The 68,843-nt window shown below is 40.3% G+C and overlaps 1 non-coding gene across 1 annotated transcript; it reads left to right on the top strand.

The window, feature by feature from the left end:
* Positions 1-27,608: 27,608 nt before the first annotated feature.
* On the top strand, positions 27,609-27,737 carry LOC112395016 (small nucleolar RNA SNORA19). The gene has a single exon (XR_003002281.1). It is a non-coding gene; the product is annotated as a small nucleolar RNA SNORA19 (small nucleolar RNA).
* Positions 27,738-68,843: the final 41,106 nt, after the last annotated feature.

Here is a 68,843-nt window from a genome sequence, read left to right as displayed (position 1 = left end):
TTTTTTGCGGTACGTGGGCCTCTCACTGTTGTGGTCTCTTCCGTTGCGGAGCACAGGCTCCGGACGCACAGGCCCAGCAGCCAGGGTTCACGGGCCCAGCCGCTCTGCGGCATGTGGGATCCTCCCAGACCGGGGCACGACCCCGTGTCCCCTGCATCGGCAGGCGGACTCTCAACAACTGCGCCAGCAGGGAAGCCCCCACAAGATCTTTTGGGTGGAAGCCCTTAACTGCTCCTTCCAGACATAAGGGGCTACACTGAGTTATGAGTTAGCCCCTGCAATGAAAGAAGTGAATTAGCTGACTGACTGGTGAACTTGGGAGCAGGAACTGGGCGTGTCATGTGCCGTTTAGTTATTTTCTCCTGGGAACCTGCCCACTGGTGAGAGCTGTTATTTGGTTCCAGCCCTTCATGCCATGGCTCCCAGACACAGGCTCTGCCCAGGAAGGGAGTCCTGAAGCTTGGCTCCTTCCTGCAACTGAGTGGGTCAGTCCAACCTAGATTCAGCGTGAGAACGGCCCTCACCAACAGCTCCGTCACTGCCAGAAGACACTCTTATTTATGTCCATCCACACAGCTTCCCTCTCATTCAGAGACGCCTCTCCCGTCCAGAGAACACAAGAGTGAGGAACTCTACACCAAAGAGGCCAGCAGGTGGTGGGGTGGGCCCTGTCATAACCAGGGGTGTGGCCCTGAGCTGGCTTTGCTATGGTCTCCATTGTGGGATGGGTAGAGGGCCAGGTGCCTTTGACAAGCGGAGGTGGAACAGGTCCTTTGGAGACTTTGGGGAAGGGAGAGGCCTGCAGGGCAGAAAATAATTTCATAAAGGGAACAGCTTGGGCTGGGCCTCGCTGGATGGCAAGTGTACTATAGGTCGAGGACTCTAAGCCATTTATGATGGAGGTGATTCCCTCTAGGTTGGTGTCAGGCCTGGCCAGGTTGTTCACGGTCACGTGAAATTCTGCCAGGTGACCTGAAGCCTTCCTTGTGGTCTCCCAGCAAACACCACAGGTGGATATCCAGGAGGTGTACAGCCCATCCATACCTGCCCTGCTGCTTCCTCATGCCCCTCCTGGCTCTCCAAAGGGCTCTACTCAGTAGGAGACGAAGTAAGATACGCTCTCTGCCTGCTGCATCCAATGAGCCTCCACGGCAGGAGCGTCACTGACGAGCTCACCAGGAGGTTCTACATCAGAGGTTTTTGAAACAGAGCACCAGGGACTTTAGTGTTTATATTCTTGCTCCTTCTCCTCATTGTTTTCTCTTTTTATTATGAAATATTGCAATCGTGTGAGAAGTTGTAGAGAACGATATAATGAACCCCATCTACCCACCACCAGCCTTGGTAAGTTTTAATATGCTGCCCACCAGCTTCAGAGTTTTAAGAAATGAAGTAATCCAAGGTGCCTGTTTATCCCACCCTGAGGCCATTCCTAACCTTCATCCTAAAGATAGTAACTTCTGTGAATGTAGATTTGTGTCAAATATCAATAAACAACTTGCCTGAATATATTACTATCTTCAAAACATAAAGAGCTACTTTGCAGTTTAAAAAATTTTAAATACATAGTATGATACTCTAAGTATTATTTTGCACTTATTTTTTTCAGTAGAATTTTTTAATATATAATAAGTTTAAATATATTCAAAGATGCACAAGGTTGAAATCTTTGAAACTGCTTTTTTGAAGGCTTAGAACAGTATAGTATAGGCATTGCATATTGTTCAACCTAATAACTCTGGTTAAAAATTTGTAAAAATTATTTATATTTCCACACAAATTGTAAAATTTTTTCTTCCAGTTCTGTGAAAAATGGCATGAGTAGTTTGATAAGGATTGCATTGAATCTGCAGCTGCATTCTCACATTACTGAGGTGAGATGGCTTTAAATCAAGCTTTTTGATTGTATTTTTTAATCCTGTAAATTTGCTACTTTTTTCCCATGAAGCAAATCAGCTACTGAGAGATTTGTTACAATTTCTCACTGTTATTTTGAATTTATAATTTTCTGCTAAATCTATCAATGCCTGATTTTTCCAATTAAAGGTTATGTAAATTAACAAGTACAAGTTCAGAATTCTTATATCTTCCTGGATACTTTTTCCTTTTATCAGCTAGCAAGCTTCTTTATCCTTAATGTTGTTTTCTCAAAATAAAGTATACTCTGCTGATGTTAGTATTGCTCAGCAATTTTATCGGTGATTTACTTGAACACATTTTTCTATGTTTTTATAATATTTTAAACTTTTCTTTGTCCTTATGTTTTAGGTATGTTTCATAACTAGCAAATAGATTTTGTTTTAACGTATAATTTAAGACATTATTTTTAACTAGAAAGTTTAATCTACTTTGATTACTGATAATTTTATAACTATTCTTATGACTATGTTATTCTGAGCTATTTTCCCTGAAATTTCTATAGCTCCTCCTTTTCTCCTTTTTGGCCTTCTACTAGATTGATTAAGGTTTCTATATTTCCTCTATAACTTCTATGGATGTAGTTTTTATAAATCTCAGTTTTGTTCTTTTGGAGGTCACATTTAAGCTTTGAAGAGGTATACTTCATTTCAAAATGTATAAAGCTCACCTATAATTTCCACCTTCAGTCAGAAAAATGCAAGAAATTTGAAACCTGTTTCTTGAAGCTCTGAATAGTCACCCCTCCCATTTTGCATGTTCTTACCATTTCCATTCCACTTTGTTTCCAGTTCATATTCGATGTATCCTATTTGGATCACTTCCTTTTTCTCTATTTCTTATTTATCTTGGTTCTTTCTTCAGGATTTGGATTCTTTCTCCATGAGGCAAGTTCTTCAGTCTGTTGGTTGTTAACCTAGCCTTTGTTTATTTGAAAAGCCTTTATTTCAGTAAGCTTCAATTACTCATGATCACTTTGTAGATACTACTTTTTGGTTTCTGTTATTGTAAAGAGAAGTCTGTTAGCCCAGTTGTCATTTCTTTGTGGACACTCTAGCTTTTGTCTCTTGTGTGTTGCAGTTTCATTACAGTGTTTCTTGCTCTGGATTTATTTTCATTCATGTTGCTTGGGGCTCAATGTAATTTTCACATATGCAGAGGAAAAATACAGGAATGAGCTGTCAGAAGAGTGGTCACTGTGGCTGAATATGAAGTCGTAGCCTCATCTTCACACACCATAACCTAATTGCACTGTATCTATTATTAATAAGCCACTTTTCCCTTAAAATTAAGATTAGAGTCATTACTTTCTTTTTAGCCACAAAGAGGAAAGTTGTCACAAGTTAGGAAGGGCAGAAAAAAAATTTAAGAGCTGAGATTGTATCTGTGGCATCAATGAGCCTAGGGAGAAAGGCCATGGTCTTGGGTTATTTTGCCAGCCTGGGACATACACTGAGACCCCCAACTAAGGTTGTTGCTCATCATTCCTCTTAGATGGGGCAAAATCCACTGTTATTTGGTCAGAAAACGTTGAAGGGAGAACTCATGCTCACTCAATCAGGAGATTCCTTAATTGACCTTCTACTTACTAGAGAAGAAAGTCGAGATAAGCTCATCTTCATGCTTGATCAAGACACAACTCAGACTCTTCTTATTTTAGAACAAAAGCACTCTCTGCTCCTGGCTGTCAGGAACTGCCCTGATTTCTAATCTTGACTCCTTTTGGGACTAAAGCTGTGTTTGAACAGAAGTACTCAGTTTTCCTCATTGACCAAGTCAACACATGTTTTATTTGTTCAGAAAACCTGAAGTACCTTTTATAACATAATCTTAGAATGCTTAAGCTATAAGTGAATAAAAATTAAATATGCAGTAGGCCCTTTGTATCTGTAGGTTTCACATCTGAGGATTCAATCAACAATGGATGGAATACATTTTTTTTAAATAGCAGAAATTTCAAAAATGCAAAACTTGAATTTGCCACATGCTGGCAACTATTTATACAACACTTGTATTGTGTTTGATATTGTAAATAATCTAGATATGATTTAAAGTGTACAAGAAGAGAGTAGTGGCCATGGTAACAGAGTAGGAAGACCCTGAGCTCACTTCCTCTCATGGACACACCAAAATTACAGCAATCTACAGAGCAACTCTTGAAGAGAAATACCAGGATCTAGCAGAAAAGATCTTCTACAAGCAAAGATGTAAAGAAGGAACCACAATAAGATGGGTAGGAGGGGTGGAGACACAGTACAGTCAAGACTCATACCCCCAGGTGGGTGACCCACAAATGGGAGGATAATTTCAATTGCAGATGTTCTCTCCAAAGGAGTGAGGGATGCGAGCACCACATCAGGCTCCCTAGCCTGGGTGTTCTGCACCAGGAAGATGAAACCCCTTCAAAGGCCAGTAGGGCTTACTTTTAGGAGACTCAGATGGCTAGGGGAAATAGAAACTCCAGTCCTAATGGGTGCACACAAAATCTCACATGCTCTGGGACCCAAGGCAGAAGCAATAATTTGAAAGGAACGTGGTCAGACCTACCTGTGGTCTTGGAGAGACTCCGGGAGAGGCAGGAGGCACCTGCAGCTTACACTGGAGACACAGATACTAGTGGCAGCCACTTTGAGGAGCTCATTCTACTACAAGGACATTGGTGCTAGCAAGTGCCATTTTGTAGTCCTTCCTCTAGCTTATTAGTGTTGGGACCTGGCTTACCTTCAGCCTGTCAGCACAAACACTGTGATGCCTCAGGAAAGCAACTATCTGGGCAGGGACACAGCTCCACCTACCAGCAAGCCAGCTGCCTTAAGACTCTCTGAGCCCACAGCCACCCCAGGACCTTGTCCTGTCCACCAGGGAACCCAAGACTTGGCTCCACCTACCAGTGCCCTGCACTGGCCCCAGAACCCAGCCTCATCCACTAGTGACAAAGATGTTTTTTTAAAAAGAAAACAACAGGCCAATATCACTGATGAACATAGATGCAAAAATCCTCAACAAAATATTAGCAAACCATATTGAATATTATATTAAAAGGATCATACACCATGGTCAAGTGGTATTTATCCCAAAGATACAAGCGTTGCTCAACAACCACAAATCATTCAGTGTGATACACCAAATTAATAATTGAAGAATAAAAATCATATGATCAACTCAATACATGCAGAAAAAGCATTTGACAAAATGCAACATCCATTTATGATAGAAACTCTCAAAAAAGTGGGTGTAGAGGGAACATACCTCAATGTAATAAATGTCATATATGACAAGCTCACAGCTAACATAACACTCAATGTTGAAAAGCTGAAAGCATTTCCTCTAAGATCAAGAAGAAGACAAGGATACTCACTCTCACCACTTTAATTCAACATAATATTGGATGTCCTAGGACAGCAGTCAGACAAGAAAAAGAAATAAAAGAAATCCAAATCGGAAAGGAAGAAGTAAAACTGTTACTGTTTGCAGATGACATGATACTATTCATAGAAAATCCTAAAGACCTCACCAAAAATCGACTAGAAGTCATTAAGAAATTCTGTAAACTTGTAGAATACAAAATTAATATACAGAAATCTGTTGCATTTTTATTTACTAACAATGAACTCTCAGAAAGAGAAATTAAGGAAACAATCCCATTCACCAGTGTATCTAAAAAAGTAAATACCTAGGAATAAATCTACCTAAGGAGGTAAAAGCCCTGTACTAAGAAAACTATAAGATACTGATGAAAGAAATTGAAGATGACACAAACATATGGAAAGATATACAGCAATCAATGATTGGAAGAATTAATATTGTTAAAATGATGATACTACCCAAGGCAATCTACAGATTCAATGCAATCTCTATCAGAATACCAACGGCATTTCCCACAGAACTAGAATAATATCTATAAACTTTGTATGGAAATACAAAAGACCCCAAATAGCCAAAACAATCTTGAGAAAGAAGAACAAGCCTGAATGTATCACATTCCCTGATTTCAAACTATACTACAAAGCTACAGTAATCAAAACAGGATGATACTGGCCCCCCCAAAAAACAACAGACACATAGATCAATGGAACAGAATACAAAGCCCAAAATGAACCCACACTTACATGGGCAATTAACCTATGACAGAGGAGGGACGAATATACAATGGGGAAAGGACAGTTTCTTCAATAAGGAGTGTTGGGAAAACTGGACAGGTACATACAAAAGAATCAAACTGGACTACTCTTTCATGCTATGAACAAAAATGAATTAAAATGTATTGAAGACTTAAATGTAAGATGATAAAAACATAGGCAGAAAAAAACATAGGCAGTATGCTCTTTAACATTGGTCTTAGCAATATATTTTTCGATATGTCTCCTCAGGCAAAGGAAACAAAAGCAAAAATAAACAAATGGAATTACGTTAAACTAAAAAGCTCTCACACAGTGAAGGAAACTATCAACAAGAAAAAGGGCCACATATTGAATGGGAGAAGATATTTACAAACAATATATCCAATAAGGGGTTAAAGTCCAAAATATAGAAACTCAATATCAGAAAAGCCAACAATCTGAGTAAAAAGTGGGCACAGGATCTGAATGGACATTTTTCCAAAGAATACACACAGATGGTCAATAGACATATGAAAAGATGCTCAACATCACTAATCATCAGGGAAATGCAAGTTAAAACCACAATGAGATATCACCTCACACCTGTCAGAATAGCTAGTATCAGAAAGACAAAAAATAACAAGTGCTGGTGCTCTCAGGCAGTAGTCCTCATTCAATGGCATTTATAAAGAGACTGTTTTGTACTAGGCTTTCTGGTAGACCCTTGAAGCCTTGTGATAAATCACCTTTAAATGAAAGTAGGGAAGCCAACCAAGTAGAGATTGCTATGGATATTTGAAAGAAGGGTACCCATCAGAATGCACACATATTCTTTTAACTTGCATCTTTACAAACAAAATCTGGTAGAGCTTCAAGATGGCAGAAGAGTAAGACGTGGTGATCACCTTCCTCCCCACAAATACAACAAAAATACATCTACATGTGGAAAAACTCGTACAGAGCACCTACTGAACATTGGCAGAAGAGCTCAGACCTCACAAAGGGCAAGAAACTCCCCACGGACCTGGGTAGGGGAACGGAAAAAACACAGACAAAAGAATAGGGACGGGCCCTGCTCCAGTGGGAGGGAGCTGTGAAGGAGGAAATGTCTCCACACACTAGGAAGCCCCTTCGCGGGTGGAAACTGCAGGTGGTAGAGGAGAGAAGCTTCGGAGCCATGGAGGAGAGTGCAGCAATAGGGGTGCAGAGGGCAAAGCAGAGAGATTCCCACACAGAGGATCAGCACTCACGAGCCCGACAGGATTGTCTGCTCACCCGCGGGAACCGGCGGGGGCTGGGAGCTGAGGCTCTGGCTTCGGTCGGATCCCAGGGAGAGGATTGGGGTTGGCTGCATGAACACAGCCTGAAGGGGGCTAGTGCACCACAGCTAGCTGGGAGGGAGTCCAGGAAAAAGTCTGAAGCTGCTGAAGAGGCAAGAGACTTTTTCGTGCCTCTTTCTTTCCTGGTGTGCAAGAAGATGGAATTAAGAGCGCTGCTTAAAGGAGCTCCAGAGATGGGCACGAGCCATGGCTATCAGCACGGACCCCAGAGACGGGCATGAGATGCTAAGGCTGCTGCTGCAGCCACCAAGAAGCCTATGTGTAGGCACAGGTCACTATCCACACTTTCCCTCCCAGGAGCCTGTGCAGCCCACCACTGCCAGGGTCCTGTGATTCACGGACAACTTCCCCAGGGAAACACACGGCGCGCCTCAGGTTGGTGCCATGTCATGCTGGCCTCTGCTGCCTCAGGCTCACCCTGCACTCTGTACCCCTCCCTCCCCCCGGCCTGAGTGAACCAGAACCACTGAATCAGCTGCTACTTTAACCCCATCTTGTCTGAGCAAAGGACAGACACCCTCAGGCAGCCTACACACAGAGGTGGGGCCAAATCCAAAGCTGAACCCCAGGAGATGTGTGAAAATAGAAGAGAAAGGGAAATCTCTCTCAGCAGCCTCGGGAGCAGCAGATTAAATCTCCACAACCAACTTGATGTACCCTGCATCTGTGGAATACCTGATTAGGAAATGACTCATCCCAAATTGAGGGGGTGAGCATTGGGAGCAATGATATATATAGTTTTCTCCCTTTTTCTCTTTTTGTGAGTGTGTATGTGTATGTTTCTGTGTGTGATTATGTCTGTATAGCTTTGCTTTTACCATTTGTACTAGAGTTCTGTCTGTCCGTTTTTATGTTTATTATTATTATTATATTTTTAGTATAGTTCTTAGTGCTTGTTATCATTGGGGGAATTGTTTTTTGGTTTGGTTGCTCTCTTCTTTCCTTTTTATTTTATTACTTAATTTTTTTGGTAATATTTCTTTTTATTTTTCACTTTAACAACTTTATTTTATTTTATTTTATCTTTTTCTTTCTTTCTTTCCCCCTTTACTACTGAGCTGTGTGGATGACAGGCTCTTGGTGCTACAGCCAGGCATCAGGGCTGTGCCTCATAGGTGGGAGAGCCAAGTTTAGGACATTGTTCCAACAGAGACCTCCCAGATCCACATAATAGCAAATGGCAAAAATCTCCCAGAGATCTCCATCTCAATGCCAAGACCCAGCTCCACTCAACAACCAGCAAGCTACAGTGCTGGACACCCTATGCCAAACAACTAGAAAGACAGGAACACAACCCCACCCACTAGAAGAGAGGCTGCCTAAAACCATAATAAGATCACAGACACCCCAAAACACACAACCAGATGTGGACCTGCCCACCAGAGAGACAAGATCCAGCCTCATCCACCAGAACACAGACACCAGTCCCCTCCAACAGTAAGCCTACACAACTGACTGAACCAACCTTAGCCACTGGGAGCAGACAACAAAAACAACGGGAACTATGAACCAGCAGCCTGTGAAAAGGCGACCCCAAACACAGTAAGTTAAGCAAAATGAGAAGACAGAGAAACACACAGCAGATGAAGGAGCAAGGTAAAACCCCACCAGACCTAACAAATGAAGAGGAAATAGGCAGTCTACCTGAAAAAGAATTCAGAAAAATGATAGTAAAGATGATCCAAAATCATGGAAATAGAATAGAGAAAATACAAGAAACGTTTAACAAGGACCTAGAAGAACTAAAGAGCAAACAAACAGTGATGAACAACACAATAAATGAAATTAAAAATTTTCTAAAAGTGATCAATAGCAGAATAATTGACACAGAAGAACAGATAAGAGACCTGAAGATAAAATAGTGGAAATAACCACTGCAGAGCAGAATAAAGAAAAAAGAATGAAAATAATTGAGGACAGTCTCAGAGACATCTGGGACAACATTAAGTGCACCAGCATTCGAATTATAGGGGGCCCAGAAGAAGAAGAGAAAAAGAAAGGGACTGAGACAATATTTGAAAAGATTATAGTTGAATTTCCCTAATATGGGAAAGAAAATATTTAATTAAGTCCAGGAAGCACAGACAGTCCCACACCAGATAAATCCAAGGAGAAACATGCCAAGACACATATTAATCAAACTATCAAAAATTAAATACAAACAAAAGTATTAAAAGCAGCAAAGGAAAAACAACAAATGCCATACAAGGGTATCTCCATAAGGTTAACAGCAGATCTTTCAGCAGAAACTCTGCAAGCCAGAAGGGAGTGGCAGGACATATTTAAAGTGATGAAAGGGAAAAAGCTACAACCAAGTTACTCTACCCAGCAAGGGTCTCATTCAGATTTGACAGAGAAATTAAAACCTTTACAGAGAAACAAAGGCTAAGAGAATTCAGCGCCACCAAACCAGCTTTACAACAAATGCTAAAGGAAATTCTCTAGGCAGGAAACACAAGAGAAGGAAAAGACCTACAATAACAAAACAAAACAATTAAGAAAATGGGAATAGCAACATACATATCAATAATTACCTTAAATGTAAATGGATTAAATGCTCCCACCAAAAGACATAGACTGGTTGAATGGATACAAAAACAAGACCCATATATATGCTGTCTACCAGAGACCCACTTCAGACCTAGGGACACATACAGACTGAAAGTGAGGGGATGGAAAAAGATATTCCATGCAAATGGAAACCAAAAGAAAGTTGGAGTACCAATTCTCATATCAGACAAGATAGACTTTAAAACAAATATTATTACAAGAGACAAAGAAGGACACTACACAATGATCAAGGGATCAATCCAAGAAGATATAACAATTGTAAATATTTATGCACCAAATGTAGGAGCACCACAATACATAAGGCAAATACTAACAGCCATAAAAGGGGAAATCGACAGTAACACAATCATAGTAGGGGACTTTAACACCCCACTTTCACCAAAGGACAGATCATTCAAAATGAAAATAAATAAGGAAACACAAGCTTTAAATGATACATTAAACAAGATGGACTTAATTGATATTTATAGGACAATCCATCCAAAAACAACAGAATAAACTTTCTTCTCAAGTGCTCATGGAACATTCTCCAGGATAGATCATGTCTTGGATCACAAATCAAGCCTTGATAAATTTAAGAAAATTGAAATTGTATCAAGTATCTTTTCTGACCACAACTCTGTGAAACTAGATATCAATTACAAGAAAAAAATCTGTGAAAAATACAAACACGCAGAGACTAAGCAATATACTACTTAATAACCAAGAAATCACTGAAGAAATCAAAGAGGAAATCAAAAAATACCTAGAAACAAATGACAATGAAGCATGATGACCCAAAACCCATGGGATGCAGCAAAAGCAGTTATAAGAGGGAAGTTTATAGCAATACAATCCTACCTTAAGAAAGAAGTAACATCTCAGATAAACAACCTAACCTTACACCTAAAGCGATTAGAGAAAGAAGAACAAAAAAACCCCAAAGTTAGCAGAAGGAAAGAAATAATAAAGACCAGATCAGAAATAAATTAAAAAGGAAATGAAGGAGACAATAGCAAAGATCAATAAAACTAAAAGCTAGTTCTTTGAGAAGCTAAACAAAATTGATAACCCATTAGCCAGACTCATCAAGAAAAAAAGAGAGAAGACTCAAATCAATAGAATTAGAATTGAAAAAGAAGTAACAACTGGCACTGCAGAAATACAAAGGATCATGAGAGATTACTACAAGGAAATATATGCCAATAAAATAGGCAACCTGGAAGAAATGGACAAATTCTTAGAAATGCACAACATTCTGAAACTGAACCAGGGAGAAATAGAAAATATGAACAGACCAATCACAAGCACTGAAATTGAAACTGTGATTAAAAATCTTCCAACAAACAAAAGCCCAGGACCAGATGGTTTCCCAGGCGAATTCTATCAAATATTTAGAGAAGAGCTCCCATTCTCCCTTTCTCAGAATGGGAGTAAATATTTGCAAATGAAGCAACTGACAAATGATTAACCTCCAAAATTTACAAGCAGCTCATGTACTCAATATCAAAAACAAAAAACCCAATCCAAAAATAGGCAGAAGACCTAAATAGACATTTCTCCAAAGAAGATATACAGACGGCCAACAAAGACATGAAAGAATGCTCAACATCATTACTCATTAGAGAAATGCAAATCAAAACTACAATGAGATATCATCTCACACCAGTCAGAACGGCCATCATCAAAAAATCGACAAATAATAAATGCTGGAGAGGGTGTGGAGAAATGGAACCCTCTTTCACTGTTGGTGGGAATGTAAATTGATACAGCCACTATGGAGAACATTATGGGGGTTCCTTAAAAAACTAAAAATAGAATTATCATATGACCCAGCAATCCCACTCCTGGGCATATACCCTGAGAAAACCATAATTCAAAAAGAGTCATGTACTACAATGTTCTTTGCAGCTCCATTTACAATAGCCAGGACATGGAAGCAACCTAAGTGTCCATCTACAGATGAATGGATAAAGAAGATATGGCACATATATACAGTGGAATATTACTCAACCATAAAAAGAAATGAAATTGAGTTATTTGTAGTGAGGCGGATGGACCTTGAGTCTGTCATACAGAGTGAAGTAAGTCAGAAAGAGAGAAACAAATACCATATGCTAACACATATATATGGAATCTAAAAAAAAAAAAAAGGTCATGAAGAACCTACATGGAAGACGGGAATAAAGATGCAGACCTACTAGAGAATGGACTTGAGGACACGGGGAGGTGGAAGTGTAAGCTGGGACTATGTGAGAGAGTGGCATGGACATATATGCAGTACCAAATGTAAGATAGCTAGCTAGTGGGAAGTACCCACGTAGCACAGGGAGATCATCTCGGTGTTTTGTGACCACCTAAAGAGGTGGGATAAGGAGGTGGGAGGGAGGGAGATGCAAGAGGGAAGAGATATGGGGATATATGTATATGTATAACTGATTCACTTTGTTATAAAGCAGAAACTAAAACACCATTGTGAAGCAATTATATTCCAATAAAGATGTTTAAAAAAAAGGTTATATGAAAAAAAAATTTTTTTAAATCTTCCCTTAAGCCTCACATCCCCATCCTGCTATCGCTTCCCTCTCATTCCATCTTTTCCCTTTATGGCAAATTTGTTGATATTATATTTATTGATCAATAGATAGTTATATGGAGAGATAGATGATAGATAGATATTTAAATAAACTATGTTTTCCTTCAAGCCTGCAATTCACTCTTTATTATTTTCCAACCAGGTTTTTTCTACCTCCACTTAAAGAAACTTCTGTTCTTAAGATCACAATGACTCGTAATGTAGTAATTCAGTAGGTACCTCCCAATCCTCATATCCTCCCCTTCACTGATCAGCACTTTACAGAGTTAAATCCTTCATGAAACACTCTCCTCTCTCAGATTCCATGTGTCCACAGTCTTCTGAATTGTCCTCCATCTCAAAGGCTATTTCTTCTCAACCTCACTGAGAATTCCTCCTCTACTGTCTATACTTCTGTTTCTCTGGGCCTGAACCTATCTCTTTTGTATTCATTTTCTTCACACTTTCTATGTGACCACTCATACTAATATTTACTTAAACTCACTTACTTGCTGATGATGCCCAGACATATATCTCTTATCCATTCTTCATCTCTAAGTTCCTAAATAGACAGATACAAATACCCTACCCATCATCTCTACCATATATCTCAGCAACATTCGAGTTTAGAGCTCTATTATGGACTAGACATAGACATAGACCTTTTCCCTGCCTCTATGCCAAACAAATTTCCCCCAAAACTCCTTTCCCCACTCAGGAAATTCTGTGAATGCAGTTCAAATGCTCAAATCAGAAACTAGAGGTACTTGATTATTCTCCATCCTCTAGCTGAATGTCAGCAATAGTACACTTGATTCTACCTCCAAAACGTATCATGAAACCATCTGATCTTTTAAAACCTTCATTTACTATTTCTTAGGCTATCAACCTTCTTCAGAATCCAGAAACCACTATTAGCTTTGCCTTCTGTCTGTTATTGCTTGAGCCACCATATGTCACAGTGTGTATCTATTGACTCGGCATACTCATTAATAATCCCCCTTTCACACTTAAAAGTGCCCCAATGGGTGATAAATTACATGACAACCCTAATTACTGCTTCCATATAATTCTCTGTACAGCAGTTGATGAGCGCTTAAGTGTAAATCAGATAATTTCACTGCCTTACATAAAATCCTTCCATGGGTCCATTGTGCCTAAAATAAAATTGATCGTCTATACTGGGGGCTCTAAAGCACTGCCTGGTTTGAACATTGACTACATGTCCAGCCTCATCTCATGCCCCATCCCCTTGCTCCCTGCTTGTTCTTCAATGCATTGAGCTTGTTCTTCTGTACATTGAACTCAATTCTCCCTTGGGGTCCTTTGCACAGGCCCTTTCATGAAAGAGATGCTTTTTTAGTGAGGCAAGTTTTCATCATCCATCATATCTCAGTACAAATGGATCCTACTCAGAAAAGTCTTTCTTTACCTTCTTTCCTAAAGTAGGACCTCATTTATCTTTTAGTTTCTATCTTGGCCCTTTACTTTTTTCTCTATAGTGATTATCATAACCTGAGTTTATGTTATTTAAATACTTCTAGCTGGTCTTTCATCAAGATATAAGGTTCATCCTAGACTAGATCATTGTATCCCAAGGGCAAGTACAGTACCTGGAATAGAGTGCCTGTGATGGAAGAATAAATGGAGGGCAGTACTAAGCTAGACTGGGAAAGATCAAGAAACACATTTATAGAGATGTCTCAGAGACATACTCAATAGGACTAGATAATTTATCTAGGTGGAAACAAACAGAAGGGAATTCCAATCATACAGGACAATGTGCTCAAGGAAGAGAGGTATGAGAGTTTGAGGGGAGTTTGAGGAACAAAGAGTGGATAGGTATGCCTAGAGTAGTAGATGATGTTTTAAAAAAAACTAAGCAGGACCTAGACTATACATGTCTTTAAATACTCAGGCATCTGGACTTCATCCTATAGATATGGAACACCTCTAAAGAATTTTGCATGTGCCCTGAAAATTAAAGTCAAAATTAACCTCTAACCACCCTCCTCAAAAAAATAAATAAAAGGAAAAAAAAAAGCAGAAAAACACTAATCAAAGAGCAAAGTTGGAGGGTGGTAGACACTACCTGACTTCAAAACTTACTATAAAACTAGAGTAATCAAGAAACAGTGTGATTCATTGAAGTGCTTAGTGAAAGAATAGACGAATAATACAATGGAACAGAATAGAGACAGAAATAGATCCATATAAATATAGCCAACTGATCTTTGACAAAGGACCAAAGACCATACAATAGAGAAAATATAGTCCTTTTGACAAATGGTGCTGTAGGAACTGGATATTCACACGTAAAAAAAATAAAAAATAAAAATAAAACTAGACATTGACTTTTCATCTTTCACAAAAATTTACTCAAAATGGATCATAGACCTAAATGTAAGACACAACTATAAAATTCCTAGAATATAACATAGGAGGAAATCTAGGTGACCTTAGGTTTGGTGATGACTTTTTAGATTCAACACCAAAAGCATAGTCCATGAAAGAAAAAAAATTGATAAGCTGGACTTCAGTAAGAATAAAAACTTCTGATCTGTGAAAACATGGTTAAGAGAATGAAAAGACAAAGTACAGACTGGGAGAAAATGTTTGAAAAATTCATATATGATAAAGGACTGTCACCCAAAATATACAAAGAACACTTAAAACTAAACAATAAGAAATCAAACAACCCAATTAAAAAGTGGGCCAAAGATCTTAACAGGTGGCTCACCAAAGAAGGTAAACAGATGGCAACTAGCATAAGAAAGCATCAGGGAAATGAAAATTAAAACAAGATACTACTAAAATGAGATACATCTCCCAGAATGGCCCAAATCCAAAACACGGACAACACCAAATGCTGGTGAGTATGTGAAGCAACAACAACTCTTGTTCAATGTTGGTGCAAATGCATAATGATGCAGCTGCTTTGGAACACAGCATGCCAGTTTGTTGCAAAGCTAAACATAGTCTTCCCATATGATCCAGTAGTTGCACCCTTTGGTATTTACCCAAATGACTTGAAAATCTATGTCTACACAATAACCTGCAAACAAATTTTTATAGCAATTCTAAAATTTGGTAGCAACCAGAATGTCCTCCAAATAAGCAAATGGATATGCAAATTGTGGTACATCCATACAGCGGAATATTACTCAATAATAAAGAGAAATGAGGTATCAAGCCATGAGAAAACATGGGAGAAACTTAGAGGCATATTGGTAAGTGAGTGAAGTCAGTCTGAAAAGGCCACATGCTCTGATACTAACTACATGACATTTTTGAAAAGGCAAGACTATAGGGATTAAAAAAAAAAAAAAATCATTGTTCAAGAGAGTTTCCAGGGGGAGGAAGGAGAGATGAACAGGGAGAGCACAGTGGATTTTTAGGACAGTAAACTATTCTTTATGATATTATAAATTGTGGATACATGACATTATTCATTTGCCAAAACCTATGTAACTGTAAAACCCAAAGAGTTAACCCTAATGTAAACTATAGACTTTAGTTAATGATAAATCACTATCTGTTCATCAGTTATAAAAAGAGTATCCCACCAATGCAAGATGTTAATAATAGTGCGAACTAGGAAGAAGGAGGTGTATGGGAGCTCTCTGTACTTTCTGCTCAGTTTTTCTGTAAGCCTAAAATTGATCTAAAAATAAAGACTATTTTTTAAAATAACTAATAATAGCGCTCTTTGCATGATTCTTGTAATCAGATCCAAATGTTGATGTTTTCCAACTCTACTATTTCATCATCATTTTCTTGGTCTAGGTTTCATTAGCTATGGTACAATACCTTCAAGAAAAGGTACTTTGATTTTGCTCTTCTTGCATTCCCCAAATACCTATTAAAAGTCCTGAGGTGGTAAATTCATAGAGTTAAGGCTTAAACCATAATTTAACAATAATGAAAACTTAAAATAAGCTCATATTCTCCTTGGATACAAAAGCACTTTAGTCTTATGCTAGATGAAGTTTTGAGTATCCAATACCCAGTGAATGTATATTCCAGCTCATTGAACCTGAATATCAAAAGGACTGGCTGAATTAATTTGTTCAGGAATGACATTTTTAAGAGAACCCATTGTAAATTCTAAGTCATAAGGACTATCTTGGCACTTCAGACAAGAAAATTCCCTGATATTATGATTGCAGCATTTAATTCCTAAAAGAATGAGCAGAATGTCTTTGTCTTCTTATATTTTTGTGTATCATCTGTGCTGAAGGAAATTCTTAAAAAAATCACATTCAGGAATTGAACAGAGACGACTGAGACTGAAGTCATATTCAGAGGTCATTTGGTTCATCTTGCAAGATTTCCATTGTTATTAAACTCACCAAATGCCTATTAAGTTTAGACCATGACATCACACAGGTTTCCAATCCCCTTTCTTTCCAGGCACAGGCATAGACCACACTTTTCTGCCTTCCTTGTGGTTGAAGTGATCATGTGTAGCCAATGGATTATGAACAATAGTGATATGGTTTACTTCCTGACTTGGCCCATCAAATCCTCCTATAACTGAAGGTCCTCCTGTTTCCTTCTCTTCAAGGTGGAATAAAAGGTTTCCAAGAAGCCTGGACTTTAGGGTCTAACATCCTGAAGAGAAGGGAAGCTCTCTGAGATAAGTTCAACATCCTGGAGGTTATGCTGGTTAAGTGCCCTGGGTGAAAGGAGGAACAGCCCAGGAGAAAGTCAAACAGAAAACAGTGACTCAGCACATCCTTTGGAGACTTCTAATAATGGCAGAGGAAAATTAGCCAAAATTTGCTAAAGGCACTAAAGCCCCAGAAAGAAGGGAAGTGCAGAGAAGTGCAAGGGATTTCCTGATTAAGCTGTAACATAAGAGCCTAATAAGGTTAGCATAAAATAGTGAAAAAGAGAAGGGTAAAAAAATTGAAGGATCTTGTTGGGACACTTGGTGGGCTATACCCTAGCAGTGAGAATAAACCAGAAATAGACCAGGTCTTACAAAGATTGAAAACCAGGCTCAAGAGTGTTCAGTCACCTACTGGGTTGAAATGATTTGCCTCTACTCTAATCACTTGCCAGGGGATAGAGTGAACTATACCTGAAGGAAAATGACATCATCTAGAGTCTCATTAATTTTTGATACACAGTGACTGGCTTTTAATCTAACAGTATGAGGTACAAAAATCCAGACCAAGTGAAAAAGCCAACAATAGGAATATAGCAATGGAAAATATACCAAGAAATATAACCCTAACCCTAGCCCTAATAATAGGGTCAAGAAAATAGATGACAAGTTGCATAAATTCATTAGTCGACTGGAATATAGCAAAATGAATCAAATGGAATTTATAAAAATTGAAAGATACAAAAATGAAATTAAGAACTCAGTAGGTTGGACAAAACTGAAAGTAGGATTGGTGAACTGGAAGATAGGCTAGTAAAATAAACTCTACTTTCCTATCTGTCTACATATTAGTGAGAAAAAAAATGAACATACACTTAAAACAAAAAGAAAACAAAAGAAACCTAAGGAGCACAGTGAAAATATCTAACATACATCTAATTTGAGGGCCAAAAGGGGAGACAGAAAGAATGAGTTAGAAGAAATGTATCGGAGAGTGGATGAGAATTTTCCCAAAACACGAAAGATACACACAACAGATTTAAGAAATGAGATGAGTTTTAGTGTAGTGTTCTCCCATTGTTGCTTGAACAAATTACCCAAAACCAGTGGCTTAAAACAACATGCAATTCTGTAGGTTGGGTTCACCCAGTTCCTCTCCTTAGAGTCTCACAAGGCTGAAAACAAGGTGTTGGCTAGCTTAGTCTCTTATCTAAGTTGGTTAGGTTTTTGGCAGATTTCAGTCCCTTGCAGATATAGAACCCCATTCCTCTGGCTACCAGCTGGGGTTCTCTTTCAACTCTTTAGACCAACTGCATTCCCCATCATACTGCCCCATCCATCTTCAAACAACCAATAGTTTGCTGATCCTCCTAACTCTTTGAATCTCTCTGAGATTGTGCAAGATACTATGTTGCTAAGATTTCTACTACTTCATAACAAGGATGCCCCTTCCTCCAGTTTCCAATAATGTGTTCCTCACTTCCTTCTGAGTCCTCACCTTGAGTATCCTCCAAGTACACATGTCTATGAATAGTCTCTTCACTGAAGTTTAGGCTTTTTCTAAGATGATTGAGAACTTTTTCTAAAGTTCTCCTCATTCACTTCAGCAGGGTCCATATATATGACTCTATTCAAAGTAACCTAGGCTTTCTCCATCATGTTTTTCAAATTCATCCAACTTCCACCTACTGCCTGATTTCAAGCCACTTCCACCACTTTAGGAGATATAGAAGTAGAGGGAATGCCAAGTTCCAGAAATAGTAAAGGCAGGGGACTATGAAGCTCTTAAAAGTTTCCAAGAGCAGCCAATTGTTCCACACCACTCGATGGAGTATTTATTAGGAAGAAAAGGTAGGTTGAGAAGATCTTGCAGAATCTTGAAAACCATTGCAAAGTGTTTGCAACCTCTTCTGCAGGCAACGAAGAGGTGTCAGAAGGTTATTAAGACTAACAAGCAAACAATTTTGGTTAAATTAATAAAAATGAAAAACAGAGTTTTTTGATACAATCCAAATAAAAATATGTAAAATTTCTGAATTTAACAGGCCAAGATGCAAGATGATGTAACAAGAAAATAAGTAACTCTGGGTTTGAGATCTCGCTCAGCACCTATGGGTTTGGCGAACTGAGGCAAATTCCTTAATGTTTCTGAGTCTCATTTTGTTTATCTGTTGTAGTGGGACATCTCTAAATTGGAGGCTCTGGTTGCCTTAGTAGGAATAAACTGCTAAGTTTGTGTGTGTAAGTGCAGGGATAGGCCAAATCAGCCTCAAGAAATGAAACAACCACCAAGCAAGTAAAAGCCAACTAAAGAGTACCTGCTTAAAGTAGGATATTGGTCAAATCCCAAGTCAATGTCTTGACTTAAAAATGAGAGGGGTTTAATGATATGTGCAGGACACCTCTTCTGCCCCACCCAAGTTCTCTCTGTTCCATCTCACTCCAGACATTACCCTTAGGGCAGATGCTACCTGACAGCGTCTTACCTCTGACCTCTCTTTTAGACCTCTCCCTTAGTGCCTTGGGATTCTTCTGGTGTCACAGCTGGGGCCATCTGTGTGTCTCAGCCTCAATGCTTGCACAGCCTAGAGATGTCACAGAATTAACACCTTGGGTGACCCTTCACCAAGAGCGGTCAAGAGTTGACCTGGCAGGATCTGGATTTCTCCTCACTTTGTCAAGCGTGTCTTTCTCAGAATTGCTACACCACCTTGTTTGCAGGATAAGTAAGGGGGTGGAGGAATGGAGACAGGGCATGCAAAAAGTCAAGCACAGTCCTTGGCACACAACAGATATTCAGCAAAGGCCAGCCACTTTGATGGCAAGATTGCAGGCAGCAGTCTGAGGACATGGAGTGACTTGGGAGGGGTTCCAGCTTCTCCTGAAATCCACCCCTTTGCAGTCTCCCTCTCTGCCCAACGAGAAATCTGCCCTGGATGTCAGAACTGAATTTCCTCTGACATTTTCCCTTTTCTTTTCTTCCTATAAATGGGAACTGAAGTATAAAAAGTCATGCACTGCCTACTGCCTTCATCACGGCTTTTTGGAGAAATGTTGGCATTTAAATGCCAGACTGGTGATGTCAGGATGAGGCCAGTGTCAGGTTTGTCTTGGGGTCAGGGGTAAGGGGCAGGGGTCCTCTTTGGTTTCTGATTTAATAAGAAGATTGCTTCCAGCCAAATGCAAGGCCAGCAAGGTCAGTGCTGAACACACACAGCTCCACTGAGGAATAAAGGGGCCAGATGGTTATTACATTGTGTGTGTTTCTTGTAAAAGAAAAAAAAAATTTTAAAGGTGACTATAGCAGAAGTAGTTCATCAAAAGAAAGGCTCAGCTCATGCAGACAACTTGTGGCTTGGCTCTGTACCAGAGGGAAGTTTCCCCCCATGGCGGCTTGGCTGGTGGTGGAGGCCACAGCACTGCCACGCTGTGGAAATGGAACTTGCCGCCCTTCAATGAAGCCTCCTATTTTGAGGCTTCAGAAAGGGTAGCTGATGACAGGTGTGCTGGCTGGTGGGCCAGAGTAATGTGGCTCCAACTCCACTCTGCTGCCTCAGAGCTGTAAGACGTGGGCATGCCAATGAATCACTTTAACTTTCATTTTCTCATTTGTAAATATAGACTAGAAATATGCACCCTCTGTAACAAGGTTATGACAAGATACCTTACCTAAGCCACCTGGTGCACATCAGCTGTTCAGGAAACATTGGATCCATCCTCCTTTAGACCTGGGGTCCACTGAAGGGGTGCTGAGAGTCCTGAAAGAGGTCTTATCCCCTACGTGGAAGATGGATTGGTGAGAAACCCCATAAGCTAAGGTGTGCAGCCCATTTAAGTGATGCTCCAACATTACTTTTTCTGTGGCATTTACTTCAGGAACATCCATCACCCTGGGCACTTTTGTGCTGATGTGGTCCTCCAAGGATAGTCATGGCACTGCCAAGGTAATTCCATGTTAATTAACTGGGCTGTTGTTCCAAAGTGTTAATGGCCAGAACTGTAATTCAATCAAGTAAATAACATTGCAAACAGTTAATAAAAGCAATGAAATTTGTAACTACTGATGAATGTGATTTCATAAATCAGTCAGTGGTCTGTCCCTGCCACACACATATCAGACAATCAGCATTACTAATGCTGCCTGTGAATCTGTTAAGAATTCTTCCTCCATACATTTTTTAAACGAATTTTGTTTCTTTTTGTCTCTTCCCCCCTCATTAACTTTCAACATGTGTTTTTCTTAAGGTTCCACCTTTGGGGAAATAGCATTCTTGCCCACTGACACCACTTGTGGATTCAGTCTTATTATGAGCTGAGACTCCAAACACCACCCAACTTGTTATAATTATTTTAATGCCCTCAGTTTTTCAGTTACAATTTATTTTCCAAATCCAAAAGTAATAGAGTGCTAGGTCCCCGCAGGGTTCTCAGCATGTGGATGAGAACATTAAGTTCTGAGAAGTGGTTACTTTCTCCAGTGTATTTTCAGACTTCAGCAGACCCCTGCCTGCAACCCCTCACTTTGAGCCCCAATCTGCCAACTCTGACCTGGGTCCTGAGGACTCACAGATGAAATGGACACTGCCTCTGCTCTCAGAAAACTCATGCCCATCATTACATCACTGGGCCTGTGTAGCACATGTCCCCCTGCCATCTACAGGTCTCTCTTGGTGCCACACCTGAGTGTGAGGGCTCTGCAAGAAAGAAGATGCATGCCCCCAGCCCCGGTCACCTCTTCTCTGCCTAGCGAGTTTGGTGAGGGAGTCCAGCAGAAGCTGCATTCCTCCACACCAGTCTTTGGGCTGAAGGAGGCATCATGTGGTCTGCACCTTCTACTTCCAAATGAGTCCATGGCACATATTTGAGTAAACTGAAGGGCAGTGAGGGTGTGAGGTGACAAGAGCCAATACTCAGAGAGAGGGTTGGGGGCAGCGTAGGTGCTGGAAAGAGCCCCTGGCAGGGAGGTGAGGGCTCTGGTTCCCACCTTGACTTTGTTATGCTGCTCTCACCTCCTATCCACTCTCTCTTGCTCTCCACATCCGACCCACCACACACCCACCAACTCACTCAGATGCTCGCCAACACACCCACTGCCCCACCTACTTGCTCACTTGGTTGCTGCCCACTCCAATTCCCTCATGTACTCACCCCTCACCCCTGCACTCACTAACCACCCACCCCACATATTTAGCTACTCACCCCCTCCCTTCTCACCACTTCCACCCATGTAGACCCTCACCCACTCCCACACTCACTAAGCTGCCCACCTGCCCCCTTCCTTCTCACAAAAGGCTGCTGACCTCTGACTCTTTGGGAGCTGTGGGCTTCACTGGGAGAGACAGAGAGGAATCAATCTCAGTAGCCAACTGAGAAGGGCTTCTGGGCCAGTGGGAGAGGAACAGTGGCAGCAGCACTGAGAGTAAGTGATAGGGGAGAGCCAGGGGGACAGGAGCAGAGGAGAGAGAAGTGACCAGCCTGGGGCAGGGAGGAGAGGGGCTCTGATCCAAGAGCTGAACCACCAAGTAAGGAAGGACGAGGCTAGGAGGCATGAATGGGGCTCCCCGTCTTGAGGAAATGCCTGAGTTTAGAGTAAGGGGATGGGGGTGGTGGGGACGGGACAAGGGGCAGTCTATAGGGGCCACCGGGAGCAGCTCCTGCTGGCCTGAGGAGTCTGGGGTCATTAGACAAACTAGGGATCAGGCTGGAGGCAACAGGGAGCGATCAATGTGTTTTTTAGGCAGGAAGGATCCATTGCAGATTTGATGACACAATCAGGGCTTTTACCTCATCAGTCTGTGGTCTCCCAGACCCTTCGAATGACCCCACTTTGGAAATCTCTAAGGTTGGTGGGAGAACGGGACACAAGAGGGGTTGAAGGATATCCTCATAAATGACTGCTGAGCTGTCACAGAACAGAAGAGAGACTCTTGGCTCCCTGCTCCAAGATGGATTGGTCTTTGGCCCCAGAAGATGAGCACTTAGCATCTGTGGTCTGTGCACATGTGAGCCCCACCTCCGCCAGAGACAAAGGCTCTGACGCAGCTTCTCAAGTGACTGCACAGCTATCTTGGCTAGTACTATTCATTACCCAGTGATACAATGCTGGAGAGTTTGATACACAAACTCTCTGAACAGAACTGTGGCTGGTCATGTATCATGCAAGGAATCTCCAGGTAAGAGAGGACTCCAATTCGCTCCCTGCCCTTGTCTCTCTGCTCAGCTGGAGCACTGCTGTCTTGTCATCTGTCCTTGCCATACCTTAGTCCAGTAAAGGCCGCAAGAAATCTGACTAGATCAAGTGAGGGCAATTCCTTCACTATAGGGTCTTCCCCACGCCTAATGACAGAGACTTAAAGTCCAGGTGTGGAATGAGACAATTCTCAAGCTGATAAAAAGTTTTTCATCCATAGTCCCAAAGAGTTCCAGTTGCCCAGCCACAGAGATGTGGGCCCTGAAGCTTCTTGGAGCGAATTTCTCTAACCCTTCCCTGAACAGGCACAAGGTTTGGGGGCCATTGTCTTTTCTCATTCCATAACCATCATACTGGAGATAACTTTCCAAGGTGGGTACATTATAATGATTTAGAAAGTTAAGAAAATATTAATTACACATAGATGCTCACACATAAACAGTTCACACACAGACACAGTGAGGCTGTGACTACTCAAAATTCTTGCTCCCTTTAGTAGAACGTGTTCCAGGGATTTTCATTCCACATTCACTGACTTCCTGCCTTGTGGTCCCAAGAGACACACAGCTGTAAATCACAACCCCTGCCCTCGAGTTATCTCCCTCAGTTCACTGAAGGAGGCCATTGGAATAATAATTAAAATATAGTTGGACAATCTATAACAGTGATTAACAAAAACAACATCACAGAGAAGGGCACCTGCCTCAGCTTGGGAGCCATATAAGGCTTCACAAAGGGTTTATATGTGAGCTGGGTTTTGAAGAATGAGGTAGAGAAAAGATAAGGGACTCTCTAGAAAGTAGAGGAGATTAGTGCAAAGGCATAGAGATTTTCAAGGGGTTTTCACATCTGTAATTCATCCCACATGTCCAGGTCTAAAGGGAAAGATGGGGAGTGGTGGAGGATGAGAGGGAATGCCATGGGGGCTTAGCCTCTAGGGAGTTTGGACCAGAGCCTAAAGCTATAGGGGTTCCCTAAAGGGTTTTGAGAAGATGAAAGACAAGATCAGATTTGCATTAAAAAAAATAAAAAACTGTTCTTGCTGCAGAATGGAGAATAGATTGGAAGGGAACATGACTAATAGAGATACTTTCTAGCTAAGAGATGATAACTGATTAGCAATAAGGACAAAAGATGTAACCAAAGGTATCAAGGGGGTGGGATTGACAGGGCCAGTTTTCCCATCAGATGGGGAGAGTAAGTGTTAGAGGAAAGATCAACACTTTCAGGATGCTGGAATGAGGCAGCCTTCACAAGAGAGTTTTTGTTCAGTTGAGTCTGTGGTATTTCTTGTACTCTCAGGTAGAGAAGGGCAAAGGGCAGTAGGCTCCACGGGTCAGGGCTCAGGTCTTAGGTTTTTTAATTGGCAAACCTTATTCTTTGTTTTAAGCAAAATTTTATCTTATTTTAAGTAATATATTTTTATTGAAGAATACAGTTGACCCTTGAACAATATGGGGGTTATGGGTGCCAACCCTCCAAGCAGTGGAAAATAGTGGTGGCACAGACATTCCCTCCTATTTTTATATGTGCTTAGTGAGGCTAAGAGCTAAAATAAAATGCAGAAGAGGTAAATGCATGTATTCCCACTGCCATCTTTGCTAAAATGTCTTCCATCAGTCAGCAAAAACTTGGCTGTGAATTTTAAAATCTTAGAAATTACCTGCTGGGGCAAAGACGTACCTTAGTGCTCATAGTATCTAGGCCTCCTTTCCTGACCAGGCACATGCATGGCTACAGTCACAGCTCTCTGCAGTGTGAATGAAGGGGAGCCATAGACTAGGTCTCATCAATGGAATATGAGCATTAGGCATAGGTGTCATTTCTGGGCTGAAGCAGTTAAAGCAGCCCCAAAGAGCCACCTACATTCCAGAGTGCGGTTTGCAGGAGTGAGATGTAAACTTACATTGTGTAAGTCTGAGGTCTGGTGGTTGTTGGTTACTACAGCATGATCTAGCCTATCCAGAATCAAATGGGTTTATTCTCAAAACTTTAGTCTTAGTGTTTCCTGGGTTTCTCTTTGCTTTGAAATGAAGATAAAACAGGCAGGAGAATCAGAAGTAAGTAGGTGTCCAAACCTGAGAAATTATAAATTTGCAGCTAGCATCATACCACCCCAAGAGGGAAAAAAGACAATAAAATATTTTCAGGAGGAGTTTCAGGAGCCACCTTTCCCAAAGTTCTAAGACCCAATCCAGATTCCCTTCATGAGGTAAGTTTAAAGTGTGTTAAAGCTGTTCTGACATATTTTGATACAAAAACTACATTAGGGATGGTTAAGACTAGCTAGAAATTAGTGGAAAGAGAGCCTGATTTTATGTCAGTGTTTGAGGTCATTTGGGATTTGTTCCAGTTAATCAAGCTCATGAAATGGGGAAAAGCTCCAACCCCACCAAAATTCCTGAGGAAAGCTCACCCTCGTCTGCAGTCACTGACTCCTAGGAAGTACTAGGTAGCCTCTGTAGTACTATTTCCCCAAAATCAGATCTTGGGGCTTACTGCACCCACCAGAAACGATAAGCCTAGACCTGGGAAGATTCCCTGACATTGATGTTGGGGGATCACAGGAGGCAGTGAAAAGAGAATCTGATCAAGAGACCTGAATTGTAGCCCTGCCTCTGCCAAAAACCACCTATGGGAATTTGAGCAGATCTTCCTTTTCCACCCTGAGCTTCAGTTTTCTTACTGAAAATCTCTTCTAGCCTACAAACCCTAAGTATTCTGAGACGGGTTACTCTGTAGCAGTGGTTTACTTCTTGGCCAGCACACAGGCATTTAAGCTAATGGAATACTTCTGCTCAAGGAATCAGCTTCCTAGCTATTTGTTTATTTAATTTACTTACGCACAAACTGTGCAGGACTGCCTGAATAGTGGCCTGGCATGCAACACACACGCAAGATCAGAGACGGCAGCCCTTTTGTGATGAGAGGTCGATTGGCCTTGCCCATGGCCCGCCAACCCCACTCTGGCTGCCTTTTTGTCAGCTCTCTCTTTATACTCATTCTGTTTCCAAATTCTCTGCTTTTCAAGCCTGCAGTATTTTACCTTGTGCACAGAACGTGTATAAAACGTGACCTAATTAAATTAGAAATCATTAATGGGAAGCTAACAGAGGAAACCACTGTAGTTTAGAGGTGTTATAGCCACTGAATCAATAACACTCTTCTCCCACATGACCCACATTCACAGGATGCCTTCCATCCCACTATCCTTGTTCTCTATCCTGAAACTGCAGGTCTGAGTATCCTTCTCATTCTTCTCATGAGGGCTCCCTCCAGTTGTCTTCAGATCTGGAGGCACTGTTTTATAGGCAGGAGTGATCATGAAAAGAATTGGTTGTGTAACAAGAGGCAGTCATCAACAGACATTTCTTTTTTAGGGGTATGAAGTTAAGTGGTGGGAAGTAGAATTTCCTTGAAAATCCCCAAAAGGTCATTTTGAGGGTTTTCTTCCAAACATTTCTTTTCCAAGTCTCTGTATCAATAGTATGAATGAACTAATGAAAGAAATATTAATTACAATAAGGGTAGCCCTGTGCCATCAAGAGACTGGCATTCCGGCAGCTCTGCAGACAAGAACATAGACTCACAGCAAGTATACATGGAAAGACACTGACCAATAACGTGAGGAAGAGGGGCCCAGCCCAGCGAGCAGAGCGTGAAATCCAGAGCACATAAGAGTGTAGCTTCATCCTCGCTCTGTCACTCATGCACTAGATGCTCTGAGCTGCTTTACTGATCTGTGCATTAACAAATTCATCTGTAAGTCACAGACTTAGAGAAAGAACTTACGGCTAGCAGAGGGGGAAGGGAGGCGGGGAGAGATAGTTAGGGAGTTTGGGATTGAAGTGTACACACTCTTCTATATTTAAAATGGATAACCAACAAGGACCTACTGTATAGCACAGGGAACTCTGCTCAATATTATGTAACAACCCAAATGGGAAAATAATTTGAAAAAGAATAGGTACGTGTATATGTATAACTGCATCACTTTGATGCGCAAGTGAAACTAACACAACATTGTTAACCACCTATAGTCCAATATAAAATAAAAAGTTGAAAAAAAAAACACAAATTCCTCTGTAAAAGGGCTGAGTGGTTGTTATGAGGCTTAAACAAATTGATATATGTAAGTGCGTACATGCCTGACATACATACATGCTAGATTATCCAGGGCAACTGTGGTTGAAGAAAGTCACACAACTGGCAGCAGGATGTGATGGTCTGTAATGGTGACCCAAAAAATAAAGGTGAAATGGTATTTTTGCTAGTTGTTAAATTGGTATGTTTTAGAGGCATTCACTTAAATAATCTCTTTGTCATGAACATTTTACTGACTTGCTTTCCCTTGCATGTATGAGCAGTGTTATTTCTTATGTGCTATACAAAAGTTGAAGGTTAATTAGCAGTATAACTAAATAGTAACACTGCTAGTCTTCTTCACACAAATTAAAAAAAAAATCTTCTCTTTGTAAGGCTGTGGGGTTACCACAGAGAGTGCAGGTTGGGTCTTGCCCCCTAAATCACATCAGAGATGATTGGTGAGGAGTTTAAGGACTCTCCAGAGACCTTACAAAGACCTATGACGCAAGGACACTCAAATGTGAGACCAAGGGAGAGGCTGGAGTTGGAGGGTTCTGAAGGGTATGAAGGACAAGGATCTTGGGGAGCAAGAGAAGCTCAGAGACTACACCCCAAACCCTGAACCTGGCCTGCTGCTCCAGAGACAAGGAGACCTGAGGACCAGGACTGCTTCATTCCTTGTTTTTTCTAAACATGAAGAACCCAGCTGGGACCAAGCAGTGTGATGATGGTCTAATCTGACTTGTATTGGTCTCTGTGGCTAAAGAATCTATATGGGCATCAACCATGCATAAAGCAGCTTCTAACCCACACCATTTCCTCTGTGCTACAAGGGAGCCTTCAGAGGGAGGTTTCCAAGTGTGGATGTCAGTTACTGTCACTCATGTCATCAAGGAAATGGTCTTGAGCAGACTGAAATGACCTCCTGTTGACCTTGGATCCCACCTTTACTTGCTATGGTTTGATGCCAAACAGAGAACACAACCAGGCTTTATCTGTGCAGGCTTAACAAATATGGGTCTGTGGTTGTTAGTCTTTCACTTTAGGTGTTGAGCAAAAGCCATCATTCTTTTCCCTCCTGAGCATCTTCTCTATTGCAGGCACTCAGTTAGGTATAGAGGTCACAGAGATGTACTCCGTCCCAGAATATGTGGCAGCTAACAGAGATGCACACAAAAAGTAGACCAGAGAAGGAAAATGACAATGCCAGCAGCTAGTCCCTGTTTCCACTAGAAAGCAAGCTCCACCTGCAGTGGCTCCCGACCCCTGCATGCTTCCATCACCGACACTGCCAGCCCCTCAGGCTCTGGTAGCAGCTCTTCCCCTTCCCCTCCCCCATTCCTCCCCTCCCTTCTTCTGCCCTCCCTACCATCTAATCTGCTCTCTTCCCTTACTTTTCCTTCCCTCCTGCCTTCTCTTACCCTTTTATATTGTTCTTCCTTTTCTGCCCTTCTTTTCTTTCTGCCTTTCACATTTTTGATAGACACAACTCACACTCAAATTTTCCACTGTCATGGAGCATTTTAAAAGAACTTCTATTAAAGAAATGTCTTCTTGAACTTAGAAAACAAATGGGGAGGTCAAGTCCTCTTTTCCCTATTCCTTCCTTTCTTCTCATTCTCTCTCTCTTCTCCCCCTTCCCCTCTGCCCCTCTCCCTCCCTCTTTTTTTCTGTCTCTCTCCTTGGAACAAGGCTGGCCATCTTGCCTTCAGTTCACTTCTCTCTGCGGCACTGTGGAACCATCGGTCATCTCTTTGGGATTAGGGTCCACTAGAGGGCAGGCTTGAGTAGTGAGAGCAAGAAACCTCATAAGAGTCTTAGGTCACGTGATCCAGCCAGTCCTGGATGAGACCCCACACAGGGCATTTGGAACCAGGTCGTGATTAGCTCACCACTGCTCTTCCTTGGGTCTTTGTGTTTTGAGGACACCTCTCTATTGAGAGTTTCAGGAAAAGTGTCAATAAAACCTGAAGCCTGCTGGAACAACGTCCTATTGCTTAAAATATTCACCCCAATTCCCTAACAGAATTGAGGGTGACAAGGGGCATCACAGACACATAGGAAGGGAGAGCACATGGTACTCAAAGAGTTGCTTCTCTTCACATCTACCAAGAACAAAGCAAGTAAGAAGGGGTGTGGCTTACAGGGAGGCTTTGGACTTAGTCTCTAGTGCATCTAGTTTATGATGAGACATGGGTGCATGCTGCTGAGGAGTGGTAGTCAGAGGCAACTGACCGAGGAGAGAGAATATCTTAGTGATTGCAAGAGAGTGGGAGAAACTCATTGTTCCTCTGATTCTTGATTCCCTCATCTACAAAACTGGAGACAAGCAGACAGTGTATAACTTTTTTCCGTAGATTTTGTGTACTCAATATCAAAGTCTTCCTTCCATTGCAAAATAGATAGACTACAGTATGAGAACATTAGAAAGAATACTCAGAGAGCTGCAGGAGGTCAGTGAACAGAAAATGTGACATTTGGAATGACTTATTTAACAAGTTGCTGGCAGAATGAACTGGGATGGGAGCAACTGCCCTCAGGAAGTGAGAAGTAAGAAAGGGGAAGAGTACATCCACATCCAAGTTGGGCTCACTGTCTGCAAGTCTGTAAAATCTATGGGTAAAGAAAATTTGGAGAAAATATTTTATAAACAGAAAACTCCCAAATATTGATTAATTATCTTTTATAAATGTAGGAAACATAGAGGCTTGGCCTGGTAAACTCCAAGAGTGGAGAAGACTGAGACAGTCTAGACATTGAAATAGGATCCCATCATAGAGTGGGGTTGGTGGTAGGGTCAGAGCCCGCTGCAGATGCCAAGAGGGTGTCTGACCCTCTACAGGGGACCTGTGAGGACACCAGAGCAGGGGCAGCACAGAGGGGTCCATAGCAGGGCCACTGAGATCTTCCTCACCCTCTCCTTCAACAGAACCCACATCAATGTCCTCATAATTCTCCTCAAGGGCAGTCGTGTCCTCACGGGGCTCAGAAAACTCTCCTTCCTCATATTCTCACTCATGGACCAGTGAATAGAGGCACTTATGGGAGCAGTGGAAAGACTCAGAGTTCCAAGAAAGCAGCTCCCCAGGAAGGTTTCCATCAACCCTGGTGGATGCTCTGACCTGTGGGGAGCACTGTACCCCAAATCAGGACATTGGTGAGAGGGGGAGGTCTTCAAACACAGTCAGTGAAGCCAGGTTAGGGCGTCGGGATGGGGACCCAAGGCCAGTCCAGATACAGAGGAAAGCGGAAGGAACCAGCATGTGTTCGTGGGCATTACATAGTGCACTCCAAATAGCACACGGGCTGCCCCGCCAACCTTTGCTTATGAAATCCTCACACAAACCAAAGAGTACTGATGTACAACTTAGTTTTCACTTGAAGTAACTGGGCTCAGAGTTAACAAGCACCTGATATCACCATGAGGACTTGAAGTCAGGTGTAAACTCTGTTTGGGCTCCCAAGTGTGTGCCCCTGATCCAGCACTCCTGTAGTCCCCTGTGCCTACTGACCAGGTTGCTTCTGGAGCCTGATGAGGGAAGAGACTTCGAGGAAGGCTTGAACAGTGGGAGCCAGGAGGCTTGTTACCTGCCGTCATGGGAGAGAGAATACCAACACACCTGAAAACAGCTGCAGACAACAGAGGCCCGTCTAGAATTAAACCTCCAAACCACACTCTGTGTTGCAGCTCCAGCATGCTGTTGCAGGTCTGCTGGCTCACCCATTGGCATGGGGATGCAGCCAGCTCCCCAGCCCCTGCAAGCTCTCCTCCTGGGGCTGCTCCCATTCCTGTGGCCACAAGTGGGCCGGCAGCAACACTAGCTCCTGTGAAGTCTCCTCACTCAGCTTCTTGGACACCTGGGCCAGATCCACATGTAGCTCCATAAATAAGGGCACCATCTATTCTGTAGGACACCCCCATCATTGCAGGTGGCTTCCAGGTCATCCTCATGGGTTCCAGCTGCTCCTTGCAGGTTTCTGTTCATCCTTGCTCTCTTCCACCAAGAGAGTCATGCATAGTTACTATAAAGATTTTAAAATATATCATGCAAATGAAGACTTAACCTAATGTCTAGCACGTAGTAGGTCCTCAATAATGGTAGCTATCACCGTGTCATTAGGAAACTGGATTAGTTTTAGGAGCGGTTTCCACATGGATGGAAATACTTCATAGATTTTAGAATCTGAATGTAAGATCAAAGACTCTGCACTGCAATTCCCATGATGAGGGGTTTAATTATGAACAATGGGAAGGACAATGCATCTGGATTGTTTACAGACAGCTAGTGACCTGACATGCTAAATATAGCTACAGCTTCCTAACTGAAAGTCAATCTGCTCTGTGGAAACAGACCGAAAGCACCACTGCTGGGCAACGTTGGTAAGAACAGTTGGAGCAAACGTTTTCCTCCTAGACACTGAGTGACAAATCACAGCTGTCAATGAATAAAACATTCAGGCTCAGCAATCAAGCAATAGGTTTTTAAGGAGCCTTCCCATTTATCAGGTTAGCTATTGATTACCTGTGAAAAGTCATTGCATCAGAGGACTAATGAATGGGAGACCTGAGCTCCAACACGCAAGGTGAACAGGTTTGTAAGTTTGCCTCCAAGAACTTGATAATATTTAGAGCTGCCCCCAAGTATTAAGGAACTTATCACAAATATAAGCACATGCCATTGGATTTCTGATTACCAATAACAGGTGTATAAAGCAAGGAACAGACAAATACTGACTAAAGGAACCTAAGCCAGTCGCTCACAAAGCATTTCCCAGAGCCCTAGGACACTGATGGAAACACAATATTGCTTTTGTGTTAATAATAGGGGGTGAGTCCGCAGTTATGAATGCACATCTGAGGTGTTCCCCAAATCCTAGACAAGCTAGATATTGTTTTGTTCAATTTCCCTTCCTCTTCTTTGTGTTTTTTTTTTTTTTCTTTTTTGGAAACAAGATTTTACTTATTTGAGGTGCTCAGTGAGTGGTCAATGTTTAACGACTGGCTCTCAGAGGAAAAACAGCCTTTGTTTTGTAGTGTTTGCAATGTGTGTGAAATAAGTACTTACCCTATACATGATTTCAAGCTGTCAGTGAGACATCACTGACCACAGAATTGGGAAGAAATGCTAGTGGAGGGCTCTGGTGAGTCAGCCTGAGCTGACCCTAGCACACCACAGTGCACCCAGGATCAGCACCCTTCCAACACCGTCTTGGCTGTATTGTCTCTGCTTTTGTGCTGGGAGTCACTCTTATCTCCAAATTAGAAGGTGGGTGACTAGGACTCCTACCTTTCATGAATTTCACATTCATACCACACCTTCTGCCAAGAAACCTTATTCTGTGTCATTTGTAACAGAGATTCAGAAAATATCAAAATGAAATAAATTGTCTCAGCCAGGAAGTTTTGAACTATAAAAATGGGGATGTACAAAACTTAACTTGGCATTCTGAGATCAAAACATAGTTATAGTCTTTCTTAGGTCAAAATAACGTAGATTATTGGATGACTGTTCTTCTGTATTAAGCATGGAGGATACAACGTGTGTGTGTGCTTAATGGAGGTCATCATCCTCTTTGTACTCACATCGTGAGGACTTCTCCTATATTAACCTAAATCCAGCTTTCTCACAACTAGTCTTCTCCGGAAAAACATATCAACCCAAGGTTTAGATGTTTTTATTGTTAATGATGAATGCTCTAAAGTAGTGCTCTAAATTATCCCTATCCTGGAGTTATCATTTTTTGAGATAGAAATGAGGCACTGAGATGCAGTACCTAAAGAAATAATATAGCATAGTAGTCAAAAGTGCAGGCTATGCAGTCAGAATTGAATGTGAATACTGGACCCACTGCTTACCCGTCCTTGGGCAATTACTTCATTGCATCAGTTCTCTCATCTGTGAAATGGAGATGAATTTAGTACTTGCAAGCAGCAGATAATGTCTGTGGGCTGACCTGACAGACATTCCAAATTCCTGTTCTCTCTTATTGCAGTTCACTCCACTGTGATGAGAAAGCCTCAGAGAAAACAAAATGCATAGTTTGCCAACCTTCCTTGTTGAAAAGGATAACCTTATTACACAGTTTTGGCCATAAAATGGAAGTAGAAGTTTCCTGGCACCTTCTTTTTTTTCTTTAATTAATTAATTTTTGGCTGCTTTAGGTCTTCATTGCTGTGTGTGGGCTTTCTCTAGTTGTAGCAAGCAGGGGCTACCCGTTGTTGTGGTGCATGGGCTTCTCATTGCACTGGTTTCTCATTTCAGACTAAGGGCTCTAAGCGCATGGGCTTCAATAGTTGTGGCTCATGGGCTTTGTTGCTCTGCGACATGTGGGATCTTCCTGGACCAGGGCTCAAACCCGTGTCCCCTGCGTTTGGCAGGCGGATTTTTTTTTTTTTTTTTTGCGGTACGCGGGCCTCTCACCGTTGTGGCCTCTCCCGTTGCGGAGCATAGGCTCCGGACATGCAGGCTCAGCAGCCATGGCTCATGGGCCTAGCCGCTCTGCAGCACGTGGGATCTTCCCAGACCGGGGCACAAACCCGTGTCCCCTGCATCGGCAGGCGGACTCTCAACCACTGCGCCACCAGGGAAGCCCAGCAGGCGGATTCTTAACCACTACCGCCAGGATAGTCCTCCTGGCATCTTTAGAAAACAATTTTACTTTGTCTGATAAAAGACAGATGCAGTGAGCAACAGCTTTTCCTTCCTGTCTTGAATTAAATGGGATGCCTGGGGGAGGAGCATCAGCCACTGTGTGGCCATAGGCTAACAGGCAGATGGAAAAGTCCAAGAGAGTCACAGAGAGCCATGAAGCCAAGGCCAGGAATACTATATCTCTAGATTTCCCAGATACAGGATGAAGACATCCCTAATTTGTTTAAGCCACTCTGTATCCGGGTTTTCTCTTATCTTAACATTCCTAATAATAGACTCCTGGACAAAAATTTGTGGAGATTATATGAAACGATACTTGTTGAGTGCTTAACACATTGCCTGACAAATAGAAAGCACTACAAAATGTACACTATTATTATTTATTACTGTACAATCTATCATTAGTCATTACTATGCAGGGTCAATGCCTTCTATTACATACTTGACAACATCTAGCATGGCCAAGTGCCTCAAGATAAAGATTGCCGGGCTTCCCTGGTGTCGCAGTGGTTGAGAGTCCGCCTGCTGATGTAGGGGACACGGGTTCGTGCCCCGGTCCGGGAAGATCCCACATACCGTGGAGGGGCTGGGCCCGTGAGCCATGGCCGCTGAGCCTGCGCGTCCGGAGCCTGTGCTCCGCAACGGGAGAGGCCACAGCGGTGAGAGGGCCGCGTACCGCAAAAAAAAAAAAAAAAAGATAAAGATTGCCATTTGATGCCACAATCCATGCCTTGGAGGAATTTTGAGGTTTAATAAGGACATAATTATATGCATGTATAACAATCTAAAGGCATTTAAAGGCAATGATTAACTATATAAACATTTTGCTCAGGGAAGCACTGTAGGATTTCTGAAAAGGAAAGATCCGTGGGTGAAGTGGTCCAGGGAGACTCCTTGAGGGAGGTTGGTCTTAGGATGGGCCTTGAATGGCAATGATAGAGTGGTGTGCAGGCATTGAAAATGCACGCCAATGGGGATTGCCTGGGGAAATGTCCATAGGATTTTAATAATGTCTGCCCGAAAATATGCTGTTGGCCCCTGCTGATCCCCATAACATCACTCACTCACCCATCCCCAACTCCTGGTGCCCTTTCCTCCAGAGAATCACCCTTGGCTGATAGAAGCTGCCTGGTTGGGCAGTTAAGGCCCCTTCCCTATGGGCAGCTCACGGCTAATGACTGACTGATAAAAGTCTGCTTCTTGCCTAATTGCACTCTGTGGTACAGTCTCCGCTCCAGAGCTCCCTGTGGGATCAGGCTGAAGTCGCCTCCAGCTGAGACCACATCTTTGTTGAGCTCCTTGTCCTATTCTATCCTTCTTCCTTCATCCTCTTTCTCCTGAGATGACTCTCGCAATAAATCAAAGGCATGTGATTCTCTGTCTCAGGAGCCTACTTCCAGAGACACTGGCCTTGTTCATGGTAGATATTCATTTGAGAAATGTTGAGTAAGTGATTGAAGCAATGGTAGCTTCATATACTCATTTGCTTATTCCTTTGTTTATTCTTTCAATAAAGCCATGTTGAGCAGCTGCTGCAGGTTCGCTACCCAGGCATTTATGAAGCAGAGCAAAGACGTAATCTTTGCCTTTTACAGACTCCAATGGATACAGGTAACCAAGCTAGGGTGAAACAGAATGGGGGTAAAGGCACAGGCCCAGAAGCACACAGACTTGAGATGAAAGCTGGTTTATTGCTAGCAGTGCTTAACTGTGCTTAGTCACTTAACTTCTCTGAGCCTCTTTATTTCCTCTGAAATATAGGACTAAACCTATTTACTCGATGATTGATGGAATTAAACGAGATAATGGGTGTAATTTCTCTAACTCATAGCAGAATTCAATGTATGTTAGATGTCAGTGTTATGTTATAAGTGCTACGGCTATAAGTCTTTACCTTGGGGCATAAGAGGAAGAATGCTGTACACATGGGAATGGGACAATAGTTGGAAAAGGGATGCTTCTGTCTATTTCTGGTTCTTCTTTCTAAAATTATTTTGAAGCTCACCCTCTAACAATGCCCTGGGTGTTATGGAAATTCAACTTGAATGTCTCTCTTCCTATTCAGTTGTTACCTAACTGGTAATTTACCAACACGTGATAGCTTTATATTAAGAAGAAGGAAAGGAGGTAAGGAGGAAGAGGAGGCTGAGTAGGAGAAGAAAAGAAAAAGAAAGAGGAGGAAAAGAAAAAAAAATGTTGCAATCTAATCCAGGGTTTATGTTAGCTAATTTGTCAAAAATTTCCTGGCAGAAATGACCTTTCTGAACAGCCCCTGGAATTATTCCTCTCCTGTGGGAGATGGGGGTTAAGTGAGCCCAGTAGCAGCTGCCATACATAATAAGATGAGAAATTATCCTAACCTGCTTCTTTTCTGGAAAAGTACCGATTTGGAGTCACCCCACATTATGTGAAATATTTTCCATCTGCGTCTTGGGTTCCAAATATCCTGGAAGGATCCTACGAAGCAGACAACATGGCTTTTATACCTAGCACAGACACTGGTGTCTAATAATTCTTGAACCTGAAATTTATCGAAAGAAGAGTTGGTAATTTAGCCTTACAAAATGCTATTCGTCTTTTTCTCATAACTGCCAAAAACAATAGTTCATGATGCAAATGAAAAGGCCAGTTTCCTGGAATCATCTGAGAGTGTGATTTATTTTTTGCAAGGTATTGTATCAACTTGAAGTAATTACCAAGCACGTCTGTGATCATCAGAGAATCTGACAAAACATGGACATTCAGCATGAGAGTCCCGGAATGCTAATTTGTAAATCTGTCAGATTCCTCACCGTGGTGAGAAACGGTGTTAAAATTGTTTTCAACATCTTAATTAGCGGTAGCCTTCCAGAGAAATGCAATATCTCCAGCTCCTTTTTTTTCATTTCTTGATTTGTTTTTCAACAAGAAGATTATTAAAATTGGAATCACGATGACCATGAGAAAACAGCAGGCAATTTAGGAATGCTGATGCAAAGGTGATTGGGTGGAGGGGAGTTTTGATTGCTCCAGGATGCTAAACAAGGAGATCAGATTCTGTGTCCTGTGTCCTTTTCTTACACTGACCTTCGGGCTTTAAACTGAGAGTCCCCCTTGGAGGAACCATGGGGTCTCTGGTGTGGAAGAGCAGCGAGCTCCTTCCATCCAGTGTGAAAAACTTCATTCTGTGATGTCCATGGGTAGTAATGCTATCATGGTTCCTCTTTACCGGGTAACACACCAGGCTCTCTGCTGTAAGAGACTGACTCTCTTCTTGTCTAACTTCCCCACAACCCCAGAGCATAGGTACCATCAGCATCCAGATGTTCCAGATCGGGGAAGAGGGGCTAAAAGAGGTGATGGGGCTCACCATACTCACACAGCCAGCAAGTCATTCCATTGCTGGAATCTGTACTTGTACCTGCTGCTTTATCTTGCCCTTGGAGGAAAGGTTCTGCACATCTGCACCAGGAAAGTAGATGCTGACAGCAGGGTTCCCCATCTCCCACAGACCTTGCTTTTTCGCATGGCCTCTGAGCCACAGATGGCTGGCACCCACTCATCTCTGCTGCTAGACCTTTTGCCAGATCTGATTTATAGCTACACTTTTACGACCTCCATAATTCACCTCCAAGTTCTATCCTGAGCATATAAATATATATTTTACATGCTGCTTTGCTTGTCTCTCTAATCCCACCGAATTTTCTGCAGAGTTTATTGATAAATAAGTTTAATTCCAGTATTCTTTGCAGGCCTTCTCCCTGAGTTTGGAACACTGCACTGTACTTACTGTGTGTTTGATGAAGGAGGGAAGCCTGATACTCAGCTTCTTCTAAGTGTCTGTCTAGCAGCTACTTTTTCCCTGCAGAGTGTTCTCCCTCTATGGGAGGAAAACACTCACGGAAAGCAAAACATTAAAAGTCGCTGGAAAGAAGTTTCCTGTAGCACCTCTGTGGGACCACAATTAGTTCTGTCCTATGTTGAAATATTTCACTCCAAGAAATGATACCAGATCAGGGATATCAGCTCGGTGCTTTGTGACCCCCTGGAGGGGTTAAAGAGCTCTCTGCAGGAGGCCCCTTTTGTCTTATCACTTTAGCAGAGCTATATTGTAACCAACCTTAAATCAGGCATCCCCATGCTCTACTCATCTCCTGCTCTAGCACAATTTTCAAAACTTTTGATCACACAAGACCTTGCCTAAACTGTTGGTTCTTTCCTTGATCAAAGAAGTAGACATGAAGAATAAGTCATTAACAGATGATCAGATCTCTTCCCTAGCTTCTTCTTCAGTAATCCCCTAAACAAACTGTGTGAACAGCATAGCATCTAGAGCAAGATCACAAGGATTAGAGAAGCCTGCACTTGTAGTGGGGGATGGCTACGAGTTTGATCCCTATCTCAGTGATTAACTTAGATTACTTCCCCTTTTCCCTTTAAAAACTTTCATGGCTGAGCAGAGTCTTCGGATTTGGTTTTTAGGGGACATGAGTCTACCTTCTCCCCAGATTACTGGCTTTCTGATTAAAAGCAATGTTTCTTTCTACCAACACTTGCCCCTTAGGGATTGATTTTCAAGCAGCCAGCGGCCGGACCTGAGTTCAGTAACACGGACACCTCCCATCCTGCACCCAGAGAGCCCATCTAAGTGGTATGAGGCAGGTTCCACCTAGGGGTTTTTTTTAAAGCCCCGCCCCCCGCCTCTAATATGCAGCATTACCTGTACACGTGCACATTTGTTGGGTTTTTTTCTTTTTACTAATTAATTCTATAAGAGATGGTCAGTTCGTTGTATGTTATCTGAGTTTTGAAAAGGTGTCATGTAAATCCAGGAATTAAAAATTTTGAACACATGATGCCAAACAGTTGGCTGCTGTGGTGTATTGAGCAACAAAAAGGAACCAATGCAGGGAGAAAAAATTAATTCACCACAATCAGCTAGGTTTTCTGTCAGAATAAATAAATTTATATATATATAAAAACAAAAGAAATGATAGACACAGCCATGGCCTAAATAGAGGCAGGGTGGATAGAACAGGGTGTGTGCTTGAGTCCCAGACTAGAGTACATATTTTAGCTCTGCCACGTCCTGCTAAGACATCCCAGGCAAGTAATTGAGCCTCTCTGTTCACCGCTTCCCTCACCCATGACCAGTATCATCAACATAGTAAGAGTTGGTATAAGGGTTATTTTTTAAATCAAGTATAGTGTCAGGTGTCCATTAAGCACTAAATAGAACTATTATTTTTGATATTGTGATTATGTTGTTGAAACGGGTTTATCTCAAATCACAGCTATAATCTGGAACTTGGTAAGACAGGAAACCCACAGATAAAAATAAGTAGAAACCAAAGAGGTAAATGCTTTAAGGTTCAAATGGCAAAGACAGTCAGAGGAAGGAGAGAGCATTCCACATTGGCCAAGGCAGAGTTCAAGGAGTTGGTGGGGCTTCTCCAGAGCCTTCAGGGTCAGGGGGGAACAGGTAGAGGGGACCAGAGGCAGAGCCAGCCCTACACATGGAAATGGTGAGGAGACCACTGGGTGTGGGTGGGAGGAGGCCACCCAGGAGGTTACCAGGCCACACGTAGAGCCCTACACCATCCTACAACCGTCCAGGCTCTGTTGGGAAGTGGGTCTTCCCAGCCCAGGGAATGGGCTGCACCAACAGCACCTGGTCTACGGACCACCATAGGATTCCTTCAGGCCAAGGCTCCTAATGGCCCTGAACCCCGAAAGAAGGTGTTGTGTGTGAGTGGAAGAGGGAGAACCCAGTCTTCTCTGGGAAGATGCAACTTCCTCAAGAGATTTGTAGGGAAACTTGAATTCTGAGAAGTTAAGAACCAGAGGGAGAGCTGAAAGATGAGGTACACCCCAAAACATCTGGGTTTAGAAAGTGGAGCAACTAGCCAGGACATTTATTAGACAGAGAAAAGTTTTATAGAAAAACAATTTAGAAATCAACTAAGACTGGGCGGGGCGCCAAGGGAAGTGACGTGAAGCGGCGGTGCGGCCTGGGGATTGCTGTCCAGTTGCGGGTTGGCATGTCGGCTCGGACGCGGCAAACGCCTTTCCAGGGCGTTGGAGGCCACTTCTTTAGGGGCTGCTGCGCGCGGGTAGCAGAAGGCGCTGGAGTCCGTCATGCTGGTGGAGGTGTGCATATCGAGCCCCGGTACAGACGGTTTCCCCAGCTGACCAGATCCCAGGTGATCAAGGTGGAGTTCTTCAGTGCAATCATGTGGTTCTGGATTCTCTGGCGATTTTGGCATGACTCAGATGCCGTGCTAGGTCACTTTCCATATCCAGATCCTTCCCAATGGACGGATGAAGAATTAGGTATCCTTCCTGATGATGAGAGTGAAAATGTAGACTCAACTCTTTCCAAGAGCCAGGTGAGAATTTCAAGAAATTACAGACGTCATATTGTATATTAAAATTGTAAATTAAAGTGTTTTGGTCAAGAAAAAAAAAAAAAAAAAAACTAAGAGCAAACTTTGAGCAACCATCAGCAAATAGAAATAAATAAAACCCCAGATGTTAGTATATGAAAAAACAGGTGGAGCATGATAGGTGTGTGACCATGTAATTTTTGGTTCAAAATAGGAAAACTTTGAGAGTGAGAGAAAACATTAAAAAGAAGTAAAGTTTGATAGCTGTTTATTGAGTACAAATTAGTTGTATTATATTGTTGGAGCCACCATACTGTCCTATTCAAAAACTATTTTAAAAATAACTTTTAAAAAAATGTATAATCTATATAAATTAACATGGAAGCAAAAATTACCCCCCCAAATTTATATTGATTATGTGGACATCGTAAAATAGTATCTTAAATTCTTATCCTTCGTTTCTATTCATGTTTTTTAACCAATTTTTTAGTCATATCTGTCTCTAATACCAAGACACTAGTATTTTTCTGAAGAATGTATTCTCTTTCATTATGCTTTTTTTGTTTTTGTAAATTTATTGAAGTATAGGTATACACAAAAGTGCACAGATCATAAGTGTACAGTTTGATGAATTCTCACAAAGTAAATAGGTCCATGTAACCAGCATTCACATCAAGAAATAGAGTGTTACCAACACCCCGAAAGCCTCCTTGTGTTGCTTCCCCTCACTCCTCCATCAAATTTAACTACTGTCCTCACTACCAACACCATGGACTACTTTTGCTCACTTTTGAACTTTATATAAATGCAATTATGCATCTTTCTCTTAGAATTATGTTTGTGATGCTTATGCATATAGTTGTGTGTAGTTGTGGTCTTTTTGTTCTTGTGGCTGTACAATGTAAGAATATATCACAATTTACTTTTTTATCCATTCTACTTTAGAAGAATATTTGGGTAATCCCAAATATTCTTTTATGAATAGTGCTGTAATAAACATTTTTACACGTGTTTTGGATACATTTATCTTGAGCCTGTGACTAAGGAGTGGAATTGCTTAGGGTATGGTGTATGTTTAGAGTTAGTATGTGTATGTTTAACTTTGGTAGATACTGCCAAGTGGTGTTCCAAAATGACTGTACCAGTTTGCATTTCCACCACTGGGGTGTAAGGGTTACAGATGCGCTGCTTTGGGGCTAGCATTTGGTATTGTCTCTGATTTTCATTTTAGCAACTCTGGTGGGTGTGTAGTGCTGTATCATTGTTTCGGTTAGTGATTGCTGTGTAACAAAATACACCAAAATTTACAGGCTTAAAATAACCACTATTTTACTACATGGGTCAATTACATGGGTCAGAAGTTTTGGCCTGTTGTCATCTGGGCAGTATTTTTGCTAGTCTTTCCAGGGGACACTCATGTTGCTGTAGTCATCCAGAGGCTAAACTGGTACTAGACAGTCCACCACGGCCACACTCACATGTCTGACATTTGGTAGTTGTTGTCGCCTCTGCCTCCCTCTCCAGATATTCTGTCATCTTCAAGGGGGCTGGCCTGGGCTTCTTTGCATGGTGGCAGCAGCATTCCTAGGAGGTCCACAGCATCATTTTTTCCACATTCTCCTGGCCAAAGCAAGTTACAAGGCCATCTCAGATTCAAGGTGTTCTGGAGTCTTGTATGAAAACATGTTGTACTTGTGGAAAGTAACATTATCTTTTCATGGGAGGAAAAGCAAATTCTCATTTCAAAAAAGCCATGCCTGCAGAGACTAAGAAATTAATGAGGCTGTGTTTGCAAACAATCTAACTACAATTATTGTGTGTTAATTTACATTCCCCAGATGATTAATGGGTTTTTCACTTTTTCACAAGCTTATGGCCCTTTCAAGGCTTGCTCATGTCTTTTGCCCTGTGAAGCTGTGTATTATATATTTTGGACAAATGACCATTGTTAGATGTATATATTATATATAATCTTTTTTCTATGCACTGGCCTTTTAACACTTAACAGTATCCTCTGATAAACACAAATTCTCAATTTTAATGTAGTCAGCCCTTTTTCTTTTTTTTTTTTTTTTTTTCGGTATGCGGGCCTCTCACTGCTGTGGCCTCTCCCGTTGCACAGGCTCCGGATGCGCAGGCTCAGCGGCCATGGCTCACGGGCTAACGCGTGTGCTCCGCGGCACATGGGATCTTCCCAGACCAGGGCACGAACCTGTGTCCCCTGCATCGGCAGGCAGACTCTCAACCACTGCGCCACCAGGGAAGCCCTCAGCCCTTTTTAAAATAACACTTTTGTTCCTAATTTAAGAATACTTGCTTACCAGCAAATCATGAAGCTATATCGGGTTGACCAAAAAGTGCCTTTGATTTTTCAGTACAAATAAAGGGCACATTTTTCATTTTCACCAAGAACTTTATTGAACAACGTATTCACCCTTTTGTTCCACTACCTTCTGTAATTTTGCAGGTGACTTCATAATTCCATCTGCCCAAAACTTTCTTTTTGAGCAAAGAACTGTTCCAGGTGCCTTTTACAGTCTTCCAGGGAATTGAAATTTTTTCCATTAAGAGAACTTTGTAAAGACTGAAATAAATGGAAATCCGAAGGTGCTATGTCTGGTGAATACAGCGGATAAATCAGAACTTCCCAGCCAAGCTGTAACAGTTTTTTTGCCTGGTCGTCAAAGAAACATTCGGTCTTGCATTATCCTGATGGAAGAATATGCATTTTCTGTTGACTATTTCTGCACACTTTTTATCGAGTGTTGCTTTCAGTTGGCTAATTGGGAGCAGTACTTGTTGGAATTAATTGTTTGGTTTTCCGAAAGGAGTTCATAACAGAGGACTCCCTTCCAATCCCACCATATACACAACATCACCTTCTTTGGTTGAAGCCTGGCCTTTGGTGTAGTTGGTGGTAGTTCACTTCACTTGCCCCATGATCTCTTCCATTCCACATTATTTTTTGTACAGTATCCACTTTTCATCCCCTGTCACAACTTGTTTTAAAAATAGAATGTTTTCTTTATGTTTAAGTAGAGAATCGCATGGAGAAATATGGTCAAGAAGGTGCTTTTTGCTTAGCTTATGTGGAACCCAAACATCAAAGTTATGACCATAACCAAGCTGGTGCAAATGATTTTCAATGCTTGATTTGGATATTTTGAGTATGTTGGCTCTCTCCTGTGTGGTATAACATTGATTGTTCTCAATTAATGTCCCGATTTGCTTGCTGTCAACTTCAATTGGTCTACCCAACTCTGGAGCATCCTCCAGCGAGAAATCTGCAGCACAGAACTTTGCAAACCATTATTGACACCTTTGCTCAGTCACGGCACTTCCTCCATACACTGCACAAATCTTTTTTTGCATTTCAGTTGTGCTTTTACCCTTCTTGAAATAATAAGGCATAATATAATGAAAATGTTGTGTTTTTCTTCCATCTTCAATATTAAAAGGGCTCTACAAAAATTCACCAATTTTTATGTCTTTTTTAACGCACGCTGATATGACAGCTGTCACATACAGTCTAACAAAATTGTGTCCCATGACGTTAAAGACAACTAAGTGCTATTAGAGCCCTCTTACGGAAAAAACAGAACAAGCATTTTGGCCATCCCAATATTTATGTTATATTCTTAAAGTTTTATAGTTTTACTTTTTATATTTACATGAACAATCCAACTGAAATTGATTTTTGTGTAAGCTGGGAAGTAGGGGGTCAAGATACACTATTTCTTCCACATGGTAGCCAGTTAATACAATATGTTAAAAATAACTTTTATACACTACACTGGAGTGTCACTTTTGTCATAAAGTACATGATGGTATATGTGTGTATCCATTTCTGGACCCTATGTTTTTTCCAATATATCTGTCTGTTCTTTCACCACTAGGACAAAGTCTTAATTATTGCAATTTTAAAATGCCTTAATAGCTGATGTTCCAAGTCCTCCAGAATATTCCTTCTGCTCTTCAAGATTGCCTAAGTTGTTCTTGGCATTTTGCATTTTCCTGGACATTTTAGAATTAGTGTGTCAATTTTCTGAAAAGAAGTTGGGATTTTGATTAAGATTGCTTTGGATAGAATAACTTGGGGGGAAATGACATCTTTGCAATATCAAGTCCTCCCTTCCATAAACATGATATGCCCCCTCCATTTATATTGTTCTTCTTTCATTTATAGTAATAGTATTATATAGCCCCTAGTGTAGAGAAGTAGAACATCTTTCATGACATTTACTACTATTTCCTCTTTTTAACTGAAAAATTTTATTGCGATCGTTGAAGATTCCTATGCAGTTACAAGAAATAATACAGAGAGATCCTGTGTACAATTTACAAAGTTCCCCTCAAAGGTAACATTTTGCAAAATTATAGTATACTATCACAGCCAAGATGCAATCTACCAAACTTATTAACATTTCCCAGTTTTACTTGTACTCTTTTGTGTGGTGTGTGTATTGAGGTCTATATAATTTTGTCACATGATAAGTTTGGGTATTCACCACCACAGCTGTTTATTTGTTGTTTTGCTAAGAAATAAACAGCTCCATCACCAGAAGGATCCCTGGTGTTGCCTGTTTATAACCAAACTCACATTCTTCACACCCACCCTCCTCCTGTCCCTAAACCCTGTCAAGAGCAAATCTGTTCTTCATTTCTAAAATGATGTCTTTTTTTAAAGTTACATAAATAGAATCTTATAATATATAACATTTTTGAATTAGCTTTTTTATTCACCCAGCAAAATTTCATGACGATTCACCCAGCGTTGCACCTATCACAAGTTCATTCTTTTTAATCGCTGAACAGTATTTAATGGTAAGCCTTAACATAGTTTAACCATTCACTTGTTTAAGGAAAGCTTGGCTGTTTGCAGCTCTTGGCTATTATGAATAAAGCTGCCATGAACACTCATGCATGATTTTTTTGTGAGAACCTAAGTTTTCATTTTATTTTATTTCATTCCCAAGATGGCAGCTGCTGGTCGTATGGTAATTGTATGTTTAATTTCACAAGAAACTGAATGACTGTTTTCTAGAATGATGGATCATATTATATTTCCAACAGTAATATAGGAGTCCCCAGTCTCACCAGTATTTGGTGTTGCCACAATTGTTTAAATTTTATTTTAGCCATAAGATATATCTATACTGATATCTCATTGTGGTTTTAATTTGCATTTCCTTGGTGGCTAATTATGCTGAACATCATATTATGGGCTTATTTGCCATTTGTATACTTCTTTGGTGAAATTTCTGTTCATGTATTTGTCATTTTCTAATTGATTTTTTAACCTGTTAAATGTTTAGAGTTCTTTATATATTATATGTATTAGTACTCTGCTGGATATGTGGTTTTCAAATATTTTCACCCAGTTTGTATTTTGTCTTTCATCCTCTCTACATGGGTTTATGCAGAACAAAAAAAATTTTTAATATTAATAATCTCCAAGTTATCAAATTTCCCTTCTTTAGTCATTTCTGAAAAGCATGCTATTTTATATAGACTCTTTAAACAATTTTATATAAATATTGACACATTTGGTCTATTATCTATCATCTTACTATTTGTTTTCTATATACCTCTTTAATGTTCCCTTTTGTCTGTTTACCTTCTAAATAAATTAGATATTTTTATTATGTTTTCTATTAACTTATGACTTATACATGCTTTCATTTTTCATTCAGAATTTATCCTAGATATTCTAATAAGCATTCTTGACTTATTTTAACAAAAATTAGTAATTTTACCATTTTTCCAATAGTTCTAAAACCTCAAAACATGTTTCTTTTTTATATACCTTTTCTATTGTTCTTTATCTTCTCCTGCAGTTCTGTGTTTCCCTGTGGGGTCATTATCCTTGTGCTTAAAAGTTTTTTCACTTAGATTTCTCCTTTTGGTATAGGCTTATTTGTTAGAAATTCTCTCTGTTTTTTATATTATTCAATCGATAGAAAAGTTTTTCTCATAACAGAGCCAACTCATTTTCATCAATCACTTTTCCTTTAGCATGTATGCAAGAAATATTAGAATTAAAAATATATTATTTTGGAAAATGAGTCAACTGATCTAAATGAAAAGTTGTGCTTTATTGAGTAATAAGTGTTCCTTCTGAAGATACATTTGTTAAAACATCATCTTTGAATGCAGTCTTCTTAAAATAAGAACTTACTTTTGAAATAGATATTGATGCATCTTCTGCTGATTTCTGTCCCCTAGTTTTTATGTGGTTGTTAATATAGCCCTCATAATTGTTATGTCTGCATTTTGTGCATGTTTGTTAACATTCTTGAGAAACTAATTTTAGTACTTAATTTGTCATCAAACATCTATTTTAATATTTGAGCTCATTGCTGCTGAAAGGATTCATTAAACTCTTTTAACAGTATTACCAAATGATGTAATTAACAACTAAATTTACAAGGTGCAAAACATAGTAAAAGCATTCAGACTACTGTCTACATTCTCAATGACAAGGTTCTTCAGTGTCTATTTTTTTAAATTGTATTTCGGAAGCCTTCAACCTATTGTTACATTTGTTTCCCACAGATCCTACTGACTAGTAACCTGGAGGTTTGCATACCTCCCAGGAGGCACACAGTGAGAAAACTACCTCAGACATCTAGAGACTGGCTGGAGCAGCAGCTCTGAAAACTTCTCCAACCACCCAACTCTTACCAAAAGCAAGTTCATGTGCTCCATGCAAAGTGAGGCCAAACAAACAGAAACATCAGAGTTTGGAGCAGAGAAAGGTTTATTGCAGGACCATGCAAGGAGATCAGTGGCTTAAGCCCCAAACGCCTCGAAGCGTTTTGGCAGAGCAAAGTGAGGGAAGGGTGTGGTTAGTTGTTACCAACTTCTTGGTGTAGGAATCTTTTGTTCTTCCAGCTGTCCACATAGGTCAGGTTAAGATGTTCCTGTAAACTTTGAACAAGACAAATGTTATTCTCTATTCTGAAACTTTTTATCTGTTTAAGGTTGGAGACTTGAGAATAGGCTATCCTGTATACTTCAGGCTATAGGCAACATTCTTTTATGAAAGGTGCAGAGCCAGCGTGACAGCACAGACAACAGAGCATAGAGGTTAAAGTAAAAGGAACAGATCTAATACGGAGTCAGATTTGTTCTTCCCTATTACACAGCCACCACAGAGACTGCAAGAAATTAACTGTCCCTAGCCATTAGGTCCAAGCACAACTCATTTTTTAAGCAAGCTTTCTGCATGCTGTCCCCCAAAATGGAGTTGTTAATTATAACCTGGAAAAGATGAGCAAAAAGGGTACATAAGTTGTTCCTGGTGGTTTTAGTTTTAATCATGGGTTAAATTGGAAAACTCTGTTTACTATGTACGTGCTTCATATACATATACTACTTGATGAAACCTTGGCAGAAATAGGAACTACAAAATTCAAACTCAACATGAATTGCTTTAATGTAACTATTAATAACAAGAATTGTTAAAATGTAAAACCTGTTAAAATGTAAATTCTAACTAGAAAGAATGTCAAGACAATAGTCATGAAGATTTGTAATCACAAAGGACTCATAGAAGAGAATTATCAAAATGAGGTAAATACATGGAGAAAAGGGTCCAGGTAGGAATAAAGTGATTATTGTCACCCTGATATGGTGATCAAGAATTACCACTAAATATCAAGTAGAAGGAATTCAGTTTCCATTAATTACCCACACGTCTGGTATTTAGCTTGCTGTGTAATAACTGTTTAACAGTACAATTGTGACCTTTTTTAAGGTTCAGTCATTCCCTGCAAACATTTTTGATCCAAGAACCCATTTATCCAGCTACCATTATAAGTAAGCACATAGCTACCTCTGACATCTGCCAAGGTTAAAATCAGGCGAGCAACGCTATCTATGGAGTGTTAAAATTTCAGGGTCTGCCACATATTACATTAGCAAAGACAATGAAACAGGAACATTAAATGTGTGGTCACAGGTCAGAGTCTTCATTCCTGCAAAACCAAAGTATTTTAATAAAACATGATGGGGTATAAAGGCAGAAAGTTGAGTTGACCAAATGAAAAGAGTCCTCACATGGCAAGTGAACAGGTTGGAACATCTATCCTTAGGCACAGGGAACCATTGAAAGATTGTGAGCAAGAAGAGGGACTATGAGAGGAAAACTGGAGGAATATTAATCTGGTAGAGATGTGAGCGCAGGATAGAGGAAAAGCCTGAAAGTAAGGCCATGCTCTGGAAGACATTACAATCGTTCAAGAATGAAGCAACAAGACTGAGGGATTGCTTTTTCTCTGACATTGGATTTACTTTGTATGTTTAAATTTCACCATTGACTAGAAGTTTTGTAGCAGAATAAAAATATATGTAGGCTGAATCTCACCTGGTATTAACAGATTGGGTTCCAGAATTTCCCTGTTAAGTGTCTAAAACTATTACTGGATCACCATTCCTTTCAGTGGTGATGGCTTTCACCCATCAAATGGGAATGATAATAAGACCCTGAAGCAGAAAGGAGGAGGATGAATTACTATTTTGAACACTAATTTTATGCTGGCTGCTTTAACATCTCATGTAATTCCTCCACATTAGAACACAGGTATTATAATATACATCAACAGATAACGAAATTCAGATCCAGTTTAAATTATACAAGATGATAAAGCTAGTAGCTGGCAGAGCAAAGATTCTAAGCCAGGTGTGAATAACTATGAAGTTTATATTCTTTCTGTCACTGAGCTGTCTGTTGTGGACAAAAAAGTGAGAGAGAGAGAGAAAAAAATTAAAAGAGAAGCTTGGTTTTCATGTGGTCATCATTGTAATTATAAATCAGAAAATATAAATCTTTTCATTTAGGTATACCTTAGATTAACTAATGTATTAATTGCTACTTGAGTATCTACAGGATGCTAATTTAGAGCAAGAATAAAGAAATACAACATTTGGGTGTAAGGCAGTGCTAGTGTCACTACATATGTCAACTACAATCAACCACTGCCTACACTATTCTGATACTAGTGATTACATTCTGAGGAAATAATGTTTTCCTCTTTCAAGGAAAATCATAGAACTCAGTATCAGACTCACCAAGCATCAGAGAAGAAATAAGACACTCTCATCATGATGATGTGGGCACAAAGATGAGATACGGTGAGTGGGACCACGAGTGGGAGCCCCTGAGCTTCACCAGCATAACACTCTGCTGAGGACAGTGGCACAAAAGGGTCTTCTCCTTTCCCCAGCCTGCCCACCTTCCACCCAGCACATCAAATATTTTCTGGCTCCCTTTGTGCTCATAGCTCTGGAATGCCTGGCTTTGATACTCTCCAGGACCCTGCCCTTTGAGACTGATAGTCACACTGAGTTCCTCAGTTATGACACTTGGTGTGCCTCCCAAAACTGGCTTCATTAAGCTGATCCCTGGCACTCTTCACTCTTGGCTGCTTCCAGTGGTCCAGTTGGCCTCAACTAGTGTGAGCACTTGGAACACACGTGCCAGCACTGCACAGAGAGAGGGCTAGTTCCTACGTCTTATTTCATCATATGTCAACTACACAAGTAGGTGCCGACAAAAGGACAGAGCTGAAGAACTCACAATGTCTGAGGACAGTCTGGGGCCCGGTGTCCTCAAGCCCATGTAAGGAGGAGGACTGGTTGCAATGGCTCTGAAGGATGAATGGCAGGTTCAGACAAAGCTAAGCCCCATTGGTGATCTACTTTCACATAAATGGGACCATGGGACTCAATGATTAGAGCAATTCTCCTGCCACAAAACAGGGTATGTATAATTTTAATTGAAGCCGTGCCTTTCCTTGTACTTAATTCATTGTGTTCTTTAATAGTTTATTTAATAAACATTCTTTAAATACTTCATACCTGTTGGACAACTTTACAACCTTTTAGTTACAGGAAAGTATAACAAATCACAATAAGATATCACTGCACACCCATCAGAATGGCTGAAATTATTTTTTAATTGACATATTTGCTAAGAAAGTAGAAAATTCATTCACTGCTGATGGGAATGTAAACTGATATAGTCACTTTGGAAAACTGTTTGATGCTTCACTAAAATGAAACACCTGCATATCATGTGACAGAAATTTCACCCCTGGTAGGTACTCAACAGAAGCAGAATTGTGTTCACCAAAACACTTGTTCAAACATGTTCTTAAAAGCATTATTTGAAATAGCCCCAAAGTGGAAAGACAGATAAATGAATTGTGGTATTTTTATACAATGGAATACGATTTACCAATGAAAATGAACAAAATAAAAGTACTCTGAAGTATAGGTAAATTTCACAAACATTCCCCAAAAGCAGCCTGACACAAAAGAGTAAATCCTGACTTATTACATTTATATAAAGTTCAAAATTAGGAAAACTAATCTATGGTGTTTGTTCAGGACAGTGTTTACCTTTGGGAGGATGGAGAGGTTAGTGATGGGGGCAAGAAGGGGGGTTCTGGAACAATGGTAGTACTCTTTCCTATATTGGCTGTATGGACATATTCACTTTATGATAACACTTTGAACACTTATGATGTGTGCAATTTTCTGATGTATTGCATTCTAATTTAAACATCATTATAGGAAGAAAGGAAATAAAATAGAAAATGCAAAGGATAAGGTGGTCTGTTATTCAAGGGATATAGACAGTGTTGCATGTGTGCTCTCAGGCGTCTCAGAAATATCTTCTAGGATGGACTCAGAGATCTTAACACAGGGGACTCAAAGTCACAGACAAATTTTCTCCCTTGAGTTCTGGAAGCTCTGTTTTAAAAAAGCCTTTATCAGGTGTGGAGAAAAGGGAACCCTCTTGCACCATTGGTGGGAATGTAAATTGATACAGCCACTATGGAGAACAGTATAGATGTTCCTTAAAAAACTAAAAATAGAATTACCATAAGACCCAGCAATCCCACTACTGGGCATATACCCTGAGAAAACCGTAATTCAAAAAGAGTCATGTACCAAAATGTTCACTGCAGCTCTATTTACAATAGCCAAGACATGGAACAACCTAAGTGTCCACTGACAGATGAGTGGATAAAGAAGATGTGGCACATATATACAGTGGAATATTACTCAGCCATAGAAAGGAATGAAACTGAGTTTTTTGTAGTGAGGTTGATAGACCTATAGACTGTCATACAGAGTGAAATAAGTCAGAAAGAGAAAAACAAATACCATATGCTAACACATATATACGGAATCTAAGAAAAAAAAATGGTCATGAAGAACCTAGGGGCAAGATGGGAATAAAGATGCAGACCTACTAGAGAATGGACTTGAGGATATGGGGAGGGGGAAGGGTAAGCTGTGACAAAGTGAGAGAGTGGCATGGACATATATACACTACCAAATGTGAAATAGATAGCTAGTGGGAAGCAGCCGGGTAGCACAGGGAGATCAGCTCGGTGCTTTGTGACCATCTAGAGGGGTGGGATAGGGAGGGTGGGAGTGAGGGAGACATAAGAGGGAAGAGATATGGGGTATATGTATATGTATAACTGATTCACTTTGTTATAAATCAGAAACTAACACATCATTGTAAAGCAATTATACTTCAATAAAAATGTTTAAAAAATTAAAAAAAACAATAAAAAAGCCTTTATCTAGATTCCTTATTCTTCAAAATGTCTTCTAGAGGGTTTTTAACTATCAGAATTTAAAGGCTTATGTATGTGTTGTCATGAGTATTGGTGAGAATGGGGAATGTGGCTTCTGACAGCATCTACCCATTGAATCATTGGCTGCATTCAAATTTTCTCTTCATCTTTGGTTTTCAGAGGTTTGAAATATGTTGTGCCTGTGGCCAGGTGCTGTTTTATGTATTATTCTTGATTTCTGAACTTCAAGGATCTCTAGTTTAGTGTATGTTACTACTTTTGGAACATTCTGTGTTATTTCTTCAAATACGTATGTCTTCAGACCCATTCTCTTTCTTCTCTCTCTGGGATTCTAATTTGTGTAAGGTCATTTAATATTATCCTACAGCTCTTGGATGCTCTGTCCCATTTTTTCTACTTTGTTACTCTTTGTATTTCAGTTGGGGTAATTTCTATTGACCTGTCTTCAAGTTCCCTGATTGTTTTTTTCAACTGTGTCAGGTCTACTGATAAGCCCATTGAAGGCGTTCTTCAGGGAAATCATGTGTGCTTCTGATTTCTCACATTTCCAACTGATTTTCATAGTTGCCATCTCTTGATGAAATTACCCATCTTGATGAAATTACCCATCTGATCTTGCGTGTTTTCTACCTTTTCTATTTAAATATTAATCATAGTTATCTTAAATGACCTGTCTTATAGCTCTAACACCTGTGCCATATCCAAGTCTGGTTCTGATCTTTGTTACTTGTCCTTGCTCCTTTGTATGCCTCTTCATTTTTTCCTGAAATCTAGACCTGTTACAGAGGAGAGTACATACTGAAGTAAATATTTTTTTTATATTTAGAGTGAGTGTAACTTCTCTTCTGCAAAGTTTTTGATAAAGGGGTATGTGTTAATCAAGTTCAAACACAGTTGGGCTGGGTTTAAAGTTCGTGGGTGCTGTGGTTACTCTAAGTACACTAAAGGTTCAAATCCTTCTGATTCCTTGTATTTCTCTCTCTTGGTTTGGGGTCCTTCTGTTATACTGTCCCTTACAATCAATCTGATTCTCTTAGCTTTCCTAGTTGTTATTTTAACCCAATGTCTGTTAACATAGTGTGGTTATGTTTTCTGAAGTTTTTCTTAAGCCTCAGTCTCAGGCAGGCACTGTGAACATTCATCTTGGGGTTTGGTCTTTACAAGTGATCCTTCCCCCACTAGATGAATTCTGGGCCTAGTATGTATACCTGCCCCTCTCCCATTGGTAGAGATTTGTTCCCTCCCTTACCCTCCTCCCCCTCCCTTAGCTGTACTGGGTTGCTACAAGTACCCTTAGTCTACAGTTTTTAGTACCTTTCCCCTGAAGTTTAGGACTTTCATTCATAGTATTGATAGGTTTGGGCAGATTTCACTATGGCTGCTGTTTCCCTCCCCAGGCCAGACCACAGGTGGGTGGTTTTCTCTGGGGTTTCCTCATTCCTCCCTGTGGGAGCCTGATGGAGTTCCTGGAGAAACAGCCTGCAAGAAAGTGTTAAGATCCCTAAGTTTTCAGTCCTTAGAGTCTGTCACACTCTCATGTTAGCCTACAATTGGCCTTCAGAAATTCATTTAAAATGTCTACTTTCATTTTCTTACTGCCATATTTAGCATTCCATGGTTTCTTGTCCAGGTAAATCATCTGGCTTTGTCTCCTTGCAATGTACTGTCTCTCACTATAGATTTCAGGTTAAGTATTCACCTTATGATAAAGGTTTTAATTTCTTCATCAAATCTGAATGAGATCCTTGCTGGGTAGAGTAATCTTGGTTGCAGGTTCTTCTCCTTCATCACTTTAAATATGTCCTGCCAGTCCTTTCTGGCTTGCAGAGCTGCTGCTGAAAGATTATGGGGATTTCCTTGTGTGTTATTTGTTGTTTTTCCCTTGCTGCTTTTAATATGTTTTCTTTGTATTTAATTTTTGAAAGTTTGTTTAATATGTGTCTTGGCATATTTCTCCTTGGACTTACCCTGTATGGGGCTCTCTATGCTTCCTGGACTTCATTAACTATTTCCTTTCCCATATTAGGGGTGTTTTCAACTATAATCTCTTCAAATATTTTCTCAGTTCCTTATTTTCTCTTCTTCCTCTGGAACCCCTATAATTTGAATGTTGGTGTGTTTAATGTTGTCCCAGAGGTCTTGAGACTCTCTTAAGTTCTTTTCATTCTTTTTTCTTTATTCTGATCTGCAGTAGTTATTTCCACTATTTTATCTTCCAGGTCACTTATCTGTTCTTCTGCCTCAGATATTCTGCTATTGATCCCATCTAGATTATTTTTAATTTCATTTATTGTGTTGTTCTTCATTGCTTGTTCCATCTTTAGTTCTTCTAGGTCCTTGTTAAATGTTTCTTGCATTTTGTCCATTCTATTTCCAAGACTTTGGATCATCTTTACTATCATTATTCTGATTTCATTTTCTGGTAGACTGCCTATTTCCTCTTCATTTGTTAGGTCTGGTGGGTTTTTATCTTTCTCCTTCATCTGTTGTATGTTTCTCTGTCTTCTCATTTTGCTTATCTTACTGTGTTTGGGGTCTCCTTTTTGCAGGCTGCAGGTTCGTAGTTCCTGTTGTTTTTGGTGTCTGTCCCCAGTGGCTAATGTTGTTTCAGTGGGTTGTGTAGGCTTTCTGGTGGACAGGACTAGTGCCTGTGTTCTGGTGGATGAGGCTGGATATTGTCTTCTTAGTGGGCAGGTGCACGTCTTGTGGTGTGTTTTGGGGTGTCTGTGGACTTATTATGATTTTAGGCAGCGTCTCTGCTAATGGGTGGGGTTGTGTTCCTGTCTTGCTAGTTGTTTGGCATAGGGTGTCCAGCACTGTAGCTTGCTGGTCGTTGAGTGAAGCTGGGTGCTGGTATTGAGATGGAGATCTCTGGGAGATTTTCGCCATTTGATGTTATGTGGAGCTGGGAGGTCTCTTGTGGACCAGTGCCCTGAAGTTGGCTCTCCCACCTCAGAGGCACAGCACTGACTCCTGGCTGCAGCAGCAAGAGCCTTTCATCCACACGGTTCAGAATAAAAGGGAGAAAAAGTAGAAAGAAAAAAAGGAAGGAAGGAAGAAAGGAGGGAGGGAGGGAGGAAGGAAGGAAGGAAGGAGAGAAGGAAGGAAAGAGAGAAAGAAAGAAAGAAGATAAAATAAAATAAAATAAAGTTATTAAAATAAAAAAAAAATTTTTAAGAGAAAAAAACACGGACAGATAGAACCCTAGAACAAATGGTGGAAGCAAAGCTATACAGACAAAATCTCACACAGAAGCATACACATACACCCTCACAAAAAGAGGAAAAGGGGAAAAAATCATAAATCTTGCTCTCAAAGTCCACCTCCTCAATTTGGGATGATTCATTGTCTATTCATGTAATCCACTGATGCAGGGTACATCAAGTTGATTGTGGACCTTTAATCCGCTGCTTCTGAGGCTGCTGGGAGAGATTTCCCTTTCTCTTCTTTGTTCTCACAGCTCCTGGGGCTCAGCTTTGGATTTGGCCCCACCTCTGCGTGTAGGTCACTGGAGGGCGTTTGTTCTTCGCTCAGACAGGACGGGGTTAAAGGAGCAGCTGCTTTGGGAATTCTGGCTCACTTAGGCTTGGGGGAGGGAGGGGTACAGAGTGCCAGGCGAGCCTGCGTCGGTAGAGGCCAGCGGGTCGTTGCACCAACCTAAGGCGCGCCGGGTGTTCTCCTGGGGGAAGTTGTCCCTGGATCCCGGGACCCTGGCAGTGGCGGGCTGCACAGGCTCCCGGGAGGGGTGGTGTGGATAGTGACCTGTGCTCGCACACAGGCTTCTTCGTGGCTGCAGCAGCAACCTTAGTGTCTCATGCCCGTCTCTGGGGTTCACGCTTTTAGCTGCGGCTCGCACCCGTCTCTAGAGGTCCTTTAAGCAGCGCTCTTTATCCCCTCTCCTCGCGCACCAGGAAACAAAGAGGGAAGAAAAAGTCTCTTGCCTGTTTGGCAGGTCCAGACTTTTACCCAGACTCCCTCCCGGCTAGCCATGGTGCACTAACCCCCTTCAGGTTGTGTTCACGCCGCCAACCCCAGTCCTCTCCCTGCGTTCTGACCGAAGCCCAAGCCTCAGCTCTCAGCCTCGCCCACCCCGGCAGCTGAGCAGACAAGCCTCTCGGGCTGGTGCATGCCGGTCGGACCAATCCTCTGTGAGGAATCTCTCCGCTTTGCCCTCTGCACCCCTGTTGCTGTGCTCTCCCCGATAGCTCGGAAGATTTCCCCCTCCGCCACCTGCAGTCTCCGCCCATGAAGAGGCTTCTAGTGTGTGCAAACCTTTCCTCCTTCACAGCTCCCTCCCACTGGTGCAGGTCCCATCCCTATCCTTTTGTCTCTGTTTATTATTTTTTCTTTTGCCCTACCCAGGTACGTGGGGAGTTTCTTGCCTTTTGGGAGGTCTGAGGTCTTCTGCCAGCGTTCAGTAGGTGTTCTGTAGGAGTTGTTCCACGTGTAGGTGTATTTCTGGTGTATCTATAGGGAAGAAGGTGACCTCCATATCTTACTCTTCCGCCATCTTCTCCTCGTCCCCTATAGGTGAAAAATTCTTAACAAAATATAGAATTTAGCAATAGTTTTTAAAAAATTACATACTGTGATTAAGTTTAATTTATTCCAAGGGTGCAAGGCATATGATATTTGACAATTAATCAATGTAATCCACCATATAAACTTGCTAAGGAAGAAAAAACATTCATATTAATTGATGCAGAAAAAGCATTTGACAAAATTTAACAATTACTCATGATAAAATCTCTCAGAAAATAAGAATAAATGGAAACTTCCTCATCTTAATAAACAGCATATGCAAGCTAACTATCACTATCATTTTACTTAATGGTAAAAGACTGAACAAAAGTAAGGGTGTCTACTTTCATCACTTTTATTCAACCTAATGCTTCAAGTTTTAGGCAGTGTAAGAAAGCAATACATGAAAATAAAAGGCCACCAGGTTGTAAAGGAATAAATAAAATTACTGCTATTGCAGTTGTCATGATTGTCTACATAAAAAATCTCAAGGAATCTGCCAAAAACTTCTAGAATTATTAAGTGATTTCAGTGACATTGCAGTTTACTAGATCAACATAAAAATTAATTGTACATACACACATATTAGCAATGAATACATGGAGACAAATTAAAATAAATTAAAAATAAAATAAAATAATAAAATTGTAAAATCACAAAATATGTAAGTATAAATTTAGGAAAGCAAGTGCAGGACTTGTATGCTGACAACTGCAAAATGTTAATGAAATGAGTCAATGAGGATCTAAATAAAAGGAGATCCATACCATGTTCATGAATTAGAAGACTTAGCACAACAAAGATGTCAGTTCTCCTCCAACAGATACACGAGGTAATGACAATTCCTTATCAAAATCCCTGTAAGACATTTTTGTAGATAGAGCCAAGATTATTCTAAAAATTATATTGAAAGGCAAAAGAACTAAAATTTCTAAAAGAATTTTGAAAAATAAAAACGAAGTGGAAAAATCAGTCTACCTGGTGTCAAGACTTCTTATATACATACAATAACAAGACCAAGTGATATTGGCAGAAGCATAGCCACACAGATTAATACTTGATCCAAGTGGGCTTTAAAAGGTTGATACTTAATTTCCAAAAATTTGCACAATTTTTAGCTATCTTTCAGTTATTGATTTCTAGTTTAACTCCACTGTGATCTGAGTACATATTTTGTCTGACTTTTATTCTTTTAAATGTGTTATATGTGGTTTAGGGCCTGGATGGGTTGCATCTTAATGGATGTTTCATGTAAGCTTGTGAAACATGTGTATTCTGCTGTTGTCATATAGAATATTTTATAAATGTCAGTTATATAATATTGATTTGTACTGCTGTTCAGGTTTCCTTATTTTATTACATAGGTTAAAAAGAAATACAATGGAGGAAAAAGAGCCTTTTCAACAAATGTAAATAAAGCAATGTGGCATCATAGGCAAACAAAAATGAACTTCAACATAAACCTTACACGTTAGGTGAAATTTAATTAAATGTATCACAGACTTAAACATAAAATTTTAAACTATAAAAAACTTTAGAAAACAATATAGGAGAAAACTTTGACACCTATTTCCAAACAAAGAGATCTTTCATTTGAAAAGCACAATCCATAAAAGAAAAAATGATAAATCAGATCTCATCAAAATTAAATAGTTTGGTCTGTGGGAAACCCTTTTAAGAAAATGAAAAAATAAACTATATACCAAGATAAAATATTGGTAAACCACATACAAATCCTATAAACAACTTCAAACTCAACTTTAAAGAAATAAACAATTCAATTAGGAAAATGGGCAAAAAACATGAAGAGATATTGTATCACAGACAGGCTATACAAATGGAAAATAAGCACAGGAAAATATATTCACATTCATTAGTCATCAGGAAAATACTAGTTAAAACCACAATGGGATATCACTACACAACTATCAGAATGCCTAAAATATAACATAGTAATCACACCAAATATTAATGAGAATAAAAAGAAACTGCATCACTGACATATTGTTCGTAGGAATGTAAAGTGGTCCAATCACTTGAAAAACATTTGGGGGTTTCGTGGAAATGACTAAATATGCAACAACCAAAGACCCACCAAATTCACTGAGAAAATTCCCAGAGAAATACTTATGTTTACATAACAATCTGTACACAAATGCTTACAGAAGCTTTTTTTTATTATAATGCAAAATTGGAAACACCCCAGATGTCATTCATAAACTGTGATACATGCATACAATGCTACAATACTTAGCAGTAAATATGAAAAGACTATTGAAGCCCTCAACATGTATGAATCTCCAAAGAATTATTCTGAGAGAAAAAAGCCAAAGGTTGTATATTGTATGATTCCATTTAAATAGCATCTTGAAATGGGAAAATTATAGAAACGGAGATAAGGATTAATGAGGGAGCAGAGGCAGGAGGAAAGCAGGTGCAGCTGTTAAAGGGCAGGCAATATATGGGATCCTTGTGAGGATTTAAGTGTTCTGTATCATGAGTGTATCAATGTCAGTATCCTAGGTGCTATATTTAACTATAGTTTTTCAAGGTGTTATTATGAAGGAAATTGGGTAAAGGGCATACAAGATCTCTATATTATTTCAACTGTCCAATTTCAACAGTTATCCACAAATAAAACGTTTAATAAAAGAAGTTCTCCACACCAGCCATCCCATTCACACAGTTCTATACTCTAGACAACGTCACACAGATTAAAGTGTATTTTCTTAATTTATATTATTTTCTTAGAGTTTAGTGGCATATCAGTTTATTACCATTTGGATAACAGTTTCTTGCATAGAACTCAAGCTTTGGGCCATTCTCTTATCACCAATAAGTCAACTGAGGCATGAAATTTGCCTTTTACCTAAATTAAATACCAAAATGCAAGACACATCTTAGTAAAACTATTTTGTTAGCAGAAAACTGGCTCCAGTAGTTAAAATGTTTAATATAAACCACATATTTCTATATAAATATTAATTAGGATGATCTAGTACACTTTATCAAATATTTTTTGGTTGTCTGTTATTTGCCAGGCACTCATGATATAATGGTGGATAGCACATGTTCTGTGCCTTTGAGATACTCACAATATTGTGGCACAGGAGTTAAGTGTACAACATGGACTCTTCTATGAGACAAAAAGAACACAGGAGAAAGATGATCAACTTCCTGAGAGGGTCAGGGGAAGCTTTAGTAAAGAAGGATGATCGGAGTTGCAACTGTAAGAATGACTTAGAAATGTACTCTATTAACAGGGAGGGGAATTGAATTTTAAGAGGAATGAATGTCATATAGAAATTGACAAAGGCATGGGGCAGCAATTGGTGGTGGTGATGGTGGTGGCAGTGATTGTAGTAGTGGTGAAGGTAATGCTCACCAGTGCCAGTGGTGGTGCTGGATTTGGAGGTGGCCCTGTTGTTGGTAGGTAGGAGTAGTAGTGGTGGTGATAGTATTGGTGGTTGTGGTGCTTGTGGTGGTGGTTACTGGTGGTGGTGGTAGTTGATGGTTAGTATGGTGGGTTGTGGCAGTGGTGGTGGTATTGGTGATGGTGGTGATGATGGAGGTGGTGGGAGCAGTGATGATGATGATGATGGTGAAAATGATAGGTAGTGTCCGTAGTAGCAGTGGCAGTGCTTGTAGATGCAATATTGTGGTTGGTGGCAATATTAGTGGTGGTGGCAATGCTGGTCATAGTGATAGTTTTGGCGGGGATGTTGCTAGTGGTGGTGGAGAGAACAGTGCAGACTTGTGGTTGCTTTTGATGGTGGCCATGGTGATATTGGTGGGGTGGTGGTTGTGGTGGTAGTAGGAGGAATGAGGATGCACATGAGCTGGGAAATAACTTAGGACCAGGTTAATATTCTTGCATATTATTACAGAATGGAGACTGTGGATAATCTGGAGGCTAAAGGGTAGGTTCTTAGGAAGTATCCCAAAAAGGGTCGAAGTGAAGGGAAGAAATAGCAAAGATCAACAATTTCAGACAATTTTAACATATTTTCCATAAAAGCTGCTGTATTCCTGAAGACATCAAACTTTCAAAGCTTGCTTATGTCTGTTTTCATGTCTGCCCTTGACTCAGGATGTAACCTTTAGCAAATGATTTAAGCTCATTGCCTACATGTTCTCATTCACCAAATTAAAGCATCAGCCTCACTAATGATTCTCCTGGAAAGAATGACTACTATTTGAGAACTTTTGTGCTCAAAAGAGCTGGAAAAGCACACACTATCATTATCAGGATGAAATACAAAAGGGCTTCTCTAGTGGAAAATCACAGCTGACAGCAGCTGTGGGCTGAAGATCCCAAGGCTGCTGCAAAGGAGATGTACTGAGGGACTGTAAGCTGCAGGAAGAAAAGGGTAAAATTTGAAAATTCCTTATTATTTAATGATTAAAAGTGAGAGAAAAAGAGAGCAAACAGGTTGAAGTGGTGTGATTATAAGGATCCTAGGAAGAACAGTGATCCAGAGTTACTTATTATTTAAGAGTTGCCTATTATTCAAAAATATAAAGAAGACTGGAGAAGAAAATAATTGAAAAGAGTGATGATCTTTAAAAATGCATCAAACTTTTCTCTTTTCATATTGATTCTGAAATCTCCATTATTCATGAAATTGCCTGGAAAGCAGAATAGGTATATAGAGAAATTAGACTGCCCAATGGCACAGCACTAGTTGACGGTGGAACAGGGATTAGACTGAAGTATTAGCACACTGGAAAGACCACAAAGGTAGGTAGGCAGGGTTCTGAAGACACACTTCTGACTCCTTATTTTTCACTATCTTTCCCATTTCTTCACCAAGGAAACTCCACAGATTGCCTTTCCTCATGCACTGGGGGAAAAATATGAAGATGAACTCTCTCTAGGCAGGAGGATCCCCCACTCTTAGCCTGCTCCAGGAGACTGCTGTGATTATAGAGGGAAAGAAAGGCTAGAAACCTCAGAGACCCAAACAGAGGTGATTGGGGGAAGAAAGAGAAAGTGTAGATGAGCTGATGTCTTCATCACTAATTGCAGGGCAACCATAGCCTGGTCTAAATATGAACTACTTTTCAAATCACAGAGTGGCAATAAATAACTACTTATTTCTTTTCATCATTAGCTTTTTCCTCCACTTAACTTCAGAATGTTTTAGAATATCATACCTCCTTTGGTGAAGGCAATGATCAACAATGTCTCCTACTTAATTTTTGATTTAACAAATTTAAACTGTTCAGTACAGTTCATTTAAAAATATTATTCAGCTAATCTCATTGGGTGACATCTGGAATAATGTTTAATAAACGTTACTTAAAATTAATGTTAGATGGTGGCATTTGGGTTACTATTCTTGCTTTTTGGTTCCTAAGTTGCTGGAATTCTTATCCAAACAATAAAGCCATTAATCTTTAGAACAAAACAAAACAAAAAGATAACCACTAGTAAAACAAGACAAGACAGGAACATGCCATTTTACAAAAGAGAAAGCAGAATTTCTCTAAAGGTCAATTTAACAAAAATAAGAGGAAAAAGTAAGGAGGAAAACGAACTAGAAATATTACAATTGGCAGCTATGAAATAAGTAAAAGGAATATATCTAATCATATCAATTACAAAATAAAGCTCACTAATTGAATTGCCTTTATACAAACATAGAAACTTGTATTGGGATGCAATTTTTTACAAATACAGTAAGAGAAAAACAAAGGAAAAAAGATACAAGAAAATTTGTAAGACAGTGACATAGATTTATTGATGAAGAGAAGCAAAAAAGCAGTAGCTGTCAAATTATTATCAGATAATATGCTCAGGGCCAAGTGCCACCAAGAAGATATCAGCCATTGACCTTATTATCTGACAATGAAATTCAAAGCATCTAAATTACAAACAATTAGAGATATGATTTCTGGAAAGATAAAGTAAGTGTACTTATCCTTATATCTGTAACCAAATACAACTAAAAAACCTGGAGTCTATATAAAACAAACATAAGAATACTCTGAAAGGTAGAGAGAAGGACAACTGGCTAGGGACCTCAGGATGCAAAGAATGACAGGTGGTGGCAATGGAAGCTGAGTAGTGAACCTAGACTTCCATCCCATATGGCAGTAACAAGGAAGCAACTTCCTTCTTCCAAAGGAGCTGTGCCATGGGAGAACTGCTAAAACATAAGATTAAATAAGATCCGGCACTTCCCTGGTGGCGCAGTGGTTGAGAGTCCACCTGCCGATGCAGGGGACACGGGTACGTGCCCCGGTCTGGGAAGATCCCACATGCCGCGGAGCGGCTGGGCCCATGAGCCATGGCCGCTGAGCCTGCATGGCCGGAGCCTGTACTCTGCAATGGGAGAGGCCACAACAGTGAGAGGCCCGCATACCACACACACACACACAAAAAAATCCAAAATCTTACAATATAATATCTAAAATGCCCAGATTATAAGCAAAAATCATTCATCATACCAATAAAGAGAAAGACCTCAAACTGAATCAACAGATGCCAACATTAAGAGGGCAGGGAAGTTAGAATTATCTGACAAAAATTAAAGTGGTCATCATAGAAAATGCTTTAACAAGCAATTGAGAACACAATTGAAACAAATTAAAAAATAGAAAGCCTCATAAATAAGAAAGAAAATCTCAGCAAATAGGAGATATGAAGAAAAAACAAATTCAGAATTGAAGTGTAAAATAACAACTAAAACCTCAAAGGAGGAAGACACAGCAACAGAAAGGAGAAGACAAGAGAAACTTGGAGATATAATAACAGAAATTACTCAATCTGAACAACCATGTAAAAATAGCCTGGACAAAAATAAACAAAGCCTCTGGGACCTGTGAGGTTATAACAAAAAAAATATAATATTTATATCATTGGAATCCCAGGAAAAAAAGGAAAACGAGAGTAGGGCCAAAAAGTATTTGCATAAATAATGGCCAGAAAAGTTCTAAATTTGACAGAAGTATAAACCTACATATTCAAGAACCTGAGTATACTTCAAACAATATAAACCCAAAGAAAATTCATACCATGGCACATCTTGGTAAAACTTCTGAAAAGTAAGGACAAAAAAATCTTGAAAGCAGCAAAAGATAAAGTAACTATTAACTGTAGGGAAAAAATCAACTAGAATGACAGCACATTTCTCATTAGAAACCATGGAGGCCAGAAATGGCACATTTTTCAAGAACTAAAAGAAAAACTACCAACCCAGATTTTTTTTTTTTTTGCAGTACGCGGGCCTCTCACTGTTGTGGCCTCTCCCATTGTGGAGCACAGGGTCCGGACGCGCAGGCTCAGCAGCCATGGCTCACGGGCCCAGCCGCTCCGCGGCATGTGGGATCTTCCCGGGCCAGGGCACAAACCCGTGTCCCCTGCATCGGCAGGCGGACTCTCAACCATTGCGCCTCCAGGAAAGCCCAACCCAGATTTTTATATGCAGTAAAAATATCCTTTGGGAATGAAAGGGAAATCAAGACATCATCAGGTGAAAGGACATTAAGAGAATTTGTTATCATAAACCCTACCCTAAAAGAACGGCTAAAGAAAGATCTCTAAATAGAAAGGAAATGCTAAAAACAGGAATCTGAAAATATCAGGAAGGAAGAAAAGTAGATAGAGTAAAAATAGTAGTATATACAGTTGACTTTCTTTTTCTTCTTGAATTTTCCCCTTGAGTTTTATAAATTGTGTTAGACAGTTGAAGAAAAAATTGTAACATTGTCAGATGTGGTTATCAATGTATGTAGAGGAAATAGTTAACATGAGTATATTATGAGAGGCTTAAAGGGACACAAAGTTTCTACACCCTGGGTGGACTGGTAAAATGCCAACACCAATAGACTCTGACAAGTTATGCATATATAATGTACCAATGTAGAGAAATTAATTTTTTTCAAGAAATTTGCAAGGGGATGCACTCAAACCACTTAATACCACTATATTCCAACCAAAATGAAAATTTTAAACTGTTTAAGTAAACTGCAATATAAAAAAAGCAAAACCACTTAATACCACTATATTCCGACCAAAATGAAAATTTTAAACTGTTTAAGTAAACTGCAAAAAAAAAAAAGCAAAACCACTTAATACCACTATATTCCAACCAAAATGAAAATTTTAAACTGTTTAAGTAAACTGCAATATAAAAAAAGCAAAACAAAGACATTAAGAACAAACAGAAAACAAAAAATGAAATGGTACAGGTATGCCTTAAAATAGCAATGATAACATTAAAGGTAAATGGTCTAAATACAGAAGTTAAAAGACAGAGACTGGCAAGAAGAACAAAAATATAACCAATTCATATGCTGTCTATAGGAAACTCACTTTAAAATATAGTGGTATTCACAGGTTGAAAGCAAAAGTATGGGAAAAGATACCATGCAAACATCAATCAAATAAAAGTAGGAGGGACTATACTAATATATAAATTAGACTTCAGAGCAAAAAATAAAATAAAATGTACTTAGAGGGACGTTACCTAATGACAAAGATCAATACACCAAAGAGACATAGCAAACATAAAAGTGTAGTCATCAAACGACAAATCTGAAAACTATGCAAAGCAAAAACTGAAAAACAAAAGGAGAAATAGGTAAATCCACAATTACAGTTGGAGACTTTAGCACCTCTCTCTCAACAACTGGTAGACCAGTTTGACAGAAAATCAGCAAGTAAATAAGAGAACTCAATAACATCATCAATCAAAACTAACTAATCAGCATTTATAGAACATGACACCCAAAAAGAGCTGTGTCTTTTCAGTAACAGATAATAAACACAGACTACAGTTACCCTTGAAGAACACAGGTTTGAATTGAGGAGGTCCACTTATATGCAGATTTTTTTCAATAAATACTATAGTACTTCACACTCTGGTTAGTTGAATCCATGGATGCAGAACCCTGGATACAGTAAGTCCCCTACATACAAACCTTCAAGTTGCGAACTTTCAAAGATGTGAACGTGTCTTCGCACGTCCAATCATGTAAGTTAGTTCACGAGTCTGGGGTATATTATCACATCCGTGCATCCTCTACAAGTGGTTGTGCTTTTGTATACTTTACTGTACAGATAGAGTACAGTAGTACATTATCTTTATTTCAAGCTCAGGATGTCCAGAAGCACGTGTAACAGCAGTGGTGATGTAGCTGATACTGCCAAAAAGCTCCAGCTGTTGTGCTCTACTACTGTAATTTTCAAGGTACTGTACTGTAAGATTAAAAATGTTTTCTTTATTTTTTGTGTTTGTTATGTATTGTTTTTGCAAAAAGTATTATAAACTTATTACAGTACAGTACTATATAGCCGATTGTGTTAGTTGGGTACCTAGGCTAACATTGTTGGACTTATGAACAAATTGGACTTGCGAACATGCTCTCAGAATGGAAGTCATTCATATGTAGGGGACTTACTGTACAGAGGGCCAACCGTAAAGTTATATGCAGAGCTTCAACTGCACAGGGAGTTGACACCCCTAACCCCCACATTGTTCAAGGGCTAACTGTATATCCTTGGCCATAAAACAAACCTCAACAAATCAAAAAAAAATTGAAATCATGCAGAGTTTTCTGACCACAGATCTAGAAATCAATAATAGAACAATAACAGAAGAATTTCCAAATAATTAGGAACTAAAAAACACGCTTCTATATAATCCATTATTCATGAGATGTCCCAAGGGAAATTAAAATTACACTGAACTGTATGAAAACAAAAAGAAAACATACAAAAATTGGGGGAGTATAGCTAAAGCAGTGTTAAGAGGGAAATTTATTGTACTTAATGTTTACTTTTTTTTATGTGCAAGTGTCTTGCACAGTGTCTTGATCAAATGGCCAGGCCATTAACTGTAGCCCATGAGGTTCACAGTCCACCTCTGCCATGCCACACTAAATGGCCATAACTGCAGCAATTCCTGTTAAGGCTTCAGGATGAAGTCTAAGAGAGGTGAACATAGACAATTCCCATAATAAATTCAGTAGTGGGGACTATAAAAATAGAGTTTTATAAACACCCAAAAGAACCTATTCATAATCAGGCTTGGGCAAGTGTTCTGGTGTTGGTGGCCTCAGACACCAAACCAGAGAGCTATTTTCCCCTCATCTTGGTGGCAGGGGTTGTGTGTTACCTGTGCACCAGCATCTAAAGGGCCCAAGCAATGTGATTTCGCTTCCTCTTCATGGACTTCTAACCTTGGCATAGGACCTCTGATCTCTCCTAGGGACAGAGGGACATTGGTTTAACCAACTGCTAGTATTGTTTATTTCTGAACAATTGAAGGGTCTGAACAAATGAAAGTGAGTCCCTCCAATCTGTCCCCAGGCCCAGAGGAAGATGCGGGCTACCAAAGTGCAAACCTCTCTCAGGTTTGGTCACAAGATTTCTGGGGTGGAGTGAAGGAGTGGAGAGCCAGGTAGAGCACCAGGCTGGGGTAGACAGCTGTTTCCCGGCCAGGACTACCAGGGATGGCACAGGATAGGCTAATTCCAGCAGAGCCCAGGCTTTTCCACTCAGAAGGTTATTGCAGCTGCTCTGTTTTCCTGGCAGCAGTGGCAATAGCCTTACTAACTTTAGCAAGATTACCTCTGAAGGGCGTCTAATTAAGCCTCTAAAGTCTCTTCAGGGTAACTGGGCAAAGTGATCTCGAAGGGGTCTACATTCTTTTATCCCTTCTGAAATTTCAACAACTTGCTGTATTGCAGGGCACTTATCAGTGTCCGAGAACTGCTTAGAGTTACTCAAATCGTGATAGCTCTCCACTGTCTCTGTTCCCACAGTCAGATTGCTCCAAATCGTGCTGGGAAAGTGCTTCCCTACCTTCTCTGAACTCCTCTGTTGTGTCTCTAGGCTAACCCACCAGGGGAATTCAGCCAGAGAACTGCAGGCTAAAGAGAAGGACCAAAAGTCACCCCCTCAGAACAAAATGACTTGTATAAGCAATTCCTTAGCATACTTCAAGAATGTGCTGTGGCTCTGCTAGCACTCCCTAAGACTCACTGGCATGGCTAGCAAAGTGCCCCATGGGATACTCTAGCACTTTCCAAGATCCATTGTCAGAGTGCCCTGTAGGACTCATACTCTTGCAAATGACTTATTAGCACCCCTCTAGAATACCCAATGTTCTCTGCTAGTCCCTTCCAAAGATGCCTTATGGTATCTTCAAGCTTTTTGTTCTTCCATAACAATATTGTGTTTAATTGACTACCCTGCTTGATATACCAGTTTATCAAGGGCTCAGCTGAGCTAGAGAGAGCTGAGGGGCCAGGTGTAGGAGCAGCCAATAAGACAACCACCAAAATGAAAAGAATAGTCAAGTCTTTAATCATGCACTGCAATAGTATAAGCAAAAGGCTGAACTGGAGAAAGCACTGGCTATTTCCTGTTACATTTCCCCAATGGGATGGTATCTATGGTAGGTCTATGGATATGATAGGTCTATGGATTGTCTCACTGCCAAAGAAGCCCTAAACAAAAGTCTCCCGCATTTCATAGATCTAAGGGCCTGGGGAAGACTGAGAGAGAAGACTTGGGGAAGACATTGGCTGAAGGCCCCAGATCAAGAGGCCTCTGAATGGAGGTGCCTGGGCTAGGAATGCAGCTATGAGTAAGAGGATGGCCCTAAGTCCTGACTACAACTCCCTTCGGAGGCTGCACTGCACTGGCAGTGCACCAACTCTATGTGGGGAGAGCAGGTAAAGCTTTTTTAATTGCCTGTTATTGGGCCTGGAAAATTCTACATAAATGTTAGTAACAAGGAGCTGTACTCCTTAGACATTGGAAAGAAGAGCAATGTAAACCAAAAACAAGGAGAAGGAAAGAAATGATAAAGATAAGAGCAGATCGATTAAAATTAAAAGAGGCAAATGACAGAGATGTCAATGAATTAAAGTGTTGGTTCTTTGAAAGGATCAATAAAATTGACAAAGTGCTAGCAAGAGTGACAGTGAATAAAGAGAAAGGACACAAATCACCAATATCAGGAATGAAGCACAGGATCTCTACAGATCCCGCAGACTTGAAAATGATAATAGAATACTATGAACAACTTTAAACATAAATTTGAAAAATTAGATAAAATGGACCAATTCCTTAAAATCTACCTCAAACTATCACAACTCACCCAATATGAAATGAATAATTTGAATGGCCCCATAGCTATCAAGAAAATTGAATTTATAAAATAATTTTTCTGGAAAAAAAATCTTGATCCATGTGTTTTATAAGGCAAAGTATACCAAACATTTAAACAATGAACACTAATTTTACATGAATCTCTTCCAGAAAATAGAATAAGAGGTATCATTTCCCAACTTATTCTAT

This window comes from Neophocaena asiaeorientalis, unplaced genomic scaffold (assembly GCF_003031525.2).
Source record: "Neophocaena asiaeorientalis asiaeorientalis breed wild unplaced genomic scaffold, Neophocaena_asiaeorientalis_V1.1 scaffold98, whole genome shotgun sequence".
Taxonomy (NCBI): domain Eukaryota; kingdom Metazoa; phylum Chordata; class Mammalia; order Artiodactyla; family Phocoenidae; genus Neophocaena; species Neophocaena asiaeorientalis.
This window is presented reverse-complemented; position numbering and strand designations above follow the sequence as displayed.